The sequence below is a fragment of the Triticum aestivum genome, chromosome 3D, assembly GCF_018294505.1.
Source record: "Triticum aestivum cultivar Chinese Spring chromosome 3D, IWGSC CS RefSeq v2.1, whole genome shotgun sequence".
NCBI lineage: Eukaryota > Viridiplantae > Streptophyta > Magnoliopsida > Poales > Poaceae > Triticum > Triticum aestivum.
The window spans coordinates 444220672-444292760 of NC_057802.1; the positions used below are offsets into that span (position 1 = coordinate 444220672).

The following is a 72089-nucleotide window of genomic DNA, read 5'->3' on the forward strand; positions in this document are numbered from 1 at the left end:
AATGCAATTTGGAGACACGGAGATTTTTTATCCGTGGTTCCGATAGGTGGTGCTATCGTACATCCATGTTGATGGAGACTTCAACCCACGAAGGGTAATGGTTGCGCGAGTCCACGGAGGGCTCCACCCACGAAGGGTCCACGAAGAAGCAACCTTGTCTATCCCACCATGGCCGTCGCCCACGAAGGACTTGCCTCACTAGGATAGATCTTCACGAAGTAGGCGATCTCCTTGCCCTTACAAATTCCTTGGTTCAACTCCACAATCTTGACGGAGGCTCCCAAGTGACACCTAGCCAATCTAGGAGACACCACTCTTCAAGAAGTAACAAATGGTGTGTTGATGATGAACTCCTTGCTCTTGTGCTTCAAATGATAGTCTCCCCAACACTCAACTCTCTCTCATAGGATTGGATTTGGTGGAAAGAAGATTTAAGTGGAAAGCAACTTGGGGAAGGCTAGAGATCAAGATTTATGTGGTTGGAATGGAATATCTTGACTTCAACACAAGTGTAGGTAGTTCTCTCTCAGAAAATATGTGTTGGAAGTGTAGGCATGTTCTGATGGCTCTCTCCATGAATGAAGAGTGGGTGGAGGGGTATATATAGCCTCCACACAAAATCTAACCGTTACACACAAATCACCAAACTCGGTGGGACCGATTCAAAGAACTCGGTCAGACCGATTTGGTTCATAATGTGACCGTTAGGCATCTCAGTGGGACCGAATGGATCAACTCGGTGGAACCGATGTGCTAGGGTTAGGGTAAATCCTCATCTCGGCTTGACCGATTACTCAAACTCGGTGGGACCGATTTGGGTAATAAGCGAAACAGAGAGTTGGCCAAGCAAACTCGATGGGGCTGATTGCATATCTCGGTGGGACCAAAATTATTGCAATAGGCAACAGAGAGTTTGCAAGCCCATCTCGGTGAGACCGAGATCCCATCGGTGAGACCGAATTGATTAGGGTTTCTGGCAGTGGCTATGTCAACTGAACTCGGTGGCTCCGGATAGAAAGAATCGGCGGGGGCCGAGTTGGACTTTTGGTTTGGGACATATGTGGATGTGAGAAAGTGGTTGAGGACTTTGGAGCATATCACTAAGCACTTTGAGCAAGCAAGCCATTAAGCAACACCTCATCCCTTCTTAATAGTATTGGCTTTTCCTATAGACTCAATGTGATCTTGGATCACTAAAATAGAAAATGTAGAGTCCCGGGCTTTGAGCTTGAGCCAATCCTTTGTCCTCAGCATCTTGAAGGGGTTCCACATCCTCTAGTCCATGCCACTCCATTGTTGAACTTATCTGAAACATACTAGGTAGAAGCATTAGTCCAACAAGAGATACGTTGACATTAATTACCAAAATCACCCAGGGAGCACTTGTGCTTTCAATCTCCCCCTTTTTGGTAATTGATGACAACATACATCAAAGCTTTAGATAAAGATATAGAGAACAACAAGTAAAGCTTTGGAAAGACATGTAACATGCATAGGCTCCGCCTATATGTATGCAATCATATAAATATGGAACATAGGAGCATGTGAATGCATAAGCATGACAGAGTAAGCCATGTGTTACATGTATCTTGGCTATATGCATCAGAGCAAATGATGTAAATATAGGAAATGTGCCGTCATGCTAATGAGTCCTTCTTGCAAACAGTATGTACAACAGCTAGAGATCCTCATACACATGACTGTGATGCATATACTTACCTTGTGATCTTGAGTTGGCTTAGGAAAGAATGAACCTGAGTAAACAAGGTTAGATAACACAGATACACCTACTAGCCAAAGCAAACAAAAGAAACCACAAGAGTACCAAGACTGGGATGACATGTAGAGAGTGAGTACTGAGTACTCTATTGGATATAAACATGTCCCCAAAGGTAAAGATATGCAATGAATTCAAGGATTTCCTTCCCTTATATGTCTTGCTCCCCCTGAATCTTGCATAGGAGTATTGGGAGAAGATAGGGAACAGAAAAACAGAGCAAAGAAGAGAAATAGAGCTAATGCAAACAATCAAATATGAACATGTCTTTCCCCTCTTGAAGACATGTGACTTCTCTCCTCTTGAACACCAAGCATCTGGGGTTACTTACACTCTCCCCCTGAGTATTCTCTCCCCCTTTGATGTGATCTCTCTTTAAGCTTTGATGTGATCTCTCTCTCCCCCTTTGACATCAATTTCCAAGAATGGCTCTTCTGGATTTTTATTGCAAAAGGGTTTGGTCCTTGAGTCTCAAAGCAAGTCGAATGTGATGCTGGTAGAGGACAAGAATCATTGAGTGGAGCTGGAGCAGAAAGAATGCAGGAACAAGTGGCAAGCTGTCTTTTCTGCAGAGAAATTGGTACCACCGAGTTGTGTGCTTCAGTGGCACCAAAAGAATTCGGTTGGGCCGAATAAAACAAACCGGTGTGACCGAGTTCATCACAGGGAAAACACTTGTCACCTCAGCTCACTAGGCAATTAAGATCTCACAAGGATTTGCAAGGAATTAGCTGAAAGATTTGCAATGAATTTGATGCAGAGAATGCAGAACACAAAAGAATCGGAAAAAAGGATCTAGATGAAGTTTTTTTTTGAAAGGGGAAATAATATGCACGAGACAAATGCAAGACCACGGAGAAACACAAGAGAACTTCATCTAGAATTGGGCGGCGACAAAGTCACCTATGTTAGAGTATATTGACTTAGGAGTCAAGTGAGGGCACTTGATCATAGGTCATACTCATCGTTTAAGCTCAAAATGGGGTTACCATTTTTCGTTTAAGCATCTTGATGTATTCGCATCTTGTTGAGTTGCTTTGCCCCATGACTTGGAGTAAAGCTTCTGTAAGATGGAATAACATACCTTGGGTGGTGGTGTTGATCTTGATCATGTAGTTGAACTTGTGTGGGTTTCTCAAGGTTGATGTAGCTTATCAAGAATTTGGAGCACCACTTGGAATTTGAGTTCATCTACCTACATGGGTTAGTCTTGCAAGGAAGAGCACTTGTGTATCCAAAATGAAAATCATAGAATTTAATATAGAATTTGTCAAAGGATATATTTGAAGGGTTTTGTGCTTCCTTGTCTTCAACCACCATTGTGTAGAGACTTGGTGATGTAGAAATTGCTCAAGATATGAGTGAGTTGCAATTTCATGGATTTAAGTTCATCCAAGTACCTACAAGGGTTAGATAGCATGCAAGGGTGCAAATATATCCAAGACATATAGATAGCATCATGAGAGAAATAGCAAGGATTAGTCAAAGGCTCATGCCTTGCATGTATCCAAATAGAGTTCCTACTCCAAGTTTGAAGCATCAATGATGTTCAATTCACCTCTCAAACAGCAAAAGACTTTCTCATCAAGCGGTTTGGTGAATATATCCGCTAATTGCTTATCGGTGCGAACATGCTTAAGATCAATGTCCCCTTTGGCAACGTGATATCGAATGAAATGATGACAAACTTCAATATGCTTAGTTCGAGAATGTTGCACGGGATTGTGAGCAATCTTGATAGCACTTTCATTGTCACAAAGCAATGGAACATGTTTCACATATATCCCATAATCTTTAAGAGTTTGGGTCATCCAAAGTAATTGAGCACAACATGAACCAGCGGCAATGTATTCCGCTTCGGCGGTGGATAAGGAAACCGAGTTTTGTTTCTTGGAGGACCAAGACACAAGAGATCTACCAAGAAATTGACATGTACCCGAAGTGGACTTTCTATCAACCTTGTCTCCGGCATAGTCCGAATCGGAGTAACCAACAAGATCGAAAGAAGACCTCTTAGGATACCAAATGCCAAAATTTGGTGTGTGTATTAAGTATCTCACTATCCTCTTCACAGCCTTAAGATGACACTATTTAGGGGCCGCTTGATATCGTGCACACATGCACACACTTAGCATAATATCAGGACGAGAGGCACATAGATATAACAATGAACCAATCATAGAGCGGTAAACTTTTGATCAACCGGTTCACCGTCCTTAGTCAAGTCAAGATGTCCACTAGTAGGCATGGGTGTAGACATACCTTTGCATTCTTGCATATTGAACTTCTTGAATAAGTCCTTATTGTACTTTGTTTGAGAAACAAAGGTACCTTCCTTAGTTTGCTTGATTTGCAAACCAAGAAAGAATTTGAGTTCACTCATCATAGACATCTCAAACTTCTCCGACATTAGCTTTCCAAACTTCTCACTAAAATGAGGGTTAGTCGAACCAAATATAATATCATCAACATAAATTTGGCACACAAATAGTTCTCCATTAACCCTTTTAGTAAAAAGAGTAGAATCTATTTTTCCAATTTCAAAGCCTTTTTCAATAAGGAACTTGGTCAAGCATTTATACCACGCTCTAGGAGCTTGTTTAAGACCATAAAGGGCTTTGTGAAGTTTGTAAACATGATTAGGTTTCTTAGGATTGACAAAGCCGGGAGGTTGCTTAACATAAACTTCCTCCTCAATTTCACCATTTAGAAAAGCACTTTTAATGTCCATTTGGTACAAGGTGATATCATGGTGATTAGCATAAGCAAGTAAGATGCGAATGGACTCAAGTTTAGCAACGGGAGCATATGTCTCACCATAGTCCATACCTTCGACTTGAGTGTAGCCTTGGGCGACTAGGTGTGCTTTGTTGCGGACGACTTGACCATCTTCATCTTGCTTGTTGCAAAACACCCATTTGGTACCAATGATGTTGTGGTTGTTGTCGGGCTTCTCGACCAATGTCCACACTTGGTTTCTCTCAAAGTTGTGTAGCTCTTCATGCATAGTGTTAATCCAATCCGGATCTTCCAATGCTTCTTCAACCTTCATAGGTTCAATGCTAGAGATGAATGAGTAATGTTCACAAAAATTAGCCAAACGAGTTTTAGAGCGAGTGATTCTCCCGGTTTGGATATCATTGTAGATTTGTTCGATGGGATGGTCTTTGGCGATTCTTGCTCGAACTCGTGGGAGCTTTGGCTTGGCTCGGGGTGGAACATCTTCTTCATCTTGTTCTTCTTCTTGTCCTTCTTCATTGTTGACGTTGTCATTTTCTTGTCGTGGTGGAGAAGGAGGTTGTTGATGTTCATCTTGATGTACTTCCTCGTTTTCTTCGTCTTGGTGTGTCCCACTTGTGGATGCTTCCATATCAATTCTTGGTTCACCTTGTCGTGAGATAGAAGCTTCCACTTGGACGGACGAGGTACTCTCCTTCACCTCCGTTGGACGAATCTTGCCAATAGACAAGTCTTGGATTGCTTCCGAAGGGTCTTTGTCTCCTACATCAATTGGCAATTGCTCTACTTGCGAGCCGTTAGATTCATCAAACTTCACATCTACCGTCTCTTCAACCTTTCGGGTGAAATTTTTGTAGACACGGTAAGTGTGAGAGTTTGAGCCATAACGAAGTAGGAAACCTTCATGAGATTTAGGAGCAAATTTAGAACGACGATGCTTATCAAGAATGTAGCACTTTGAGCCAAATACTCGAAAGTATCCAACTTGGGGTTTGTTATCGGTGAGGAGCTCGTATGCCGTCTTGCCGAGTAGCTTGTGAAGATACAAGCGATTTGTTGCATGACAAGCTATCTCAACCGCTTCCGCCCAAAAGTGTTTTGGAGTCTTGTACTCATCAAGCATCGTTCTTGCCATCTCAATAAGAGTCCGGTTCTTTCTCTCAACAACTCCATTTTGTTGAGGTGTGTACGTAGCCGAGAACTCATGTGAAATCCCTTCTTCGTCAAGAAAGGTATCCACATTTGCGTTCTTGAACTCCGTTCCGTTGTCGCTCCGAACCTTCTTGATCTTCACGTCAAATTGATTTTGGGCCTTCCTAGCGAAGTCTTTGAAGATCTTTTGGACCTGTGATTTATCATCAAGAAAGAACACCCACGTAAATCTTGAATAATCATCAACTATGACTAGACCAAATGAGTTACCACCAAGACTCTTGTAGGCATTGGGACCAAAAAGTGTTGGGGAACGTAGTAATTTAAAAAAAATTCCTACGCACACGCAAGATCATGGTGATGCATAGTAACAAGAGGGGAGAGTGTTGTCCACGTACCCTCGTAGACCGAAAGCGGAAGCGTTAACACAACGCGGTTGATGTAGTCGTACGTCTTCACGATCCGACCGATCAAGTACCGAACGCACGGCACCTCCGAGTTCAGCACACGTTCAGCTTGATGACGTCCCTCGAACTCCGATCCAGCCAAGTGTTGAGGGAGAGTTTCGTCAGCACGACGGCGTGGTGACGATGATGATGTCTACCGACGCAGGGCTTCGCCTAAGCACCGCTACGATATTATCGAGGTGTAATATGGTGGAGGGGGGCACCGCACACAGCTAAGAGATCAATAGATCAATTGTTGTGTCTATAGGGTGCCCCCTGCCCCCGTATATAAAGGAGCAAGGGGGAGGCCGCCGGCCAAGGAGGAGGGCGCGCCAAGGGGGGAGTCCTACTCCCACCGGGAGTAGGACTCCTCCTTTCCTTGTTGGAGTAGCAAAAGGGAAGGGAGAAGGAGAAAGAAGGAAGGGGGCGCCCCCCTCCCTAGTCCAATTCGGACTAGTCCATGGGGAGGGGTGCGGCCACCCTTTGGGGCCTTTTTCTCCTTTCCCGTATGGCCCATTAAGGCCCAATACGAATTCCCGTAACTCTCCGGTACTCCGAAAAATACCCGAATCACTCGGAACCTTTCCGAAGTCCGAATATAGTCGTCCAATATATCGATCTTTACGTCTCGGCCATTTCGAGACTCCTCGTCATGTCTCCGATCTCATCCGGGACTCCGAACTCCTTCGGTACATCAAAACTCATAAACTCATAATAAAACTGTCATCGTAACGTTAAGCGTGCGGACCCTACGGGTTCGAGAACTATGTAGACATGACCGAGACACCTCTCCGGTCAATAACCAATAGCGGAACCTGGATGCTCATATTGGTTCCCACATATTCTACGAAGATCTTTATCGGTCAGACCGCATAACAACATACGTTGTTCCCTTTGTCATCGGTATGTTACTTGCCCGAGATTCGATCGTCGGTATCTCGATACCTAGTTCAATCTCGTTACCGGCAAGTCTCTTTACTCGTTCCGTAATACATCATCCCGCAACTAACTCATTAGTCACAATGCTTGCAAGGCTTATAGTGATGTGCATTACTGAGTGGGCCCAGAGATACCTCTCCGACAATCGGAGTGACAAATCCTAATCTCGAAATACGCCAACCCAACAAGTACCTTTGGAGACACCTGTAGAGCACCTTTATAATCACCCAGTTACGTTGTGACGTTTGGTAGCACACAAAGTGTTCCTCCGGTAAACGGGAGTTGCATAATCTCATAGTCATAGGAACATGTATAAGTCATGAAGAAAGCAATAGCAACATACTAAACGATCGAGTGCTAAGCTAACGGAATGGGTCAAGTCAATCACATCATTCTCCTAATGATGTGATCCCGTTAATCAAATGACAACTCATGTCTATGGCTAGGAAACATAACCATCTTTGATCAACGAGCTAGTCAAGTAGAGGCATACTAGTGACACTCTGTTTGTCTATGTATTCACACATGTATCAAGTTTCCGGTTAATACAATTCTAGCATGAATAATAAACATTTATCATGATATAAGGAAATAAATAATAACTTTATTATTGCCTCTAGGGCATATTTCCTTCAGTCTCCCACTTGCACTAGAGTCAATAATCTAGTTCACATCGCCATGTGATTTAACATCAATAGTTCACATCACCATGTGATTAACACCCATAGTTCACATCGTCATGTGACCAACACCCAAAGGGTTTACTAGAGTCAGTAATCTAGTTCACATCGCTATGTGATTAACACCCAAAGAGTACTAAGGTGTGATCATGTTTTGCTTGTGAGATAATTTTAGTCAACGGGTCTGTCACATTCAGATCCGTAAGTATTTTGCAAATTTCTATGTCTACAATGCTCTGCACGGAGCTACTCTAGCTAATTGCTCCCACTTTCAATATGTATCTAGACCGAGACTTAGAGTCATCTAGATTAGTGTCAAAACTTGCATCGACGTAACCCTTTACGACGAACCTTTTGTCACTTCCATAATCGAGAAACATATCCTTATTCCACTAAGGATAATTTTGACCGCTGTCCAGTGATCTACTCCTAGATCACTATTGTACTCCCTTGCCAAAATCAGTGTAGGGTATACAATAGATCTGGTACACAGCATGGCATACTTTATAGAACCTATGGCCAAGGCATAGGGAATGACTTTCATTCTCTTTCTATCTTCTGCCGTGGTCGGGCTTTGAGTCTTACTCAATTTCACACCTTGTAACACAGGCAAGAACTCTTTCTTTGACTGTTCCATTTTGAACTGCTTCAAAATCTTGTCAAGGTATATACTCATTGAAAAACTTATCAAGCGTCTTGATCTATCTCTATAGATCTTGATGCTCAATATGTAAGCAGCTTCACCGAGGTCTTTCTTTAAAAACTCCTTTCAAACACTCCTTTATGCTTTGCAGAATAATGCTACATTATTTCCGATCAACAATATGTCATTCACATATACTTATCAGAAATGTTGTAGTGCTCCCACTCACTTTCTTGAAAATACAGGCTTCACCGCAAGTCTGTATAAAACTATATCCTTTGATAAACTTATCAAAGCGTATATTCCAACTCTGAGATGCTTGCACCAGTCCATAGATGGATCGCTGGAGCTTGCATATTTTGTTAGCACTTTTAGGATTGACAAAACCTCCTGTTGCATCATATACAACTCTCTTTAATAAATCCATTAAGGAATGTAGTTTTGTTTATCCATTTGCCAGATTTCATAAAATGCGGCAATTGCTAACATGATTCGGACAGACTTAAGCATCGCTGCGAGTGAGAAAATCTCATCATAGTCAACACCTTGAACTTTGTCAAAAAAAACCTTTTTCCGACAAGTCTAGCTTTGTAGATAGTAACACTACTATCAGCGTCCGTCTTCCTCATGAAGATCCATTTATTTTCTATGGCTTGCCGATCATCGAGCAAGTCAACCAAATTCCATACTTTGTTCTCATATATGGATCTCATCTCAGATTTCATGGCCTCAAGCCATTTCGCGGAATCTGGGCTCATCATCGCTTCCTCACAGTTCGTAGGTTCGTCATGGTCAAATAACATGACCTCCAGAACAGGATTACCGTACCACTCTGGTGTGGATCTCACTCTGGTTTACCTACGAGGTTTGGTAGTAACTTGATCTAAAGTTACATGATCATCATCATTAACTTCCTCACTAATTGGTGTAGGAGTCACAGGAACAGATTTCTGTGATGAACTACTTTCCAATAAGGGAGCAGGTACAGTTACCTCATCAAGTTCTACTTTCCTCCCACTCACTTCTTTCGAGAGAAACTCCTTCTCTAGAAAGGATCCATTCTTAGCAACGAATGTCTTGCCTTCGGATCTGTGATAGAAGGTGTACCCAACTGTCTCCTTTGGGTATCCTATGAAGACACATTTCTCCGATTTGGGTTTGAGCTTATCAGGATGAAACCTTTTCACATAAGCATCGCAACCCCAAACTTTAAGAAACGACAACTTTGGTTTCTTGCCAAACCACAGTTCATAAGATGTCGTCTCAACGAATTTAGATGGTACCCTATTTAACGTGAATGCAGCTGTCTCTAATGCATAACCCCAAAACGATAGTGGTAGATCGGTAAGAGACATCATATATCGCACCATATCTAATAAAGTACGGTTACGATGTTCGGACACACCATTACACCGTGGTGTTCCACGTGGCCTGAGTGGTGAAACTATTTCACATTGTTTTTAACTGAAGGCCAAACTCGTAACTCAAATACTCTTCTCTACGATCAGATCGTAGAAACTTTATTTTTCTTGTTACGATGATTTTGCACTTCACTCTGAAATTATATGAACATTTCAAATGTTTCAGACTTACGTTTCATTAAGTAGATATACCCATATCTGCTCAGATCATCTGTGAAGGTGAGAAAATAATGATATCCGCCACGAGCCTCAATATTCATTGGACCACATACATCTGTATGTATGACTTCCAACAAATTTGCTGCTCTCTCCATAGTTCCGGAGAACGGCGTTTTAGTCATCTTGCCCATGAGGCATGGTTCGCAAGCATCAAGTGATTCATAATCAAGTGATTCAAAAATCCCATCAGTATGGAGTTTCTTCATGCGCTTTACACCAATATGACCTAAACGGCAGTGCCACAAATAAGTTGCACTATCATTATTAACTTTGCATCTTTTGGATTCATTATTATGAATATGTGTATCACTACGATCGAGATCCAACAAACCATTTTATTGGGTGTATGACCATAGAAGGTTTTATTCATGTAAATAGAACAACAATTATTCTCTAATTTAAATGAATAACCGTATTGCAACAAACATGATCAAATCATATTCATGCTCAACGCAAACACCAAATAACACTTATTTAGTTTCAACACTAATCCCGAAAGTATAGGGAGTGTGCGATGATGATCATATCAATCTTGGAACTACTTCCAACACACATCGTCACCTTGCCTTTTACTAGTCTCTGTTTATTCTGCAACTCCCGTTTCGAGTTACTACTCTTAGCAACTGAACCAGTATCAAATGCCGAGGGGTTGCCATAAACACTAGTAAAGTACACATCAATAACATGTATATCCAATATACCTTTGTTCACTTGCCATCCTTCTTATCCACCAAATACTTGGGGCAGTTCCGCTTCCAGTGACCAGTCTGCTTGCGGTAGAAGCACTCAGTCTCAGGCTTAGGTCCAGACTTGGGTTTCTTCTCCGGAACAGCAACTTGCTTGCTGTTCTTCTAGAAGTTCCCCTTCTTCTTCCCTTTGCCCTTTTTCTTGAAACTAGTGGTCCTATTGACCATCAACACTTGATGCTTTTTATTGATTTCTACCTTCATCGATTTCATCATCATGAAAAGCTCAGGAATTACTTTTGTCATCCCTTGCATACTATAGTTCATCACGAAGTTCTACTAACTTGGTGATGGTGACTAGAGAATTCTGTCAATCACTATTTTATCTGGAAGATTAACTCCCACTTGATTCAAGCGATTGTAGTACCCAGAGAATCTGAGCACATGCTCACTGCTTGAGCTATTCTCCTCCATCTTTTAGCTATAGAACTTGTTGGAGACTTCATATCTCTCAACTCGGGTATTTTCTTGAAATATTAACTTCAACTCCTGGAACATCTCATATGGTCCATGACGTTCAAAACGTCTTTGAAGTCCCGATTCTAAGCCGTTAAGCATGGTGCACTAAACTATCAAGTAGTCATCATATTGAGCTAGCCAAACGTTCATAACGTCTGCATCTGCTCCTGCAAATAGGTCTGTCACCTAGCGGTGCATCAAGGACATAATTCTTCTGTGCAGCAATGAGGATAATCCTCAGATCACGGATCCAATCCGCATCATTGCTACTAACATCTTTCAACATAATTTTTCTCTAGGAACATATTAAAATAAACATAGGGAAGCAACAACGCGAGCTATTGATCTACAACATAATTTGCAAAATACTATCAGGACTAAGTTCATGATAAATTTAAGTTCAATTAATCATATTACTTAAGAACTCCCACTTAGATAGACATCCCTCTAATCCTCTAAGTGATCACGTGATCCATATCAACTAAACCATGTCCGATCATCACGTGAGATGGAGTAGTTTCAATGGTGAACATCACTATGTTGATCATATCTACTATATGATTCATGCTCGACCTTTCAGTCTCCGTGTTCCGAGGCCATATCTGCATATGCTAGGCTCGTCAAGTTTAACCTGAGTATTCCGCGTGTGCAACTGTTTTGCACCCGTTGTATTTGAACGTAGAGCCTATCACACCCGATCATCACGTGGTGTCTCAGCACGAAGAACTTTCGCAACGGTGCATACTCAGGGAGAACACTTTTATCTTGAAATTTTAGTGAGAGATCATCTTATAATGCTACCGTCAATCAAAGCAAGATAAGATGCATAAAAGATAAACATCACATGCAATCAATATAAGTGATATGATATGGCCATCATCATCTTGTGCTTGTGATCTCCATCTCCGAAGCACCGTCATGATCACCATCGTCACCGGCGCGACACCTTGATCTCCATCGTAGCATCGTTGTCGTCTCGCCAACTATTGCTTTTACGACTATCGCTACCGCTTAGTGATAAAGTAAAACAATTACATGGCGATTGCATTGCATACAATAAAGCGACAACCATATGGCTCCTGCCAGTTGCCGATAACTCGGTTACAAAACATGATCATCTCATACAATAAAATATAGCATCACGTCTTGACCATATCACATCACAACATGCCCTGCAAAAACAAGTTAGACGTCCTCTACTTTGTTGTTGCAAGTTTTACGTGGCTGCTACGGGCTTAGCAAGAACCGTTCTTACCTACGCATCAACACCACAACGATAGTGTGTCAAGTTGGTGCTGTTTTAACCTTCGCAAGGACCGGGCGTAGCCATACTCGGTTCAACTAAAGTGAGAGAGACAGACACCCGCCAGTCACCTTTAAGCAACGAGTGCTCGCAAAGGTGAAACCAGTCTCGCGTAAGCGTACGCGTAATGTCGGTCCGGGCCGCTTCATCTCACAATACCGCCGAACCAAAGTATGACATGCTGGTAAGCAGTATGACTTATATCGCCCACAACTCCTTGTGTTCTACTCGTGCATATAACATCAACGCATAAAACCTGGCTCTGATACCACTGTTGGAGAAAGTAGTAATTTCAAAAAATTTCCTACGCACACGCAAGATCATGGTGATGCATAGCAACGAGAGGGGAGAGTGTTGTCCATGTACCCTCGTAGACCGAAAGCGGAAGCGTTAACACAACGCGGTTGATGTAGTCGTACGTCTTCACGATCCGACCGATCAAGTACCGAACGCACGGCACCTCCGAGTTCAGCACACGTTCAGCTCGATGACGTCCCTCGAACTCCGATCCAGCCGAGTGTTGAGGGAGAGTTTCGTCAGCACGACGGCGTGGTGACGATGATGATGTTCTACCGACGCAGGGCTTCGCCTAAGCACCGCTACGATATTATCGAGGTGTAATTTGGTGGAGCGGGGCACCGCACACGGCTAAGAGATCAATAGATCAATTGTTGTGTCTATGGGGTGCCCCCTGCCCCCGTATATAAAGGAGCAAGGGGGAGGCTGCCGGCCAAGGAGGAGGGCGCGCCAAGGGGGGAGTCCTACTCCCACCGGGAGTAGGACTCCTCCTTTCCTTGTTGGAGTAGGAAAAGGGAAGGGAGAAGGAGAAAGAAGGAAGGGGGAACCCCCCCCTCCCTAGTCCAATTCGGACTAGTCCATGGGGAGGGGTGCGGCCACCCTTTGGGGCCTTTTTCTCCTTTCCCGTATGGCCCATTAAGGCCCAATACGAATTCCCGTAACTCTTCGGTACTCCGAAAAATACCCGAATCACTCGGAACCTTTCCGAAGTCCGAATATAGTCGTCCAATGTATCGATCTTTACGTCTCGGCCATTTCGAGACTCCTCGTCATGTCTCCGATCTCATCCGGGACTCCGAACTCCTTCGGTACATCAAAACTCATAAACTCATAATAAAACTGTCATCGTAACGTTAAGCGTGCGGACCCTACGGGTTCGAGAACTATGTAGACATGACCGAGACACCTCTCTGGTCAATAACCAATAGCGGAACCTGGATGCTCATATTGGTTCCCACATATTCTACGAAGATCTTTATCGGTCAGACCGCATAACAATATACGTTGTTCCCTTTGTCATCGGTATGTTACTTGCCCGAGATTCGATCGTCGGTATCTCGATACCTAGTTCAATCTCATTACCGGCAAGTCTCTTTACTCGTTCCGTAGTACATCATCCCGCAACTAACTCATTAGTCACAATGCTTGCAAGGCTTATAGTGATGTGTATTACTGAGTGGGCCCAGAGATACCTTCTCCGACAATCGGAGTGACAAATCCTAATCTCGAAATACGCCAACCCAACAAGTACCTTTGGAGACACCTGTAGAGCACCTTTATAATCACCCAGTTACGTTGTGACGTTTGGTAGCACACAAAGTGTTCCTCCGGTAAACGGGAGTTGCATAATCTCATAGTCATAGGAACATGTATAAGTCATGAAGAAAGCAATAGCAACATACTAAACGATCGAGTGCTAAGCTAACGGAATGGGTCAAGTCAACCACATCATTCTCCTAATGATGTGATCCCGTTAATCAAATGACAACTCATGTCTATGGCTAGGAAACATAACCATCTTTGATCAACAAGCTAGTCAAGTAGAGGCATACTAGTGACACTCTGTTTGTCTATGTATTCACACATGTATCAAGTTTCCGGTTAATACAATTCTAGCATGAATAATAAACATTTATCATGATATAAGGAAATAAATAATAACTTTATTATTGCCTCTAGGGCATATTTCCTGCAAAAAGATCCATGTGAAGTAGCTCGAGTGGTCTTCTCGTGGTCATGATGTTCTTCACGCGATGACTCCCTTCAACTTGTTTTCCTGCTTGACAAGCACTACAAAGTCTATCCTTGTCAAATATAACATCTTTTACTCCAAGGATATGATCACCTTTAATAAGCTTATCAAGATTTCGCATGCCCACGTGACCTAGCCTTCTATGCCACAACCAGTCTTTAGAAGATTTAGCAATTAAGCAAGTTCTAGGTTGAGCCTTTTTAGTGAAATCAACAATGTAAAGATCACCTCTACGTATACCGGTAAAGACCATTTTATGATTGTCTCTTCGAAACACCTGGCAATCTACCTCAGTAAATAGGACATTGAAACCGAAATCAGCAAGTCTAGATACTGAAAGTAAATTGTACCCAAGAGATTCAACGAGCATGACATTTTGTATGGAGCTATCATGTGAGATGGCCACCTTACCGAGGCCAACCACCTTACCCTTTGAGTTATCACCAAAGGTGACATACTTTCGAGGGCCGTCATTTTCAGCAAGCTCACGAAACATATCTTTGTCTCCGGTCATATGATCAGTACATCCACTATCAAGGACCCATTCCTTTCCTCCAGCCATGTAGCCGTGAAGATTTGCCATAAGACCAAAGTCTCTTATTGCATCATCAAGATCATAGTCACTATCATCATCCTCATCATAGTATCCATGTTCAACATCATCTTGTGATAGATCAATTCCTAGAGAGGGTAATTCATTAGATAAATGATCATTCCTATGGTTATCTTTATGAACTCTAATAGCTTCGGAAATGATGTTGCTAATGATTCCAACATCTCCTTTGGCACGCATGAGATTGGTAAGCTCAAATAGACAGTCACCAAAGCTAGGATCACTAGAATTCATCTTACTCAAGGCAATAGACTTATGAAGGATTTCGTCTAAATTTTTCAAGGAATAGTTTGGAAATCATTCCTCAAGAAATTTCCATATAGTATAGGCACAATCAAGAGTAGGTAAACTAGCAATCAATTTTTTGGGCAATCCTCTCATGATAAGATTGATAGTTCTAAGATTGCGAATCATGTCAAGATCCTCTTCGGGTGTAGGATGCAAGGGATCAATATGAGGTGCACAAGGACTAGTAATGTACTTCTTCAAATGATATTCATTGAAAATCTCAAGCATTTCATTTTTCCACTCATAGAAAAACTCTCCATAAAGAATAGGCACTCTATGTCTAAGACTCCCCAATGTAGACACGTCCATCTTCCTCCAAAGGTGTTTAAACCAAAGAAATGGAGACCAAAGCTCTGATACCAATTGAAAGGATCGAGAAGAGGTGTCTAGAGGGGGAGTGAATAGACTCTAATCAAGAAAAGTTGCAGATTTTAATTCTTTAGGTTGATGTGGAGTTTTAGCACAAGTTTAAACATTCACAATACATATCAAGCAAGCATGCCAAGAGTATATGAGCAGCGGAAAGTAAAGCATGCAAGTTGCAAGAATGTAAAGAGAAGGGATTGGAGTGTGCAAACACAATTTGGAGATACGGAGATTTTTTATCCGTGGTTCCGATAGGTGGTCCTATCGTACATCCACGTTGATGGAGACGTCAACCCACGAAGGGTAACTGTTGCGCGAGTCCACGGAGGGCTCCACCCACGAAGGGTCCACGAAGAAGCAACCTTGTCTATCCCACCATGGCCGTCGCCCACGAAGGACTTGCCTCACTAGGGTAGATCTGCACGAAGTAGGAGATCGCCTTGCCCTTACAAACTCCTTGGTTCAACTCCACAATCTTGACGGAGGCTCCCAAGTGACACCTAGCCAATCTAGGAGACACCACTCTCCAAGAAGTAACAAATGGTGTGTTGATGATGAACTCCTTGCTCTTGTGCTTCAAATGATAGTCTCTCCAACACTCAACTCTCTCTCATAGGATTGGATTTGGTGGAAAGAATATTTGAGTGGAAAGCAACTTGGGGAAGGCTAGAGATCAAGATTTATGTGGTTGGAATGGAATATCTTGACCTCAACACAAGTGTAGGTGGTTCTCTCTCAGAAAATATGTGTTGGAAGTGTAGGCATGTTCTGATGGCTCTCTCCATGAATGAAGAGTGGGCGGAGGGGTATATATAGCCTCCACACAAGATCTAACCGTTACACACAAATCACCAAACTCGGTGGGACCGATTCAAAGAACTCGGTCAGACCGATTTGGTTCATAATGTGACCGTTAGGCATCTCGGTGGGACCGAATGGATCAACTCGGTGGAACCGATGTGCTAGGGTTAGGATAAATCCTCATCTCGGTTTGACCGATTACTCAAACTCGGGGGGACCTATTTGGGTAATAAGCGAAACAGAGAGTTGGCCAAGCAAACTCGGTGGGACCGAAATTATTGCAATAGGCAACAGAGAGTTTGCAAGCCCATCTCGGTTTGACCGAGATCCCATCGGTGAGACCGAATTGATTAGGGTTTCTGACAGTGGCTATGTCAACTGAACTCGGTGGCTCCGGATAGAAAGAATCGGTGGAGCCGAGTTGGACTTTTGGTTTGGGACATATGTGGATGTGAGAAAGTGGTTGAGGACTTTGGAGCATTTCACTAAGCACTTTGAGCAAGCAAGCCATTAAGCAACACCTCATCCCTTCTTAATAGTATTGGCTTTTCCTATAGACTCAATGTGATCTTGGATCACTAAAATAGAAAATGTAGAGTCCTGGGCTTTGAGCTTGAGCCAATCCTTTGTCCTCAGCATCTTGAAGGGGTTCCACATCCTCTAGTCCATGCCACTCCATTGTTGAACTTATCTGAAACATACTAGGTAGAAGCATTAGTCCAACAAGAGGATGTTGACATTAATTACCAAAATCACCCAGGGAGCACTTGTGCTTTCACCACGCCGTCGCCATCGCCATCTATTGCCACCACCACCTCCTCGCATGACAGTGGAGGAGGAGGACTGTCTCATGGCGCGTGTCATGGAGGACTCAATGCACACGCACGATGAGCGGCAATGGGAGGGCCTCGAGGAGATGATGGCCCGCTCCGCCGCCGGCTGATACGTCTCCAACGTATCTATAATTTTTGATTGTTCCATGCTATATTATATTCTGTTTTGGATGTTTAATGGGGTTTATTATACACTTTTATATTATTTTCGGGACTAACCTATTAACCAGAGTCCCATCCCGAATTGCTGTTTTTTGCCTATTTCAGTGTTTCGAAGGAAAGGAATATCAAACGGAGTCCAAACAGAATAAAACCTACGGGAAGGTGATTTTTGGAACAAACGTGACCCAGAGGACTTGGAGTGGACGTCAAGCAATCGACGAGGAAGCCACGAGGCAGGGGGGCGCGCCCTCCACCCTCGTGGGCCCCTCGTAGCTCCCCTAACCAACCTCTTTCGCCTATATATACTCATATACCTTGGAAACATCAGATACGGAGCCAAAACCCTATTTCCACCGCCGCAACCTTATGTACCCGTGAGATCCCATCTTGGGGCCTTTTCCGGCGCTCCGCCGGAGGGGGCATTGATCACGGAGGGCTTCTACATCAACACCATAGCCTCTCCGATGATGTGTGAGTAGTTTACTTCAGACCTTCGGGTCCATAGTTATTAGCTAGATGGCTTCTTCTCTCTCTTTGGATCTTAATACAAAGTTCTCCTTGATTCTCTTGGAGATCTATTTGATGGAACTCTTCTTTTGCGGTGTGTTTGTCGAGATCCGATGAATTGTGGGTTTATGATCAAGATTATTTATGAACAATATTTGAATCTTCTCTGAATTCTTTTATGTATGATTGGTTATCTTTGCAAGTCTCTTCGAATTATCAGTTTGGTTTGGCCTACTAGATTGATCTTTCTTGCAATGGGAGAAGTGCTTAGCTTTGGGTTCAATCTTGCGGTGCTCGATCCCAGTAACAGTAGGGGAAACGACACGTATTGTATTGTTGCCATCGAGGATAAAAAGATGGGGTTTATATCATATTGCATGAGTTTATCCCTCTACATCATGTCATCTTGCTTAAAGCGTTACTCTGTTCTTATGAACTTAATACTCTAGATGCATGCTGGATAGCGGTCGATGTGTGGAGTAATAGTAGTAGACGCAGGCAGGAATTGGTCTACTTGTCACGGACGTGATGCCTATATACATGATCATACCTAGATATTCTCATAATTATGCTCAATTCTATCAATTGCTCGATAGTAATTCGTTTACCCACTGTAATACTTATGCTATCTTGAGAGAAGCCACTAGTGAAACCTATGGCCCCCGGGTCTATTTTCCATCATATTAATCTCCCGACAACAAGCCATTTCTAGCGCCATTTATTTTGCTTTCTTTACTTTTACTCTTTATCATAAAAATACCAAAAAATATTATCTTATCATCTCTATCAGATCTCACTCTCGTAAGTGACCGTGAAGGGATTGACAACCCCTTTATCGCGTTCGTTGCGAGGTTCTTATTTGTTTGTGTAGGTGCGTGGGACTCAAGCGTGGTCTCCTACTGGATTGATACCTTGGTTCTAAAAAACTGAGGGAAATACTTACGCTACTTTACTGCATCACCCTTTCCTCTTCAAGGGGAAACAAACGCAATGCTCAAGAGGTAGCAAGAAGGATTTCTGGCGCCGTTGCCGGGGAGTCTACGCACAAGTCAAGACATACCAAGTACCCATCACAAACTCTTATCCCTCACATTACATTATTTGCCATTTTCCTCTCATTTTCCTCTCCCCCACTTCACCCTCGCCGTTTTATTCGCCCTCTTTTTCCGTTCGCCTCTTTTTCGCTTGCCTCTTGTTTGCTTCTGTGTTGGATTGCTTGCTTGTCACGATGGTTCAAGACAATACTAAATTATGTGACTTTACCAATACCAACAACAATGATTTTCTTAGCACTCCGATTGCTCCTCTTACCGATGCTGAATCTTGTGAAATTAATGTTGCCTTGCTGAATCTTGTCATGAAAGATCAATTTGCCGGCCTTCCTAGTGAAGATGCCGCTACCCATCTAAATAGCTTTGTTGATTTGTGTGATATGCAAAAGAAGAAAGATGTGGACAATGATATTGTTAAATTGAAGCTATTTCCTTTTTCGCTTAGAGATCGTGCTAAAACTTGGTTTTCGTCTTTGCCTAAAAATAGTATTGATTCATGGAATAAACACAAAGATGCTTTTATCTCTAAGTATTTTCCTCCCGCTAAGATCATCTCTCTTAGAAACGATATTATGAATTTTAAGCAACTTGATCATGAACATGTTGCACAAGCTTGGGAGAGGATGAAATTAATGATACGTAATTGCCCTACTCATGGTTTGAATTTGTGGATGATTATACAAATTTTTTATGCCGGATTGAATTTTGCTTCCAGAAATCTTTTAGATTCGGCCGCGGGAGGCACTTTTATGGAAATCACTTTAGGAGAAGCTACTAAACTCCTAGATAATATTATGGTTAATTATTCTCAATGGCATACCGAAAGATCTACTAGTAAAAAAGTGCATGCGATAGAAGAAATCAATGTTTTGAGTGGAAAGATGGATGAACTTATGAAATTGTTTGCTAATAAGAGTGTTCCTTCCAATCCTAATGATATGCCTTTGTCTACCTTGATTGAGAATAATAATGAATCTATGGATGTGAATTTTGTTGGTAGGAATAATTTTGGTAACAACGCTTATAGAGGAAACTTTAACCCTAGGCCGTATCCTAGTAATTCCTCTAATAATTACGGTAATTCCTACAACAATTCTTATGGAAATTTTAATAAGTTGCCCTCTGATTTTGAGACTAGTGTTAAAGAGTTTATGAATTCGCAAAAGAATTTCAATACTTTGCTTGAAGAAAAATTGCTTAAAGTTGATGAATTGGCTAGGAACGTGGATAGAATTTCTCTTGATGTTGATTCTTTGAAGCTTAGATCTATTCCACCTAAGCATGATATCAATGAGTCTCTCAAAGCTATGAGAATTTCCATTGATGAGTGCAAAGAAAGAACCGCTAGGATGCGTGCTAAGAAAGATTGCTTTGTAAAAGCGTGTTCTTCTAATTTTTTGAGAATAAAGATGAAGATCTAAAAGTTATTGATGTGTCCCCTATTAAGTCTTTGTTTTTCAATATTAATCTTGATAATGATGGGACTGGAGATGAGTCAACTTTAGTTAGAAGGCATCCCAAAAATTCGGAGTTTTTAGATCTTGATGCAAAATTTGGTAAAAGTGGGATTGAAGAGGTCAAAACTTTAGATATCAATGAACCCACTATCTTGGATTTCAAGGAATTTAATTATGATAATTGCTCTTTGATAGATTGTATTTCCTTGTTGCAATCCGTGCTAAATTCTCCTCATGCTTATAGCCAAAATAAAACTTTTACTAAACATATCGTTGATGCTTTGATGCAATCTTATGAAGAAAAACTTGAGTTGGAAGTTTCTATCCCTAGAAAACTTTACGATGAATGGGAACCTACAATTAAAATTAAAATTAAAGATCATGAATGCTATGCTTTGTGTGATTTGGGTGCTAGTGTTTCCACGATTCCAAAAACTTTGTGTGATTTGCTAGGTTTCCGCGAATTTGATGATTGTTCTCTAAACTTGCACCTTGCGGATTCCACCATTAAGAAACCTATGTGAAGAATTAATGATGTTCTTATTGTTACAAATAGGAACTATGTGCCCATAGATTTCATTGTTCTTGATATAGATTGCAATCCTTCATGTCCTATTATTCTTGGTAGACCTTTCCTTAGAACGATTGGTGCAATTATTGGTAGACCTTTCCTCAAATAGGAAAGTGTTCCATACCTTTCCTAGAAAGAAAATAAAATTACCTTATGAATCTATTATGAGAGCCACTTATTGATTGCCTACCAAAGATGGCAATACCTAGATCTATCCTTGTTTTTATGCCTAGCTAAGGGCGTTAAACGATAGCGCTTGTTGGGAGGCAACCCAATTTTATTTTAGTTTTTTTTTTGCTTTTTGCTTCTGCTTAGGAATAAATCTTTGATCTAGCTTCTGTTTAGATGTGTTTTTATGTTTTAATTAGTGTTTGTGCCAGGTAAAACCTATAGGATCTTCTTGGACGATAGTTATTTGCTCTTGCTGAAAATTCCAGAAACTTTCTGTTCACGAAAACAATTGTTAAAAATCACCAGAACATGATAAAATACTGATTCCAATTGCAGCAGATCAATAAACAAATTATATAGGTCTTCCTATTTTGGTGGAATTTTTGGAGTTTCAGAAGTTTGTCTTAGTTACAGATTACTACAGACTGTTCTGTTTTTGACAGATTCTGTTTTTCGTGTGTTGTTTGCTTATTTTGATGAATCTACGGCTAGTATAAAAGTTTATAAACCATAGAGAAGTTGGAATACAGTAGGTTTAAAACCAATATAAATAAATAATGAGTTCAATACAGTACCTTGAAGTGGTGTTTTGTTTTCATTCGCTAACGGAGCTCACGAGATTTTCTGTTAAGTTTTGTGTTATGAAGTTTTCAAGTTTTGGGTAAGGATTTGATGGATTATGGAACAAGGAGTGGCAAGAGTCTAAGCTTGGGGATGCCCAAGGCACCCCAAGGTAAATCTAAGGACACCAAAAAGCCAAAGCTTGGGGATGCCCTGGAAGGCATCCCCTCCTTCGTCTTCGTCCATCGGTAACTTTACTTGGAGCTATATTTTTATTCACCACATGATATGTGTTTTGCTTGGAGCGTCTTGTATGATTTGAGTCTTTTCTTTTAGTTTACCACAATCATCCTCGCTGTACACACCTTTTGAGAGATACACACATGATTCGGAATTTATTAGAATACTCTATGTGCTTCACTTATATCTTTTGAGCTATATAGTTTTTGCTCTAGTACTTCACTTATAGTTTTTAGAGCACGGCGGTGGTTTGTTTTATAGAAACTACTGTTCTCTCATGCTTCACTTATATTATTTTGAGAGTCCTACAAAACAGCATGGTAATTTACTTTAAATTGTGAAATTAGTCCTAATATGATAGGTATCCAAGATTAGTAAAAACTTTCTTATAAGTGCGTTGAATACTAATAGAAGTTTGATGCTTGATAATTGTTTTGAGATATGAAGATGGTGATATTAGAGTCATGCTAGTTGAGTAGTTATGAATTTGAGAAATACTTGTGTTAAAGTTTGTGATTCCCGTAGCATGCACGTATGGTGAACCGTTATGTGATGAAGTCGGAGCATGATTTATTTATTGATTGTCTTCCTTATGAGTGGCGGTCAGGGACGAGCGATGGTCTTTTCCTACCAATCTATCCCCCTAGGAGCATGCGCGTAATACTTTGTTTTGATAACTAATAGATTTTTGCAACAAGTATATGAGTTCTTTTGACTAATGTTGAGTCCATGGATTATACGCACTCTCATCCTTCCACCATTGCTAGCCTCTCTAATACCGCGCACTTTTCGCCGGTATCATACACCCACCATATACCTTCCTCAAAACAGCCACCATATCTACCTATCATGGCATTTCCATAGCCATTCCGAGATATATTGCCATGCAACTTACCACCGTTCCGTTTACTATGACATGCTCCATCATTGTCATATTGCTTTGCATGATCATGTAGTTGACATCGTATTTGTGGCAAAGCCACCGTTCATAATTTTTATACATGTCACTCTTGATTCATTGCATATCCCAGTACACCACCTGAGGCATTCATATAGAGTCATATTTTGTTCTAAGTATTGAGTTGTAATACTTGAGTTGTAAGTAAATAAAAGTGTGATGATCATCATTATTAGAGCATTGTCCCAAGTGAGGAAAGGATGATGGAGACTATGATTCCCCCATAAGTCGGGATAAGACTCCGGACGAAAAATAAAAAAAATAAAAAAAAAGAGGCCATAAAAAAAGAGAAAAGGCCCAACTAAAAAAATGAGAGAAAAGAGAGAAGGGACAATGCTACTATCCTTTTTCCACACTTGTGCTTCAAAGTAGCACCATGATCTTTATGATAGAGAGTCTCCTATGTTGTCACTTTCATATACTAGTGGGGATTTTTCATTATATAACTTGGCTTGTATATTCCAATGGTGGGCTTCCTCAAATTGCCCTAGGTCTTCGTGAGCAAGCAAGTTGGATGCACACCCACTTAGTTTCTTTTGTTGAGATTTCATACACTTATAGCTCTAGTGCATCCGTTGCATGGCAATCCCTACTCACTCACATTAATATCTATTAATGGGCATCTCCATAGCCCGTTGATACGCCTAGTTGATGTGAGACTATCTTCCCTTTTTTGTCTTCTCCACAACCACCATTCTATTCCACATATGGTGATATATCCATGGCTCACACTCATGTATTGCATGATGATTGAAAAGTTTGAGAACACCAAAAGTATGAAACAATTGCTTGGCTTGTCATCGGGGTTGTGCATGATTTAAATATTTTGTGTGGTGAAGATAGAGCATAGCCAGACTATATGATTTTGTAGGGATAACTTTCTTTGGCCATGTTATTTTGAGAAGACATGATTGCTTTATTAGTATGCTTGAAGTATTATTAATTTTATGTCAATACTAAACTTTTATCTTGAATCTTCCGGATCTGAATATTCATACCACAAATAAGAGTATTACATTGAAAATTATGCTAAGTAGCATTCCACATCAAAAATTCTGTTTTTATCATTTACCTACTCGAGGACAAGCAGGAATTAAGCTTGGGGATGCTTGATACGTCTCCAATGTATCTATAATTTTTTATTGTTCCATGCTATATTATATTCTGTTTTGGATGTTTAATGGGCTTTATTATACACTTTTATATTATTTTTGGGACTAACCTATTAACCGGAGGCCCAGCCCGAATTGCTGTTTTTTTTTTTGCCTATTTCAGTGTTTCGAAGGAAAGGAATATCAAATGGAGTCCAAACGGAATAAAACCTTCGGGAACGTGATTTTCAGAACAAACGTGATCCAGAGGACTTGGAGTGGACGTCAAGCAACCGACGAGGAAGCCACGAGGCAGGGGGGCGCGCCTACCCCCTGGGCACGCCCTACACCCTCGTGGGCCCCTCGTAGCTCCCCTGACCGACCTCCTTCGCCTATATATACTCATATACCCTGGAAAAACATCAGATACGGAGCCAAAACCCTATTTCCACCGCCGCAACCTTCTGTACCCGTGAGAGATCCCATCTAGGGGCCTTTTCCGGCGCTTCGCCGGAGGGGGCATTGATCACGGAGGGCTTCTACATCAACACCATAGCCTCTCCGATGATGTGTGAGTAGTTTACTTCAGACCTTCGGGTCCATAGTTATTAGCTAGATGGCTTCTTCTCTCTCTTTGGATCTCAATACAAAGTTCTCCTCGATTCTCTTGGAGATGTATTTGATGTAACTCTTCTTTTTGCGGTGTGTTTGTCGAGATCCGATGAATTTTGGGTTTATTATCAAGATTATTTATGAACAATATTTGAATCTCCTCTGAATTCTTTTATGTATGATTGGTTATCTTTGCAAGTCTCTTCGAATTATCAGTTTGGTTTGGCCTACTAGATTGATCTTTCTTGCAATGGGAGAAGTGCTTAGCTTTGGGTTCAATCTTGCGGTGCTCGATCCCAGTGACAGTAGGGGAATGACACGTATTGTATTGTTGCCGTCGAGGTTAAAAAGATGGGGTTTATATCATATTGCATGAGTTTATCCCTTTACATCATGTCATCTTGCTTAAAGCGTTACTCTGTTCTTATGAACTTAATACTCTAGATGCATGCTGGATAGCGGTCGATGTGTGGAGTAATAGTAGTAGACACAGACAGGGGTTGGTCTACTTGTCATGGACGTGATGCCTATATACATGATCATACCTAGATATTCTCATAACTATGCTCAATTCTATCAATTGCTCGATAGTAATTCGTTTACCCACCGTAATACTTATGCTATCTTGAGAGAAACCACTAGTGAAACCTTCGGCCCCGGGTCTATTTTCCATCATATTAATCTCCCGACAACAAGCTATTTCTGGCGCCATTTATTTTGCTTTCTTTACTTTTACTCTTTATCATAAAAATACCAAAAATATTATCTTATCATCTCTATCAGATCTCACTCTCGTAAGTGACCTGAAGGGATTGACAACCCCTTTATCACGTTGGTCGCGAGGTTCTTATTTGTTTGTGTAGGTGCATGGGACTCGAGCGTGGTCTCCTATTGGATTGATACCTTGGTTCTCAAAAACTGAGGGAAATACTTACGCTACTTTACTGCATCATCCTTTCCTCTTCAAGGGAAAACCAGCGTAGCGCTCAAGAGGTAGCACCGGCGAGGTCGCCATCCCCGAGCTGGAGATGGTGGCGAAGGAGGAGGTAATGGAGGAGGCGCCGGTGGCCGCGTTCTACCCGGGCCTGGTGGCCAGGGGCGGGGCTGGTCGTGCACTGCTCCAGAGATGGCCGAAGCCGTGGGCGTGAACTGGTGCGTCACTCCGCCGCGGTCACCGGAGCGGGAGGCGTCGCCACGGGAGGAGGTGGTGCAGGCACCTCCCGCCGTCCAGCCCGCCCCCGTCTACCATGCACTGCCGGCCCACCTCTGGACGCCGCCGGCCTACGTCGATCTCGTCAGCGACGACGACGACACCAGCGGCCACTGAAGACGGCGACGGCGACGGCATCGACGGGCACGGCAGGAGCGCGCGGGCAGCGGCCATTTTTATTTTGTTTTTATGTTAATTATTGCACTGGGACGTTAAGTGAACCGTGAAACTGGGCCGTTTTGTGGCCATGACCCTAACTTAAGTTTTAAGTTTTTTTAACTGCATTTATTCACTTTTAAGTCATTTTATTTAAGTTTTTATGTTTTCTAATCACGTCCAACACGGACAAGATTTGGGGTGCGGCCGCGCGCTGGGCACACCCACGACCCAACGGACAGATGCGGACATGGGCGAACCCATTGCCGCCCCAAAGGGACAAAATCCGGCCAAACCGGACGTCCGTTTGGGGTCGAGCGATGGAGTTGGCGCGACGATCCGCTGTCGGGGGCTGCTGTTGGCTCGCGCATGTCAGCTCCTGGCGCACCCTTGGACGGACTCACGACCGAGTCAACTTCTGCACACGCGTCATCGCCTGGCACGCCACCGGACGGGCCCGCTCCTGGCTAGCGCTCGCTTGCGCCTCGGCGTGCGTTCGGGACGCGGCTCCCCACCACGACCGTAGCAACCCAGGGGAGGACTCCTTCCCAGAGTCGGGCCACCAGTCCGACCCCGCGGCCCTAAACGCCCAAGCGGCCCCCTCCAGCGAGCCCAGCAGCAATGCCATGCAGCCTAGCGGCCCATTGCATGCATCAGACGACCCTGCGCCTACCACAACCCCGCTTCGACCAACTACGCAACGCTTCGCCTCGCCACCAATCACAATGCGCCGCTCCCGGCCGCGAGGTGCATCTTGGACGCTGGGCGAGTTTCTCTCCGCTGCCACCAAACACCTGAACTCGATCCTTCCCGCGCCTGGGATGCGGCATCGCTGGCAGCCCCTTAACTTCTCTCCGCGCCGGGGCCGCTCGGCCTCGTCTGCATCCTGCCGGGCCGGCGCACCGCCGACTGCGGAGCACCGTGCGCAAGTTTAGGTGCTGCGTACTCTTGGGATCCTCGGCCTCGACCAGAAGATATCCGCCACAGAGATGAAAGCATACGAAGACGTCTTCGCCGCTCCGATCCCGATGGCTGTGCTCTCCGCCATCGCAGCACTAGTCGACCGCGAGCTGCCCGCCGGCCCGGAGGCATCGGCACCTGCCTCGGCGACCTTGGCGGCTGAGGTTGCGGTGTAGCGCGGCGCTCCGCCTTCATTGTCGACCCCGTTTCCATGGATCACGACCTAAAAATTGTGATTTGGAACGTGCGCGGCCTTAACGCGCGCGCGCGCGACGCACCGCCATCTGCTCGCTAATCGTCACTAGTGGCGCCTCCATTGTATGTTTGCAAGAGACTAAGATGGCTTTGATCTGCTCGTCGGTTGTCCTTGAGGCGCTCGGCTCCGAGTTCGACGAGTACGTGTACTTGCTGGCGGATGACACCCGCGGTGGCATTCTACTGGCGTGGAAAAGCCGGGTGGTGACCATTACTAACCCCGAGTTCACCACGCACACGCTGTCGGCCCAGGTCACTCCCCCCTCGAGCCAGCACCCGCCTTGGTGGTTGTCCATCGTGTATGGGCCTCAATTGGATGACGAAAAGATCGAGTTCCTTCGTGAACTCCGTGACCTACGCGCCTCTTGCCCAGGGCCATGGATGCTTTGCGGCGACTTCAACCTGATCTACCGCGATGAAGACAAAAACAACAACAACTTGGACAGACACATGATGAGGCGGTTCAAACACTTGCTCAATGACTTGGCGCTCAAGGAGGTCTATCTTAACGGGCGCCGTTACACATGGTCCAGTGAGCACTCCCCTCCAACTCTTGTCCACCTCGACTTGATCATAAACCCACAATTCATCGGTCCACGCTACCTCTTGAGCACTGCGTTGGTTTTCCCTTGAAGAGGAAAGGGTGATGCAGCAAAGTAGCGTAAGTATTTCCCTCAGTTTTTGAGAACCAAGGTATCAATCCAGTAGGAGGCTACGCGCGAGTCCCTCGCACCTACACAAACAAATAAATCCTCGCAACCAACGGGATAAGGGATTGTCAATCCCTACACGGTCACTTACGAGAGTGAGATCTGATAGATATGATAGAATAATATTTTTGGTATTTTTATGATAGAGATGCAAAGTAAAATAAAAGCAATGGAAATAACTAAGTGTTGAAAGATTAATATGATGGAAGATAGACCCGGGGGCCATAGGTTTCACTAGTGGCTTCTCTCATGAGCATAAGTATTTCACGGTGGGTGAACAAATTACTGTTGAGCAATTGACAGAATTGAGCATAGTTATGAGAATATCCAGGTATGATCATGTATATAGGCATCACGTCCGAGACAAGTAGACCGACTCCTGCCTGCATCTACTACTATTACTCCACACATCGACCGCTATCCAGCATGCATCTAGAGTATTAAGTTCATAAGAACAGAGTAACGCCTTAAGCAAGATGACATGATGTAGAGGGATAAATTCATGCAATATGATAAAAACCCCATCTTGTTATCCTCGATGGCAACAATACAATAAGTGCCTTGCTGCCCCTACTGTCACTGGGAAAGGACACCGCAAGATTGAACCCAAAACTAAGCACTTCTCCCATTGCAAGAAAGATCAATCTAGTAGGCCAAACCAAACTGATAATTCGAAGAGACTTGCAAAGATAACCAATCATACATAAAAGAATTCAGAAGATTCAAATATTGTTCATAGATAAACTTGATCATAAACCCACAATTCATCGGTCTCAACAAACACACCGCAAAAGAAGATTACATCGAATAGATCTCCACGAGAGAGGGGGAGAACATTGTATTGAGATCCAAAAAGAGAGAAGAAGCCATCTAGCTAATAACTATGGACCCGAAGGTCTGAGGTAAACTACTCACACTTCATCGGAGAGGCTATGGTGTTGATGTAGAAGCCCTGTGTGATCGGTGCCCCTTCCGGCGGAGCTCCGGAACAGGCCCCAAGATGGGATCTCGTGGGTACAGAAGGTTGCGGCGGTGGAATTGGGTTTTTGGCTCCGTATCTGATCGTTTGGGGGTACGTAGGTATATATAGGAGGAAGGAGTACGTCGGTGGAGCAACAGGGGGCCCACGAGGGTGGAGGGCGCGCCTGGGGGGGGGGGGTAGGCGCGCCCCCTACCTCGTGGCTTCCTGCTTTGTTTCTTGACGTAGGGTCCAAGTCCTCTAGATCATGTTCGTTCCGAAAATCACGTTCCCGAAGGTTTCATTCTGTTTGGACTCCGTTTGATATTCTTTTTCTGCGAAACTCTGAAATAGGCAAAAAAACAGCAATTCTGGGCTGGGCCTCCGGTTAATAGGTTAGTCCCAAAAATAATATAAAAGTGAATAATAAAGCCCAATAATGTCCAAAACAGAAGATAATATAGCATGGAGCAATCAAAAATTATAGATACGTTGGAGACGTATCAAGCATCCCCAAGCTTAATTCCTGCTCGTCCTCGAGTAGGTAAATGATAAAAACAGAATTTTTGATGTGGAATGCTACTTGGCATAATTTCAATGTAATTCTTCTTATTGTGGCATGAATGTTCAGATTTGACATGATCCAAGATAAAAGTTTAATGTTGACATAAAAACAATAATATTTCAAGCATACTAACTAAGCAATTATGTCTTATCAAAATAACATGGCCAAAGCAAGTTATCCCTACAAAATCATATAATCTGGCTATGCTCCATCTTCCCCACACAAAATATTCATATCATCTACGACCCCGGTTTTAGCCAAGCAATTGGTTCATACTTTTAACGCGCTTCAGCCTTTTCAACTCTTACGCAATACATGAGCGCAAGCCATGGATATAGCACTATGGTGTAATAAGGTATAATGGTAGGGGTTATGTGGGAAGACAAAAAAGGAGAAAGTCTCACATCAACGAGGCTAATCAACGGGCTATGGAGATGCCCATCAATTGATGTTAATGCGAGGAGTAGGGATTGCCATGCAACGGATGCACTAGAGCTATAAGTGTATGAAAGCTAAAAAAAGAAACTAAGTGGGTGTGCATCCAACTTGCTTGCTCACGAATACCTCGGGCATTTGAGGAAGCCCATCATTGGAATATACAAGCCAAGTTCTATAATGAAATTTCCCACTAGTATATGAAAGTGACAAAATGAGAGACTCTCTATTATGAAGATCACGGTGCTACTTTGAAGCACAAGTGTGGTAAAAGGATGGTAACATTGTCCCTTCTCTCTTTTTTTCTCATTTTTTTATTTGGGCCTTTTCTCTTTTTTATGGCCTCTTTTTTTTTCCTTTTTTAGTCCGGAGTCTCATCCCGACTTGTGGGGGAATCGTAGTCTCCATCATCTTTTCCTCACTTGGGACAATGCTCTAATAATGATCATCATCACACTTTTATTTACTTACAAATCATGAATTACAACTCAATACTTAGAACAAAATATGACTCTATATGAATGCCTCCGGCGGTGTACCGGGATATGCAATGAATCAAGAGCGACATGTATGAAAGAATTATGAACGGTGGCTTTGCCACAAATACAATGTCAACTACATGATCATGCAATGCAATATGGCAATGATGGAGTATGTCATGATAAATGAAGCGGTGGAAAGTTGCATGGCAATATATCTCGGAATGGCTATGGAAATGCCATGATAGGTAGGTATGGTGGCTGTTTTGAGGAAGATATAAGGAGGTTTATGTGTGATAGAGCGTATCATATCACGGGTTTTGGATGCACCGGCGAAGTTTGCATCAACTCTCAAGGTGAGAAAGGGCAATGCGCGGTACCGAAGAGGCTAGAAAATTGCGGAAAGGTAAGTGTACGTATAATCCATGGACTCACATTAGTCATAAAGAACTCATATACTTATTGCAAAAACTTATTAGCCCTCGAAGCAAAGTACTACTACGCATGCTCCTAGGGGAAGGGTTGGTAGGAGTTAACCATCGCGCGATCCCGACCGCCACACAAAGGAAGACAATCAACAAATACTTCATGCTCTGACTTCGTTACATAACGGTTCACCATACGTGCATGCTACGGGAATCACAAACTCCAACACATGTATTTTTCAATTCCACAATTACTCAACTAGCACAACTATGATATTACCACCTTTATATCTCAAAACAATTATCAAGCATCAAATTTCTCATGATATTAATTAAAGCAAATTGCCATGCTATTTTAAGGCTCTCAAAATAATATAAGTGAAGCATGAGAGATCAATAGTTTCTATAAAACAAATCCACCACCGTGCTCTAAAAGATATAAGTGAAGCACTAGAGCAAAACTATATAACTCAAAAGATATAAGTGAAGCACATAGAGTATTCTAATAATTTCCGAATCATGTGTGTCTCTCTCAAAAGGTGGCTTCGGGGATAGATTCCTTGAGTGGCTGGCGATCCTCTTGTCTTCTGCTAGCACCAAGGTGCTGCTCAATGGAAGCCCCGGCCCCCCAATTTGGCATCGCCAAGGCCTGCGACAAGGGGACCCCATGTCGCAGCAACTATTTGTCTTGGCTGTAGACACCCTTGGTCGCCTGTTCAAGCACGCACCGAGCTCGGGATCATACGCCGGCTGCACCCCTCCAGACCGATCCCCCCATCTCGCTTTATGCGGACGACGTGGTCCTCTTCTGTCACCCGCAGTTGGACGACATCGAGGCCGTGAAGGCAATCCTGCAGCTTTTTGGCCGGGCATCCGGACTCCGCGTCAACTTCGCCAAGAGCACCGCCACGCTCATCCGCTGCGAAGATGACACTGTACTGCCCGTTGTCGAGAGCCTGGGCTGCCCAATCGTCAAGCTCCCCATCACTTACCTCGGCATCCCGCTCACCATTCGACGCCCCACCACCGCGCAGCTGCTCCCCCTCGTCGACAAAGGGCGGGCAGATTGCCCACCTGGAAGGCTTGGCTCATGAACCGAGCAGGCCGGCTCACGCTGGTGAAATCGGTGCTCAGCGCGATCCCGCTGCACCAGCCGCTTGTTTTGGCGCCCCCAAAGAGGATCCTCTGCATGCTTGAGCGTATCCAGTGAGGGTTCCTTTGGGTCGGGCGCGCCGAGGCCAAGGGAGGCCACTGCCACGTTAACTGGCATCGCGTCTCGCGCCCCAGGAGCCTCGGCGGACTGGGCGTGCATGATCTGGAGCGCACCGGCATGGCGCTCAGGACCCGTTGGCTCTGGTTCAGCAAAACCGACGAGCATCGTGCATGGGCTGGTCTCGACCTCCAGTTCTCTACTGAGGAGCAGGCCTTCTTCTTTGCCAGCACCCACACGTCCATTGGGAACGACCACAACACCAAATTTTGGGAGGACCGGTGGATCAATGGACGCTCCGTTCGCAAGATTGCACCCTTGCTGCACGCCTGCATCCCAAAACGGCGAAGGAAGAACAGGACGGTCGCTGAGGGCCTGCAGGCCCATCTCTGGGCGCGCGACATCCACGGTGTCCTGGGAGTTCACGAGATCGGCCAGTACTTGTTGCTTTGGCGACTCCTCGAGGGTATTGCCCTCTCCGCCGAGCCTGACAAGCTGATTTGGAAGTGGACAGAGGCCGGCACCTACACTGCTAAATACGCCTACCTCGCATCCTTCCACGGATCAATCGCCTGCAACCACTGGAAGCTCACTTGGAAGAGTTGGGCGCTGCCGAAAGTGAAATTGTTTCTCTGGCTTGTCAGCCTTGACCGCTGCTGGACGGCTGACCGCCTCGATCGACATGGGCTTCAGCACCACACGGCGTGCCCCTTGTGCGACCAGGCCCCGGAGACAATGCAGCACCTCCTGCTAGCCTGCCCCTTCTCACGGCAGGTCTGGCACGAGATCCTTTCCTGGATGCGCATGACCTGCCGAGCGCCGGCCAATGACAGCTCCCTGCTCGACTGGTGGCTCAACGCCAAGCAAGACACCTCCCAGCTGATGCGCAAGGGGCTTGCATCCGCGACGCTTCTGACATCCTGGATGATTTGGAAACACCGAAACGACTGCATCTTCGACCGCGAGCAACCGTCCGATCACGCCTTAGTGAGTAGGATCAAGGCCAAAGCCATGCTCTGGGCCACTGCTGGCGCTGCTGGCCTTAGAGTCGTGCTGCCCACCTCATGGGATGTGCACTAGCATCTAATTTCTGTCTGAAACCGCCTCCTAGAAGGATTGTAATTACAAACTCTCTCTTTTCAATGGAATGAAATGCATGGGTCCCCTGCGTTTTCTTGAAAAAGTATGAGTAGCTGTCACAGATTAAGAAAAGACAGAGGCAGCTGATTTTTTGTCCGATGAAGAGTGAATTTTATTGACTCAAAATGACCCATCAAGTGGATATAAACATAATGAGCACACATCCAGCATCTCCATGGTTAGGATGCATACAACCAACAAGTTAGGGCTAGAAGGCTCCATAGTCAGGATGCATACAACCAACAAGTTAGGGCTAGAAGGTCGGGGTTGGGCGGGAAGGCGTGCGGTGCGTCCCTATGTTTACTGAGAACAGGCCACCATAGAACAAATTTGGGCTAATGGAGTAGAATGTTACAGAGAAAATCTAGATTTGGAGAACTAAATTTTTGGGGATCTGATAGCTAGTGCTTAATCCCTTTAACCAACAAAACTTCCTTCATAGTGCGTAGCTTTTGGCGATCTGCTATAGAGATGCTCAGCAGTATGTGATGGCTGAATGTGCATCCTCCCCTGGTTCCTCCACAGGACCAACGGGCCACCACTCAAACCACTGCTCTGAACGATGCGCATCCATGAACTCCATTCCGGCGACTGACAAAAACCAAGCCACGCGTTTCTTCACATCTAATCTTTGCACGGACCCTCTGATAGCCACATAGCGTTCATCTTCTGACTCTGCTTCTGCAACTCGATGGTTGTCTGAAAGCTATGTGACAATATCCATGCAGGCGTAACCTTGATGTTTTCTTTTTATCTGAACTCATGGTTTTTTGTAACAAGGGTCGATGTAATGTAGCAGCAAAGAAATGCATCACGTACATTTCGAGCGTTTCGTTTCTTCAACTTGCTCTGAAAAGTGATGGCTTTCTAAAGAAAATGATTACGAAGATACAGTAGTGGTTACACGAGCATTGGTTTCTAGTAATGCAGTGGTTCGGTTGTGCTTGAGGAAGCCGGAGTACCAGCGAGCCGAGAGCCTGGCCTGCCGCGGCCGGCTTCCGTCGGCGAAGTCGACGCGGTACAGCCCGTACCTCGACTGGTACCCGGACAGGAGCTCGAACACGTCCATGAACGCCCACACTAAGTAGCCTCTCACGTTCGCCCCGTTCCTGCACCACAAACAGAGGGCATCACGCTAGTGGCGGAGGTTCAAAGAAAAAGTTGGGAGGGCCAGGCTACAGAAGAGCACAAATTTTTTAGGCATTAATCACTACCTAACGCTTAATATTTGTTTGTTAAGTGAATTTGAGTGTATGAAGTTCATTGAAACAAGGTTGCTTCTATTTAACACTGTAGAAACATTGACCAGGCCACCTCCCCCTCTCTCGCGACCGCGTCGCCCCCCCCCCCCCCCCCCCCCGCGGGCGGCCGGCCGCGCACCTTCCTCTCCCGCCTCCAGCCCCCTCTCCCCTTCCTCCCCGCCGCCGTTGCTGGCGCCCGCGGCCGGCCTGGCCCTGGGGTCGCTGGCGGCGGCGGCCCTCTTGCCCTTCCCCTCCCGGTGGCTCCGGCGCGGGGCAGAGTTGCACCGAGGGGTGCTCCTAGGCGGCGGCGGGGTTCCCTGTCACAGAGCGGGCAGGCAGCTGGGCGGCGGCGCCGTCGTTGGCAGCGGGGTGGCGCTGTGGCTCGTCCTGGCGGCGGCGCTCGGCCCAGATCTAGGCCCTATGGGGCCCATTTGGGCCTGGGCGGGCCGGCGGCGAGGCTGGTTGGCGACGTGATTCCCGGGATGCAGGGGAGCGGCGTCGCGCGACGGGGGCTGGCGGCACCGACGCCAGCTTGCTGCAGCACGGCCGGCGGGGCTTAGCGGGCCCGTTTCGGGCCTGGCCGGGCCAGGGGTGGCCTGGTATGCCCCGCTGCCGTGTCCGGCCGGTTACCGCGACAGTGCCGGAGGCACGGCTTCTCGCACGACGGCGGTGGAGGTGGTTCCCTTCCGCTCGGCCTTGGTTCTGCTGCTCTCGTCGCGTGGCGCTTCTCTCCGGTCTTCTCGACCTCGTGGTGGTGCTCGTAGTGAGACGGCGCGGACGGTGGCGCAACCGCGGTGGCGCATTGGGTGGTTGTTTGGATGGTTGGCTCCGGATGGACGGTGGTGTTTGGTGAGCGGGAGAAATCCTTGCCGGTTCGTCCGGTGCCGATGCGGTGACACCGGCGGGTGCCACCATTCCTTCTTGAAGGGCGTTGGTGGTAGCCATCCCCTACTTTCCTCCGCATACCGGGAGAAACCCTAGGACTTGTCCGGGCAACAGCGTCGTCGGTGTCGCATACCTTCTTGGAGGTGCTGCTTGGTATGCGGCACTTGGAGCCTCGGGCTGTGGTGTGGTGTTTCTGGAGGGCGCAGCGGTGGTGGGCCTTCCGCGCTTTGTCGAGCTGCCGTTGTTGGCATTATGTTTCTTTTTTTTTTGTCTTTGGGCTTGTTGTGCTAGCGTCGAGTTGTGTACTATGTTGGTTGGTTGCTTTGGAATACAAAGCGGGGAGAAACCCTTTTTGATAAACAAGGTTGCTTAACGTGGTACACAATGAGTATCTTACCGGTAACTGTTCGGTAAAAATTCAATGAAAATAAAAGGACCGAGTAGTGACTAAAATGTTAAGCAACAGAGCTTGGCATATTGTATTTCAAGCTTTTTAAATGTAAATGGATAGGTAGTTTAGCTACCCCGATGATATGATGAACAACCTGGGAATTATAGGTCGGGTTATATAAGTGGCGGGCATAAGCTTCTTGAACAAAGCAAATTCCCTTGTACTAGTCTGCAAGCTAGGAGAAATATTCACCATTGAGCTCACACATGCAAATTTTAAAAATATTTCTACTTGAGGGATTTATTTTTCTATCTTTTCTCTGAGTATTTAATACGGAGGGCCGGGAGGCCGGAGCCTGGAGGGAAAGGAGGATGGCGCCCCAACGAGGTCACAAGGAGGGCCGGGGAGGGCGGCGCCGTGGCGGTGCAGCGTAGGCGGAGGCGTGCGAAAAGTCTTACGTGTTGCGTGCGTTTAGCAGCAAGGAGCGAGGAAGCTGTGCGATCTGCGCATCGTTACTGTGCAACGCATGCGCGTCGTTGCTGTGTGGCGGCTGCTGCTCCTGCTGTGTACGTTCGAGTGAGTTTGGAGGTTTTGATCAATCATCAGGCTTGGTCTCCTGTATGTAGTTGACTGGCCGACTGGACTAAATAGGTAGGAAGAAGTATAGCATAGGTATAAAAATCACAGAAACCTGGGCATGCTGAAAGTACGGGTATATATAGTACTATGTTTGATCTGATCTCAACGCACGCACCTTATCGCGTTCAGTGTGCTTTCCATGTAGCTGCTCAGGTAACTGACCCTTTCGGTGTCATCCAGACCGTCATCGGCAGATCCCATGCCTGAAACAAACCACATGACAACATGAGTAACATGCTCCTTCAATTTGTTCGTCAAACAGATCCCATGGCTGGGAAATTTGCTTGCCGTTCTCTTGGACATAGACGGGAAGGTTCCCGTAGGTTTCTTTCAGGTATTCCAGCTGAAGCTGCAACCCTTTGGGATCACTTGAGACATTTGCTGGGGCGCCCTGCACTTCAATAAATATCATCTTTGACAGTTACTGTCAAGCTTTTGACATCAGTTTTTAAGTGGGTGTTGCTTTTCTAGTCTCTTGAGGAATTTCAGAAAATATAACCAAAGAAATGGATGTACACTGAATGGCCAAAATAACTGCATTTTTAGCTACAAATTGACAACTTCTTTGCGAAACACATTGATGACATAATATGTTTGTACCTGACCAGCTGGTGGACCTGTCCTAGAACCTGCATCATACAAAGGGATCACTAGTTAGAACGGTACAAACTCCTCTGTTAAGTATAGTAGACACTAATTAAACGTGTTTTCGAGGGATGACTTGAGACTGCACTCAGAAAAATGCTCAATTTTGTGACTGGTGAATCTGGAAGGGTGCTTGCCAGCTTGTCTTCACAGCAGCTTGGCTAGCCTTGCATATTAAGAACTAGCGGTGTGTCCCGCTCGAGTTGTGTAGTTTTAATGATTTTTATTGTTAATTGTTGTTCTACATGGAGTCGCCAACATGGGAGTACTACTTATGCAAACATAATAGGATTTTTCTCAAAATCTCCCATTAAGTGTAATAGATGTTGTTGGTAAAAATCTTTGTGTGACCATTCAAGACCGAGGTATCGAGGTCCACAGCTCTCATTCAAACCAATAAACTTTTGAACTAATCTCACCCCTTCAATTTATCTTTGTCGATATTTGTCTATTTTCCAACCAATAGCTTTCTGAGAGTATTTTCTACAAAAATAAGATCCGTACAGACTTTATGATTTCTACCTCCACCCGCCTTGACACTGGAGGTGTATACTGCAGTTATATTTTATGATTTACAGTTTGATGACTATGTGCATCACTTGACGCAGAGGAAGGTAATTCTTCTTTTCGAAAAAAAAGATGCATGCATACGTCTTCTCATTGTTTTTCTCAAATTTTCTATTGCACTTCTTCATGCAAGGCTACCTAATTATTGATATTTGTTGCTAAAAACTGTTCACTCACATAGCTTATTTTGTCTAATTACACTGCATTGACATGTATTTTTTATGTGGCACGTTCTTGTCAGCAACCGCGTCAGATTCAACTTAATCGTTCTTATGCCCCAGGACTCCATTCTTCAGTAGGTGTTTTGTGCGTGGGCGCATGTGTTTGTGCGTATATATTGCACTTGGTATTTCTAAAAATAATATTCTGATATCTTATGTGTTATCTGTGAAAATAAATTACCAAATTTGTTTTAATTTGTATTCCACATTTATCTAAGCGAGCATTTTTTTGGAAGGGTATGTGAACATTTTTTTGCAGGCAAGGGTTTGTGAACATAGCCATATTGGCCGTCTGCATTTGTATATCTATGTGCTCAAAGATATTATTAGGTAAATGTTTCATACATCTCCTCGTGCATGTACATTCTAATTGTAAGGTACGGTGGTTTGGATCCCGGACTCCACGCAAACTGGAACTTTCACCATAAAAAAGTCATATATTTAAACTTATTGAATTTATGAAAAAGTATCCAACATATAAATCTAGGTTTGTTCTACATGCCTAAAAAATCATCAATAAATATGTTGAGTTGTGCGCTACACTAATAACAATATGTGAGTATACAATAGCAAATAGTCATATTCATCGTACATCCATATATTAGTATTTTTGGCATAGTGTGAATCTTTTTGAATGCATAGTGAACTTCTACTTGTAATCATGAAATAAAATTCGATTTTGAAATTTAAAATGTATTTTTAAAAATTGAAAGAACAGACACCAAGGAGAGATAGTTGAGTTCATTTTGTAATTTTCATATATGCTCAAGGCTATAGTTGTGCCCTTGTCGGGCACAATCGTTATGATCCGTGTGCTGATACAATGGTTGCATATTTACATGAGAGCAATATATAGTCACAAATTGAAAAAAGTAGTTTTTTTGTTACGGTGAGCATAGTCTGATTGTCTTGCATGCGCCGTACATACTTAAAGTACTAACCTCATATAAATCATCCTCTCGCTCCGATTCAGCTTTTTTTTGACGAATCTCGCTCCGATTCAGTTTACTGGTACGGACTCTGTTAAGTTGTACGTGTTTTTTTTCCTTTCAGTTCTTTTGTTTTCCGCGGAGTAATAAAAGTAACTGAGTTCGAATCGGTTTGCGACTAGGAAGGCCCGTGTGAGTAGGACTCTTCCTACCTGTGACCCATCTCTTTTTTTTGGACAATGTGACCCATCTCTCTTAATTTGTTTTTTTCTTCAATTATCTCTCTTAATTTGTTGTGCAAAAGTGAGACAACCTTTTTTTTGTTCCGCTTTATAATCTTCACTGTTAAGAGAACCTACCCTTTAATGACAGATCTTGGCCGAATCTTCACCGTTGAGACATCTTGGCTCTTCAATGACAGATCTTGGCTGTTTGTTTTCTATCAAACGCGAGATAGCCTTTCTTTTGTTCCGTTTTAGAATCTTCACCGTTAAGAAAACCAACCCTTGAATGACAGATCTTGGCCGAATCTCCACTATTAAGACATCTTGACTTTTCAATGACAGATCTTGGCCGTTCATTTTCTATCGTTTTAATAATATAATAGATAGATAACACACCCCACTTTTTTGGGGTAATCAGGACTCAGGAATCCCCTTGTTTGCTTGTGTGACCACTGACAGAAAAATGAATATCAAGCCTACTGTTGCACACAATTTCTAGTGCAACTACATAATTAACCGTTAGATGAAGAATGAATATCCTAGAAAGGGACTCCAAAAAACCAATCTAATTGAACATCCAAATAGAGTACACAACTATGAGCAGTTAAGCAACAAGCCTAGTATCATTATCCAAAAAACATACTTACCCCTTGTACTAACTGAAATGTCTGCGAAGTAGTCTCGAACGCCTGTTTTGAAAGGGCGACCATTCACATAGAGAGAGTAGTAATGATTTATTCCAATAAAATCTAAAGAACCCTTGATAAGTTCAGACTGAACTTCCGTGAAGGGTGGAAGGCGAGAGCCGACATTCTTCTTCATCACTTGTGGGTAGTCCCCAAACACCAATGGATCTAGTATCCTGGCAGTACTGCACTTAAGATCTCAACAATGCACGTATCATGCAGGTTAAACACTCCCAATAACAAAACGGAGGTACAGTATCATACCAGCCGAAGTAGAAATCTTTACATCTCCGAGTTGCATCTAAATCCACAGTGGAATTTGTCCATGGATAACTCCAGAAAGAGTAAATACTTATGCCAATAACTCCTTTTTGCATGGCCTATGTCCAAAAAGGTTCCTTAGTTATTTATGAGCCTATACCTCAGAAAGATTTGCACCGTGACAGGGAAATAACAAAAAAGTAATAGTACCTTTTTATAGAAAACGAAGAATAAGAGTCTATGTACATGATGTCCCTGTTTTAAAGGGAACTGGGCCCAGGAACCTAAATAAAATAAATCGACTACTTCCCTAGGAAAATACGATCCTCAGTGTGTAGCCAATGTTGAAACATGTATTAATAAAAAGTTGAATTAGGATGCGGTTAATGTGTAATGACTGAAAATGGTGCCTCTACCCTTGAGAAAAGTTAAAAAGTTTGGAATATCACAGTTCATGAAGACCTAAACATCACCAAAACTATTCCATGTACAAAAATCATCCACTCACTTGATATTTTCTTCTGTACAGACTGACCACCGATGCATGCGCCATAAGGGTATTATGAGCTGCTATGTATGGCTCCACACTAGAGTCCCCGGCGGTGCACTTTGTTGCTCCAAACGGATCCGAGCAACGGGCAGGAGGGAATATAGCAATATCATAAGAGGCCACTATACCAATGTTTGGCTGATTCACCGTCGTCCAAGTTGCAACCCTATCTCCAAACTCCCTGAAGCAAACATCTGCATATGCTGTGAAATCTTCGCTGCATTTTTCAGATTTGAAAAGATGGATATGGCAAAAAGAGTATGTTGTAAGTACGCTGATGACATATAAAATCGCCACTGCAGTAGAATTATCTATGTGGTGGTGAAAGCATATATACACTCACATAATTCTGGGGCTTAACCATCCACCATACTCATCTTCCAGAATCCGAGGGAGATCTAGATGGTGAAGTGTGATATGGACCTGAATTCCTGGGATAAATACCACAGAGACAAGAGGGTTCAAACTTTTATTTTGTATTCATTTCTTGAGGAGGAACATCGATTATATGAAGTATGATCCTGACAATTGATTGCAGTTAAATATCTTTAAATGCTCAAAGATCTAATAAAAATACTTACCATGATTCACTAGCTCATGAATGAGGTTATTGTAGTACTCTAGCCCTTTGGGATTGACAGCTCCACGTCCATCTACAAACCCAAAAATTCCGGAATCAATGAGGCAATTTAGAAAAGACACGCTCACTTGGAAAATTAATTTTTGATGAAGGTTATGAGAATTTATGTACTCGGAATGAGTCTTGACCAGGAGATGGAGAACCTATAAGCCTCTAGGCCTGTCTCAGACATGAGGTTCACATCCTCCTACAAAATCAGATAAGCCAAATTTCTTTTGGAACCATCAAAGCAGAGAAATGCTCAATATTTCGCAGGGGCTATTTACCATGTATTTGTGGTACCCATCTGCAGTAACATCTCCCGTGCTTTTGTCAGGTATTTTTCCTGCAAGATAAAAAAATCTAGCTGTCAAAATTGACCTAACTGCGATTGGTCAAGTTGTGGGTCTTGGCTATTGGATTGCCAATAATTTATTCTAAATTTAGTTATGCTTCAGCAACATAAATGATGTGTAAATTGTTCTATCAAGAGGGAACTGATCTCAGATACCCACTCAACGCATTAGGGAAGCTGATCACAAATTGTTGATGGTGCTATTTCTTAGCAATGCAAAATATCCACGATCATATGCGCCCATGCTAAAACAAGCTACTGTCAGGCATTGCGCCACTGAAAAAACAGAGACAGATTTCAGAAGCATTTAACAACCCACCTGCGTGAGTGAAAGTGTCCCAACTGCTCGGGCTCCTGCCATCCTCAGCAACAGCACCCTCATACTGCACGCAAAAGAAACATCAAAACTGATTAAATTGACGACGGCACCCGATGGACTAGATACTACTCCCTTCGTTCCTAAATATTTGTCTTCTTAGAGATTTCAAATGGACTATCACATACGGATGTATACAGACATATTTTAGAGCGTAGATTCACTCATTTTGCTCCGTATGTAGTCACTTGCTGAAATCTCTAGAAAACCAAATATCTAGGAACGGAGGGAGTAGTAGATTACTTACTTGATATGCCGAGGTTCCGGCTCCAAAGACGAACTCCTGTGGAAAATCACTTCTTGTGAAGCCAAGAGCTGCCCCAGTTGCATCATGAACCCAGAGGGACAACAAGAGGTAGAAGAAGGCCGTAGCACCCATCTATGCTTGTGCCTTTCTTTGCATACTCGACTAGCTCCCTTCGGAGGAGATTTATATATATTAGATAGAGAATTAATCTCAACAGCAACCTCGTGGAAATCAATCTGAATGCACGTGCCTGCACGCTTCAATGCACATTGCCTTTCCTTTTCCAATAACGACACCTGGGGCTTTCTTGATACTGTGCTGCATTCATTCAGTTGCCGCTCTAAGGTGGTGGTGTGTTCAACCGCCCCTTCAGCACCCCACGAGCCCCATCGGCAAATTGATGGAAAAGACATGCTCACTTGGAAAATCAATTCCCTGCAAATAACGAACAGGAGGGATGGTGAGCGTCAGCATCTGCTACTCTTATCCAGGTTAAGTGGAAGACGAACGGCATCCATAGTGGCTTCAGCTAGATAGAAATCCGGTTTTGCTAACAGTTAGGTGCCTGAAAAAAACTTTTGTTCCAGTCGAATCTTTTTTCTAAAGGCAGCAGCAGCCGGCTCGGTTTTGTTGCAGTCGTTCTTTCTTTCTTTCCCTGGAACAACCCGCTTACAGAGGCTGGCTTACTACTTACTACTGGATGGCTGCAGCAGGCCACAGTCCACATACAAAGGCTTGGTCTGATCAATTAATTACTCCCTCCATTCTAAAATAATTGAAGTCATTGTATATTAGATGGGCAGATTGATTATTGGGTTTGACCTGTTAAGAAACTAGTTTAGATTTTTCTTACATACCTTTATCGGTCATGAAAAAACATTGCAGAAAAAACATTGCATGATTTGGTTGTATCTTCATACCCACGTACGCTAATGAAGTACTCCCTCCGTTCCTAAATATTTGTCTTTCTAAACATTTCAAATGACTATCACGTACGGATGTATGTAGACATATTTTAGAGTGTAGATTCACTCATTTTGCTCCGTATGTAGTCACTTGTTGAAATGTCTAGAAAGACAAATATTTAGGAACGGAGGGAGTACTCGGTTACATGCATACCTCGGTTGGAAAGAAGGGTACCCACGTACATTGATTACCTAAGAAATTATTGCCTGAAGGTTCTGGTATGGAAAGTGTATTAATGGGTTAATCAATTTGCATTGATTTGGAAAGGATAATTGATAAAATTATTTAATGGGCATCCTAACGGATGGCTAGAGTCATGCAAGTTTTATTGTCATGATTTCTAGGCGTGAATGTACTTGGGTATATACCTTTTTTTCTAGGCATGGGAATTGGTGATGATACTACATTTAAACAATTCGTATATTTTTTTTTTAATGTGAGTATATACCACTTAGTAACCGAGTATCTATGTTGAGGAGAAGTTAAAATAGGAAGATTTTTGTATCATTAGATATATCTTTAAAATTTAATTAATGGGTATGTATAGTGAGCAGAAGTTAAAATAGGAATTTAGTAACCGGGTTTATGTATATTATCGTTAGCTGTAAAATAGCATTGTGTCTATATTTTGATTAGGTATAATACCCTTGGAATGTGTATAATTACATTAGGTATATCACCAACAAATACGAGTAGGTATAATACCAACCAACTAGTATCGCATGAAAGTGCTAGGTATATACTTGCAATACGTACACATTTCCATTGGGTAACCGGGTATGTATGGTGAGCAGAAGTTAAAATAGGAAGTTAGTAACCGTGTTTGCGTATATTATCATCAGGTATAATAACCCCGGTGCGTGTATTATGTGCCATTGGGTTACAAGACATGTTAGACTACATTTATAGGTATCTAGAACTTAGAATAAATCACTGGGCATATAGTATCTGAGTACGAATGTTGAAACTATTTTTAACGATACAATAGTATAATTGTATAATGCAAAAAATTGTTTATGAGAGAATCAGTAGCATGAATTATTCTTGGAAACCAATCTGTAATCAATGGAAGTGGAGGGTACTAATGCATGCAGGTAGAAAATGGAAAGAAAATAACCAAGTTTTTTTTTCGGCAAAAATCTAACCAAGTTTAACTTAGGACAATCCTCCCCGCAAAAAAAAAAAAACTTGGGACAATCCTAGAGCGACAATTATTTTGGAGGGGACGAAGTATTAAGAAGTGCATGTGTGTGTGTGTGTGTGTGTGTGTGTTGCTATGTGTCCTTAGGAGATTTATATCAAAATTGATCTCAACAGCAACCTCAACCACTTCCATGGTCATGGAAAGCACCAGCTTAAACAACATGTCTCTCCACTCAGTCAGACTTCGATGGAAACATTTTACCTGAATGCACATGCCTTTCCTTTTCCAATAAATATACCCAGGGTCTTTGTTTTCATTTTTTTTGAGAGTTCTCGCCAGTCTTTATTAAACCAACAAAATGTTTGTGGGTACAAGGTTTTGGTCGTGAGGCATGCCCAACCAGACATGACGACCAACCGAAAGACTACTAGCAAACTTGGCGAGATCATGAGCCTCGAAATTAAAATTTCTACGTTCAAAAACAAAATTGCAAGAAAGAAAAAGACTCTTCCGTTCTGATATTTCGTGTAGGATCGTTGCATGTGGCCCTCTGCTCCCAGAGTTGATGTCCGCTATCACCCCCTGACAATCATTAGCAATCCTTAGCCTGTGGATGTTGAGGTCTTCTGCCAAGGCCATTGCCTCTCTGCATGCATAAACTTCAAGGATCAGAGGATCCGTGATGCCTCTGAACACAACAGCCGAAGAGCCGAGGTACTCTCCTGTGTGATCCCGACATATAGCTGCTGCAACACCCACATTACCATCACCAGAAATGGCCCCATCCGCATTGATCTTCGCTACCCCCTCCTCCGAAGGAAGCCATCGAGGAGCAGTCGCTGATTGTGACACAATTATGCTCGCCTGTCTGGACTGTTTAGGGATAGTTTGTAGCTTCTGAAGATATGAGTTCACAAAGGAACTAGTTTGTTGTGGACTCTGGAAAATGTTTTCATGGATCGCCTTACGCCTTGCAAACCAAATAGCCCACATGGTCACAACCATTTTTGTGAACTTTCCATGATTCAAAGTGTCATAAAGATCAAACAGCCAGTGCTTGGCACTTGTCTGACCATTCTCCCTCATTCTGTCCACAATCTCCTCGTCAGATAGCGCCCATGTACACCTAGCCATGGTGCAAGAGACAAGAGCGTGTCTCCATGAATCTTCCCCTCCACACAAAGGGCATGCATCTTGCACAGACATGTTTCTGTTTCGTAGAACATCCGTTGTCGGTAACGAATGCTGTGCCAATCTCCATAAGAACACTCGAACTTTGGAGGGAACATGCAACTTCGAAAGAGAGCTCCATGCCTTCTCTTCTGATGAGGTTTCTGAAGGGCCCGCTCGTCCTTCTAACCAGCTCTCCCTTTCTATCTTGGTGCTAATGATCATTCGGTAGACTGAGCTAACCGAGAAATTACCTTTCTTATCCGGGTACCAAGCCCATGAGTCAGGAACATCTCGCATGCATACAGGTATTTTTAGGATTTCGTCTGCATCCACTGGCAAGAATATGCTCCTCACTAGATCTTCATTCCAGGACGCCACCGCTGGAAGGAGTAGCTCATGCACCATGCGTGGTGGGTTGGCAACCAACGATAAGATCGGCCTACGTGATGCCTTCTTAGGTATCCAATTGTCTGTCCATATACCTGTACTCTGGCCATTGCCAATTCTGCTGATGATCCCTTGCTTCATAATGTCCCTACCTTCCAATATTGCTCTCCAGATTTGTGATGGCCTAGAGCCCAATTCTGCCGTGAGGATGGTTCCATTTGGATAATAAGAGGCCTTCAAAATCCTAGCACTCAGGGAGGTTGGCTCCTGAAGAAGTCTCCACGCCTGTCGCGCCAATAAGGCCAAGTTAAACAGCTCAAGATCTCTGAAGCCCAAACCTCCCAGATACTTAGGTCTTGTCATCACCTCCCAAGAAACCCATGCTGGTTTTCGTTTGCCCTGTTTGCAACCCCACCAAATTTTTCGAATTATGGCATTTATGTTCTCACACAGCCCTCTGGGGAGTTTGAAACATGACATTGAAAAAACAGGTATAGCCTGGGCGACGGACTTAATTAGCACATCCTTCCCTCCTGCTGACAGAAGTTTGCCCATCCATCCTTTTACCTTCTCCCAAATTCTATCACTTAAATATTTGAAAGTCCCTTTTTTGGAGTGTCCTACATCCGTAGGCAGCCCCAAATATTTGTCACTCAACGATTCATTGGGAACATGAAGATGGCCTTTCACTGCCGATCTTACAATTTCAGGACACCCCTTGCTGAAAAATATAGAGGATTTCTCTCTATTTATTCTCTGTCCCGATGCCGCACAGTATGTCTCCAGTAGGTTTGATACCTCTTCCGCTCCATCAACACTGGCCCTGAAAAACAGCAGGCTGTCATCCGCGAATAATAGATGGTTTACTGACGATGCCGTCGGTGCCACCTTAATTCCGCCGAGCTGGGATGACTGATGTTGTGATTTTAAAAGGCACGAAAGGCCCTCTGCTGCCAACAAGAACAGGTATGGAGAAATAGGATCTCCCTGCCGAATACCTCTGGACGGTTTGAACTCCTCCAGTTTCAAGCCATTAAATAAAATTGAGAAAGAGACTGAAGATACCATGTCCATAATGATGGAGACCCATGGTGCTGCAAATCCAAGTTTCTCCATAATGGCTTTGAGGTAACTCCACTCAACTCTGTCATAAGCCTTCATCATATCTAGCTTCAAAGCACAAAAACTGTTATTCTTCGAACGGTTTCTCTTCATAAAATGTAGACACTCATAGGCTGAGATTATGTTATCTGTGATGAGCCTCTCCGGGACAAAGGCCGATTGCTCCTCTGATATAACATCAGGCAAGATCTCTTTGAGGCGGTTTGCAAGTACCTTTGAAGCTATTTTGTAAAATACATTACAGAGGCTGATGGGTCGGAACTGAGTCAAAAGTGTTGGATTTGCTACCTTTGGTATTAAAACCAGCAAAGTATCATTTATGCATGCTGGACTTTCTTCTCCCCTTAGTATACCAAGAACTGCATTGGTGACCGAGACCCCGCATATGTCCCAGTGTCTCTGAAAGAAGTGGGCTGGGTACCCATCCGGCCCGGGAGCCTTTGTGGGAAACATTTGGAAGAGTGCCGTTTTCACTTCCTCTTCCTTATATGGAGCCATGAGACTGTCATTCATTTCCTCTGTTACCTTTTCTGGTACGTGTTGCAGCACCTCTTCCATCCCCTGAACCCCCTCCGAGGTATATAGGTGCTGATAAAACTGCCATGCCATTTGTTGCATCTCGGTTGGGTCATCCGTGAGCTGTCTGTCCTGTCTCTGTAGAGACTTGATCAAGTTTTTCCTGCGTCTCATCGATGCCCTGAGATGGAAAAAGTGTGTATTCTTGTCACCCGCAGATAACCAATCTACTCTCGACCTCTGGCACCACATCAACTCCTCGCGGAGGTACAGCTCGATCAGGCGATCTTTTATCTTCGCTTCAGCAGCACTCGGGCCGGTCCTGCCATCTATGTTTCTTAGCCTGTCTAACTCTTTTTTCAAGATTCTGATCTCTCCTCGCACACTACCAAAAGTGTGTTTGCTCCACTCTCCCAGATTGCTAGCCAGTGATGCTAGCTTTGCTCGTACAACACTCGCAGATGGGTTTTGGCTGTTAGGATCCCAAGCCGATCTCACTGTTTGCTTCAACTCTGCATGAGAGTCCCACATAACTTCGTATCTAAAGAGCTTTTCTCTCACTTGATGCCCCGCCATGGACTCCAACTTCAAGAGGATTGGAGCGTGATCAGAGGTCGCCGCCGTAAGGTGTTCCACCGTTTCTCCCTGGAACAGAGAGTTCCAGTCTGCCGTAGCTAGGGCTCTATCCAGCCTCACCCTGGTGTAAGTGCCGCCCGCCACTTTCTTCTCGAAGGTCCACATCCTTCCTTGGAAATCCAAGTCATTCAAGCCGCAAACATCTACGGCATCCCGAAAGCCTTGCATCTGAGCTTGGCATCTCTGGCCTATTCCAACATGTTCTTCCTGTCTTAACACTTCGTTAAAATCACCAACACAGACCCATGGGAGGGGGCTATGAGCAGCCAGCCCCTTCAGGGTGACCCATGACGTTTGGTGAAGATGCGTTTGTGCCTCTCCATAGAAGCATGTCAATCGCCATGGTTGCAAACCAAGATCACAGATTTTTGCATCAATATGGAACCTCGAGTAGCCCAAAATTTCCACCTTTATTTCATTATTCCAAAAAAGAACAAGGCCTCCGCTTCTACCAGCGGAGTCAACAGCAAAAGATGAATCAAAACCTAAAGTGCTTGCTAAACTTTCTGCTCTATCCCTCCCTATCTGAGTTTCAATATACAGAGCACTTTAGGGGCAAACTTTACCGCTAACTCGCGGAGCTCTTGAACTATCGGGGCGTTGCCAATACCCCGGCAGTTCCAACTTAACAAACTCATTGCGCCCGGCGGTCCTCCGCCGGGGAGGCCGCCGATCTAGCATCATAGTTTTTGCCCTGAGGGAGGGTCTTCTTGAGCAATCCAGCAGTGTTCTTCTCATTTTGCAGGGTTGGTTTAGACCTCTTGGGGTCCTGTTTTGGAGGCGGGCTAAGAGGCGTATCTCCACTTTTTGTCGCTGGCACTATCTCCAAACCCGTACTAGCCATCGAGTTCTGACTTTGCAACACCTCATCGGAGTTGCGCTTACGGTTTTCATCATTCACCTCCATATCGACATCCGATGGCTCCTCAGCTCCTCCACTTTTCTCCTGCCCGTTGCTGCCCTGGCCTGCTTCTTGTCTTCTGCCCCTCTGGTTGCTGTTACGGCGTTTCGTCCCCCATGCAGTAGTAGCTGGAGCCCGCAAATTCTTGAAGATCAGCGCCGAAGGAGGGTGAACTCCATCACCGTGTTCCTTAAACTCATGGCCCATCATGCCACACACTTGGCACCAGTCGGGAAGACGCTCGTATTTTACTGCAAATATCTGCCGCTCTCCACCACGGATCAGAGACGTTGCTTTCTTCAGTGGGTTGCGAACATCTAACCTAATCCTCACCCGGTAAAAATTGCCCTCAAAATCAAAAGATGAGGGTTCCGAGTCCACAAACTCGCCCAACTTTGCCGCCAACGCCTTCACCTTGCCATGATATGCTATGGGCAGATCGATGATCCTCACCCAGATTTCAAACTTGAATAGTTCGATGGATGTGGGCTTCGAATAACCATCATAGGGAACAATGATCACAGGGTTACCCCTGAAGTGCCACGGTCCCCCCTGGGTGACTCTCTCCCAGTCCCCTAAGCAGTTGAACTGCATCTGGAATAGGTTATCCTCTAGGGTTTTGATCTTCACCGGTCTTGCTAGATCCCAAGCAGATCGCATGTTTCTGAAAAACCAGTAGGTACTGAAGCCCTTGTCCATGTGCACACGCGCCAATACCATCCATCTGAGTTCTTCCTCCGCAGGGGCGTCGTCGTCCTCAAAGATCACATCGTCAAGATCTTCTTCCTTCAGAGCCAGCTCTTGCATGATGTCCTCCAGCTTCCCCTTCCCCTTAGCTCCTGATCCAGAAGCGTCCGCACGGCTCGCCATGTCCTTGTCTCAGAGATTGGATCGGTCTCCCCTCCAGGAAAACCGAAGATGCGAGAAAACCCCAACCCCACCTTGACGACGGCGATCTACCTGGGCCCTAGGGATGGCCGGGCAGAGGTAGACGGGGTCGTGGAGGGGAGGGACAGTAGGATCTCAACGTCGCCGGCGGCGGACGAGAGGAAACAGGAACCCTAGCGAGAGGGAAAAACAGCGTCCCGGGTCTTTGTTTTCATAATACATTTATTTCTCGCCTTGAGGTGTATGTGTCCAACTGCCCCTTCAACATCCAATGGGCCCCGCAAAAAAAAACATCCAATGGGCCCCGTCACCAATTTGGCCAAATACGCCACAGATCTCATGGATAAACACGGACTAGCCACATCATCCGATTAAGAAAGAAAAAGGAATGCTCACTTGGAAAATTACTGCCCTGTGAATCACAAGAATTAATGCCCGGAAAAAGGACAAGGCTGCACTGTTAGAAGAAAATTATGGTGAGCATCATCATCTGCCCCTCTTCACTAGGTTAAGTGCGCTCCGATGGAATCGCAGAAACAATCAGTGACAGACGAACAACATCGATAGTGGCTCCGCAACCGGCTGGGAAATGGGGAGCTTGGCGGTGCCGCCGAGATGGAACAGCCAGCGGTTTAACAGGGAATCAAAGTCCCCTAGTCGAGCGGACAAAGAAACGGTTAACTCGCGCGGAGGAGAAAACAAATACGAGAGGGTCGATGACGTATTGCCGCCGGAGGAGAGACGATGAGTCGATGACCCCGCTGGAGGAAAAAAACACACTTATGTTTATGTCAAATTCACAGCGAACTGGCTGGAATAGCATCAGACGAACGTCTCTGATTTCACGCTAGTGGAAGACGCACCTCAACTGGGATCTAGCCAAATCAACAAATCCAGTGAATACTTCAAAAGTACTCGCAAGAACCAAATAACATACTTCCTCCATTCCTAAATATTTGTCTTTCTAGAGATTTCAACAAATGACTACATACAAAGCAAAATGAGTGAATCTACACTCTAAAATATGTCTATATACATCCGTATGTGGTAGTCCATTTGTAATCTCTAAAAAGACAAATATTTAGGAACAAAGGGAATATATCACTAGACAAAGCATAACGCGACATTAAATTTAACATGGCAATTCTAGCTATCATATGTCATCAAAATGAGCATAACAATTCTAGTTATCATGGCAACAATTCTAGCAAGTAGAATACAGTAAACCATACCGATATAATTTTAACGTTTCAAGTGGCTGTCATGATAATCTCGAGATGATAAACAACCTCTCATGGTCACCGCGACCATGCTTAGCATAACCTTCTCATATTTTACCAAATATGACATTTCTCAGAGCCATATCATGTTCTCATATCAGTGGTGTCATAAAGAAAATAATTAAGAAAATAGTGGTCAGAGGAGTATTGGTTTCTAGTACTAATGTAATCCGACAATCATGCTTTCTGATCGAAACATTGCACGCATGCGCGGTTGCACTAGACTAGGGAGGCGGGAGTTAGGACCGTTAGGTTGATCTCTCTCCCGTTCGAACCCAACGGGCCCTGACTCGTGCCCTGATCGGGGGCGCCCAACCAAACCATGGTTGGTGGGCCCCTATGACCCGCGCTATATAAACAGAGGTGGGGGCTGGGGCACGACTTACGAGGTTAATCGCTGCCACAATCCCTACCGATTTAGGGTTAGCGCGGTGCTTACGGGAAGCTCCACCACCGCCGCCGTCAACTCTCTGTCCACATCGTCACCGGCCCCTACTTCACCATGGCCGGCACTGGATCGAGCTCGTCTGGACAGGCAGAAGGTAGGTTCACCGGAATGATCTAACCTATCCGATCCAAAGCAATCTATCAATGGTATCAGCCAGATCGGGTTAGACTTTTTCGGTTGAAAAGAAATCACAGAAAGAATCCCCCTCCTCCCAAAGAACTCTAAACCCAACAGAAAAAGAGGGAAAAGAAAAGTTGTGCCGCCGCAACGGCCGCGCCGTTCCTCTCGATCCCGAATCGCATCGGCACGCCGAGGATCCGGGACGAAGAACACTACCCCGCAAGGGGCAAAGGGCACCACCACCGAGCCGCTTGACGGCGGCGCGCTCTCCTTCGGGAGCTCGCGCGCGCCGGCAAGGGGGACGGGGGCGGCGCCGCCGCATCTGAGATCCGCACCTCTCTCTCTCTCTCTCTGTGTGTTGCTAGAAGAGGCAGGAGAGGAAAGGGGGAAAACAGCAGAAAAGGAAAGGGCGGCGCAGTGCGCCGCTGTGGCCGTCGACGCTGTCGTTGGCGACCGGCCCGATGAGAACGCCACGAGAAGCGAGCTGCGCTCGAGAGAGGGGAAGGGGAAAAGGAATGGAAAGGCTCGCGCGGCGCGGTGGTGAACGCCGTCGCCGGCGGCCGGCGCTCTCGCGCGGTGGCGCTCGACGCCGTTGCCGGCGAAGTCCCGTGCGGGACAGAGGCGAGCGGCGCGTGCGAGGCGAAGAGGAGAAAGAGTGGCGCTAGGTTTCGGTCGGCGCTAGCTGCCGCTGATTTTGTTCGACCGAACGGCACGGACGATCGTCCGATTCAAACGAACGGCTGAGATTGAAACCCTAGCGCCAGAGTGGGCTTTTGGGCCGAAAGTGGGAGCCGACTGGGCTCAGGCCGCCAGCCGCCGCGGGCGCGCTGGGCCGAGGCCGCAGTCGCGCGCTGGGCTCAGGCCGCAGCTTAGCCGCACGCACTAGGCTGTGCTGCCGCTAAATTTTTGTCTTTACAGAGAATAGCAAATTTTTAGAAAAATAAATGTTCATGAATTTTACAAAGTAAATAATAAAGTTCATGATTTTTTATTCGGTCAAAGAAAATTTTCAGTAAAGAGTAAAAAGTTCGTGAATTTTTATTCATGTTTTTCCGCTGCGTAAATAATTAATAGTGCTCTTTTACAAAGAAAATAAAAGTTTAGATAGAATTATGGTTTTAAGAGCATGTTAAAGTGATTATTAAAACGAATAGGATTATGTTATTTTTATGACCAACGTTGTTAATACCATGATCATGTTTTATTATTGAAATTTAAAGGTGCATTTATTTCTAATTTTTTGCCCAACGGTAATATAGATTTAATTGCATAGACAATTATATGTTTAATTTGACCAACGTTAGATTAATGCATATGATTGTTATATTGATGTCACTTAAATTGTGATTTCAGGAGGCTTTCACTTGATGAGTTGCCTAAAAGAAGTTCCGACACTCAGAGGTGACAACCACACTGAGTGGAGGAAGAAAGTTGAATTGGCATTTGTTTGTGCTGATCTTGACTAGGTTGTGGAGAAACCACAGCCGATCAGACCCACAGAGCCAGTAAGAGAGGCCACTGATGATGATGCTGCATGGGCTAAAAAGAAAGGGGACTATGCTCCTTTGGAGCAGTCCTACCTCATAGATAACCAAAAGTGGGTCAATGCAAACAAAAAGTGCATGGCCTTTATAAAGAATACAATTGAGAGCGCCATTGTGGGCTCCATTGCAGAGTGCACTTCCGCAGGGGAGTTGCTTTCAAAGATAAAGAGCCAGTTCACTGGCTCTTCAAAGATATATGCCACCCAGGTGTTAGAGCAACTGGTGACAGAACGCTACACAGGTGGTAGTCATGGAATAAGAGAGCACATCCTCAGGATGAGCAATATGGCAGCAAAGCTCAAGCACATGGATGCGGATCTGGAGATCAAACCAGCGCTCCTGGTCCACCTTGTCATGGCTTCACTGCCGAAAGAGTTTGAAGCTTTTGTTGTGAACTACAATATGTCACCTGGAACATGAGACATTGAAAAGACAATAGCAATGTGTGTCCAAGAAGAGGACAGACTCAAATCCTCACATGGTGGTACACTTAACTATGTGCAGGGTCACAAGAGAAAGAATTACAATCAAAACAACAAAAGTTCTCCTTCAAAGCCACAAGGAAAAGCTTCCTATCAGCATCAGCGTCAGCAACAACCTTTCTCAGTGGACAAAGACACTTGTCTCCACTGTAAGAAGACCGGGCATTACAAGAAAGACTGTCCTGATTGGCTAAAGTCAATCATGGCAAAAGGAGGTAACAATATAGTTTCATTTGTAAATGAATCCCTGTATGCACAGTTTTCAAAATCCACTTGGTGGATTGACTCAGGAATGTTATTTTGGACATGGCAAGTGTGCCATTTGGTTAAATAATGCTTATGTGGGTGATGCTTTACTACATGATGAGCTTTATTTGTTATCACTTCGTGAAAAAGTTTATTCCGTTTGCAATGTGAAAGAACATGTTTCCGCGTCGAATAAAGAACAAAAGAAAAGAAAAAGAACATTCGACTCATCGAAATTATGGCACTGTCGCTTGGGCCATATTTCGAAGGGGAGAATAGAAAGATTAGTCAAAAGTGAAATTCTTCCTCCGTTAGAATTTTCAGACTTAGAACAATGCATAGATTGCGTTTAAGGAAAGTACGTAAAACAAATCAAAAAAGGTGCAATCCATAGCACAGGCACACTAGAAATCATTCACACTGATATTTGTGGACCATTTCCGGTGAAAAGTGTGGATGGATATGACTCGTTCATAACATTCACAGATGATTACTCTTGCTATGGTTATATTTATCCAATCAAAGAAAGATCGGAAGCGTTGGATAAATTTAAAATATTCAAAGCTGAAGTTGAAAATCAGCACGATAAAAGAATAAAGATAGTAAGGTCCGACCGTGGGGGAGAGTACTACGGTCGACACACTCCATATGGCCAAGTCCCTGGACCTTTTGCGAAGTTCTTGCAGGAGACTGGCATAATAGCCCAGTATTCAATGCCGGGCGAGCCTCAGCAAAATGGAGTAGCTGAAAGGCGCAACCGCAACCTTATGGATATGGTGCGCAGCATGATGAGTTATTCCAACTTGCCATTGGGATTATGGATGGAGGCGCTCAAAACCGCCATCCACATTCTCAATAGAGTACCAAGCAAGTCGGTGCCCAAAACACCGTACGAGCTATGGACAGGAAGGATGCCCTCCCTACAACACTTCAGGGTGTGGGGGTGCCCTGCTGAGGCCAAAATGTTTAATCCAAACATTGCAAAGTTAGATCCCAAAACAGTAAGTTGCCACTTCATTGGCTATCCAGACAGATCAAAAGGTTTTCGTTTCTACTGCCCTGACAGATATACAAAGTTTGTAGAAACGAGACATGCAGTCTTCTTAGAGGACGAAATGATGAGGGGGAGCTTGGTAGCTCAGAAAATTGATCTTGAGGAGAAGAGGGTGCATGCACCTAATCCGATGATTCAGGAACCATTTTTCTCACTACCAGTTGCAACTCCACTCATGACAGCTATGGGGGAAGACCCGGAACCTGTCCATTAGGAGCCGACTGAACCCGTTGTTGAGGATGAAAGGGAGATGCAACAACAAATTTTAAAAGAAGTGCCAGAAGTTGAGGCACAAAATGTGCCAGAAATTGAGGCCCTTAGAAGGTCTACAAGACCAAGAAAGTCAGCTATTTCTACTGACTTTAAAGTTTATAACACAGAAATGGTTCATATGGAAAAAGATCCCACCTCATATGAAGAAGCCATGAGAAGCCCTCATTCATCGAAGTGGATGAAGGCAATGGAAGACGAGATGAAATCGATGAGTTCCAAAGATGTTTGGGACTTAGAGGAAATTCCCAAAGGAGCCAAAACAGTAGGCTGTAAATGGGTCTACAAAATTAAGTATGACTCTAAAGGGAATATAGAAAAGTATAAAGCACGACTCATGGCAAAAGGATTTACACAAAGAGAAGGGATAGATTACAATGAGACATTTTCTCCAGTCTCATGTAAGGATTCCTTCAGAATCATAATGGCATTAGTTGCTCATTTTGATTTAGAGTTACATCAAATGGATGTTAAGATGGCATTTCTGAATGGTGATTTAAAAGAAAAGGTCTACATGAAACAACCCAAGGGTTTTATCATGGAAGGCAAGGAAAATATGGGATGCCGCCTGAAGAAATCCATTTATGGATTAAGACAAGCCTCTCGGTAGTGGTATCTAAAGTTTAATCAAACGATTAAAAGTTTTGGATTTAAAGACAATATTGAGGATAATTGCATTTATGCAATGTTTAAAAATGGGAAATATATTTTCCTAATCTTGTATGTGGATGATATCCTGCTTGCTAGTAGTGATGTTAGTCTACTACAAGAAACAAAGAAATACTTATCCTCAAATTTTGACATAACAGATCTTGGTGAAGCATCATATGTTTTGGGCATAGAAATTCACCGAGATAGGAATAATGGAGTCTTAGGATTATCTCAGAAAGCATATTTAGAAAAGGTTCTTAAAAAGTATAATATGCATGCGAGTAAAGCCACACCTGCTCCAATAGTCAAGGGCGATAGTTTTGGGAAATTCCAATGTCCCAAGAACCAGTATGAGATCGGTCAAATGAAAGCAGTACCATATGCTTCGGCAGTTGGCAGCTTACAGTATGCACAAGTGTGCACTCGCCCTGACTTAGCTTTTATCACCGGGGTACTCGGTAGATATCAAGAGAATCCAGGCCTAGAGCACTGGAAGATGGTAAAGAAAGCATTGCGTTATGCACAAGGCACGAAGGACTACATGCTAATATACAGGAGAAGTGGTTCCCTAGAGATAAAAGGGTATTCAGACGCAGATTTTGCGGGGGACAGAGATGATAGAAAATCCACGTCAGGATACATATTCACCCTCGCTGGGGGAGTTATTTCGTGGAAAAGCTCAAAACAGTCGATAGTTGCATCATCCACGATGTATGCAGAATTCATTGCATGCTTCGAAGCCACGGGGCAGGCGATATGGCTAAAGAAATTTGTACCCGACTTGAAAGTGGTAGATTGCATTCACAAACCACTAAAGATGTACTGTGATAACCAACCCGCAGTATTCTATGCTCACAACAACAAGTCGAGTAATGCTGCCAAAACAATAGAGATAAGGTATTATGTTGTGAAAGATAAAATCCAAGATCAAACTATAAGTCTCGAGCATATAAGGACAAAGGATATGCTTGCGGATCCGCTAACGAAAGGCTTACCACCCAATGTGTTCAAGGAACACTTAGCCAGCATGGGTTTAAGGGAAAGCCTTATGATTCCTAGATAGGCCCAAAAGGAACAGAATTTGTTTCTGAACATAACGTATGTTGTAGCTGTATGATTCTAACGGCAATTAAGTCGTGACGATGAAACATGCTCTATGTACCAATATGTGATGAAACAAATAAACTAGAAAGTATAAAGTTAAAAGTAAAGTTGAGATCAAGGGGGAGAATGTTAGGTTGATCTCTCTCCCGTTCGAACCCAACGGGTCGAACGGGCCCCTGACTCGCACCCTGATCGGGGGCGCCCAACCAAACCATGGTTGGTGGCCCCCTGTGACCCGCGCTATATAAACAGAGGTGGGGTCTGGGGCACGACTTACGAGGTTAATCGCTGTCACAATCCCCACCTACAATCCCTACCGATCTAGGGTTAGCGCGGTGCTCACGGGAAGCTCCACCACCGCCGCCGTCCACTCTCTGTCCACATCGTCACCGGCCCCTACTTCATCATGGCCGGCACTGGATCGAGCTCGTCTGGACAGGCAGAAGGTAGGTTCACCGGGATGATCTAACCTATCCGATCCAAAGCAATCTATCAAGGACAACGAGTTCAACGCCTGGTTCACTGGCATTCTCGACACCAGGGCAGAGGTTCCGTTGTGCTTGAGGAAGCCGGAGTACCATTGAGCCGAGAGCCTAGCTTGCCGCGGCAGCCTCTCGTCGGTGAGGTCGACCAGGTACAGCCCGTACCTCGACTGGTACCGAGACAGGAGCTCAAACAAATCCATGAATGCCCAGGCGAAATAGCCTCTCACATTGTGTCGTGGAATTGTCACAGCAGATGTCCTCGGGTTGGGACTTAGTCGTGGAGCCATCGCAATTGGGAAGCTTGAAGGGGTTAAGCGGGACAAGGAACACGAGGGTTTATACTGGTTCGGCCCCTTACGGTGAAGGTAAAAGCCTACGTCCAGTTCGAGGTGTTATTGATTAGGGTTACGATTGCCAGGGAGCTAAACAGCTATGCCCGGCTCTCGATCAAATTGTTGTCGCCCTTAAACCGCTGCCGGGTCGTCCCTTTATATAGGGAGGCTGACGCCCAGCAGCCCTTAGAGTCCCGGCCGGCTCATAAGAGTGTCCGGCTCGGACTCTAAACAATACTTGCCTTACACTACAAGTCTACTATAACAATGATTGTAACTACGGGCTTTAAGCTATCTCCGGGTCTCCGCCCATCTCTGGCCCATTATCCTGAAACTTAGCTCCGGGCTTCTGGTAATGATCCTTGGAGTAACCCGGCCCTCCTGGCGGGTGACCCCCAGGTCTATATCCTCAACATTAGGCCCCAGATTGACTTGAGCCGGCTCGTGTCAATCTTCAGCTCTGTAGACAGAAAAATTCTCCGGCTTACCATTCATGTGAAGGTCATAACCCGGAGTGACGTCATCCTCTGGACTCCGAATAATCCGCCGTGACGTCATCCTCCATTAAGTCCGTTTTTTACTCCGCCAGATCCGCAACGGATCTTTGCTTTTACTGTCTTTGCGAAAATCGAGGCGCCGTGAGGGGGAGATAACCACGCCGTGGCCTCCTTGAATCCCGCGCCCACTTATGACTCGGCCTTATAAATAGGCCGGCCCGGCACTCTCTTCTCACACTCTCCTTCTTCTTCCTCGCGCTGCCATTCCTCTGCCCGAGCTTCTGCCACCGCCGCCGCCGTCGCGCCCCTGATCTTCACCGACCCGGCCGCTGCATCACCCTGACCCGGACCAGATAGCGGCCGCGACCTTCGCTCTTCCTCAACTCCGGTGAGTCTTCCCTGCCTTGCTAGAACAAATCTGTGGTAGGGTTCATCTTGTGTTCTTCGCGTTCTTCACCATTGCCGCAAGTTTCGGTAACCCCTGTAGCCACTGCCCCCGTTGATCTTAACTCTTCATAGACCCTTTGCAGTAACTGTTCGAGATTCATTCTATCTGCAAAAAATCCTCTTTTCACTGCTTAAAAACCATGTTCCATCTTAAGAACTTCTCCTGTTTCTGTTTCTTTAGGTCTAGAAAATTTTCATCTTGCCCGACCATTTTGATCCGAAAAAGTTACTGTAATGTATGAAATCTGTTTTACCACACTTAGTAAAAACTGCAACCCTTGAATCTTGGCGGCTTATATTTCCGACTTAAAGAAAACACGCGCCGTAGAACTTTTCCGGTTTAAAGAGAACCATGCTCTGTAGTATCGTCCGACTTAACCGCAGTAAGCCGCAGATGACCAACTCATCCTGAATGCTCGGACGGCTTAAATAACCCACCATGTCAATACATACCATTAGTCCCCTTCATAAGTCGTCATTGTAACTTGAATGATAAACTCCGGCTTATAATTAACCCGGACACTTTCCTCTTTATCATAGATCACCAACCGTCACCATGCCTCCCAAAGCTCCCATCACTTGCAACTGGATGAGATCCAACATCACTGATGAGACCCTGGCCAACTTCGTTAAGTCCGGATATCTGCCCAGGAAGGAAGTGATGTCCTACCGTGCCCCTGACCCGTCCGAAGAGAGACCTCAGCCGAGGGACGGGGAGGTAGTGATCTTTGCAGACCATATGAGCCGGGGCTTCGCACCGCCCGGCTCAAAATTCTTCCGGGACGTGCTCAACTTTTTTGACCTTCGGCCTCAGGATATAGGACCCAATTCCGTATCCAACATCTGCAACTTCCAAGTTTTTTGTGAAGTATATCTTGGAGAAGAGCCGAGTCTGCTGCTCTTCAGAGAGCTGTTTTATTTGAACCGCCAAACCGAGTGCGCAAACGGCCCAAGTCTAGAGTTAGGCGGCATCTCCATCCAACGGCGCAGGGACTGCCTATTTCCTTACGCAGAACCGCCAAGTCACCCCAAGGACTGGAACATGACTTGGTTCTACTGCCAAGACACGTCCCCGGCTGATGAAAGCCCGCTGCCCGGCTTTCGCCCAACGCGCCTGGAGCCGACTCATCCGCTATCCGACAAGCTGTCTGCCGCGGAACGCCAGCCTCTGCTTCCAACGATCAATAAGATCAAGGCCCTGCTAGGCAACGGTCTGAACGGAATAGACCTGGTCCGGGTCTGGATCTCTTGGCGGGTGATCCCGTTGAGCCGCCGCCCCGGCTTAATGTGTGAGTACACCGGGCGAAAGGATGACCCGCAGAGGCACAGTCGCAATGATCTTCCAGAAGACATTGCTGAAGAAGAGACCAAGGCTCTGCTAAACGAAAGCCTGGCAGACTGTGGAAGAACCGGGCTAGCCCCGTTCTGCAAGACCAATCCAGCCCCAGCGGTAAGCCGCTGACTTTAACCTTTCCATTTTGTTTTACCTGTCCTTTTACTAAGAGCTCATTACTGTACTTCGCAGGCTGATGATAAATTCTGGCGGGTCAAGTATGACCATGAGGCGGCCAAGAAGGCCAGGAAGGCGAAGAAAGCCGCCAAGAGAGCCGCCCCTCGCAAAAAGGGAAACAGACCCACTGCTTCGGAGCTGCTGCAATTAAGCGATAGCTCCGAGTCAGAGGTAACTCTTAAACCTTTTAAATTCTTGCCGTATATGTTGTCTGATGCTGTCCGCCTTATCAACACTTGCTTACTGACAGGACGACACCGGCGCCAGTAACCCGGTGATTGAAGAGGTAACGTTACTCCCCTCCGACTCGGAGCCTTTACCACAGCTGAAAGTCCGAAGGGTAACCCGGAAAGTAAGCTTTTCTCATCCATTAGCTCATCAAGACCCTCAATTCCTTTTGAAGCAGCAGGTTCACGAGAGCCGGCGTCACACCCGGGCCCGCAAGGACACCGACCTCTCCACCGGGTTACCCGACGCAACGAGGAAACGCCGCACTGAGGTTTTTTCTCACCTGTACCCTTTTCATCCGTTGGCGGGTGTCATCCGTCAGCCACTCAACTCTTCTGACTCCAACTACCAGGAGACCTCCCCCTCTTCGGGTGACTCCATGCAGTCAAGTCTGCCGGCCTTCAAGACTGCCCCCGGGTAATAACAATCTCCTTACATCATCTGTCTGTACTTACCCTTTTTATGCCTAACACTTCTGCCTTTTCAGTGCCCAGGCAAAGCTCACCAAAAGAGCAAAGAAGACAAGGTCAGCCGGAGTGCCAGACTTGCCTGAGCCGGAGACGACGGCTCAAGAGCCGCCAGCCGCCTCCGCCCCCGAAGCCACCATTCCCATGGACACGGCGCCTGAAGCCCCTGCCCCGAGCACCAAGAGAACAACCGAAGCATCAGCTAACCCGGAGGCGTCCGGCTCAGCCCCACCAGCTAACGACCCGGACGTGGTAATTACCCGGACGGAGTATGTTGAGCCGGGGAGGCCGACCGCACTGGCCAAATGCTCCGCGAAGGGGGAGTTGCTGCAACCCCATCGGGTGAATCTGGATCTCTCCAGCTACACCGATTTAAGCATTGGAGAGCTTGTCTCAGGCTATATCAGCCAGGTTCACAAGAGCCGAGACACCGAGATCGCCATGGTCAACCAGATCCAACAGAAATCTGAGGTAACCTTCTGCTGTTTTCTTATTTCTGCATAGTGATCCTTGTCATTCTAGCCCCCAAGTCTAGGACTTATACTTGAACATGTTGTAGACTTTAGATTCCGGCTTACTGAACTGAGCCGGCCGTACATAGATAGATACGTTCAATATGCATTAGCCCCCAAGTGCCAAGTGTCTTTGCTTGGAAAGCGCTTGGGACTTTATAGAATGACTGTTAATAACCCGGAAATATATGCAGGTTGTTGGCAAGAAATTAGAGTCGGACCTAGCGGATCTCAAGAGCCGGCTGAAGGCACAAGAGATGGAGACCCGGAAGGCAAATGCCAAGTTTGTCTCCAGCATCACCGCTCAGGAGAAATTGAAGACTGAATTCGACGCTGAGCGGAAGGCCTGGGCTGAGGAGAAAGCTGCACTGGTGACCCGGGCAGAACAGGCGGAGAAGGCCCTCACTGAGAAGACCGCTGAGCTCTCCGGTCTAAAGCGCCAAGTGTCCCAAATGGTAGCTGCCATCTTCGGTAAGTCGCCTCACCGGCTTTCATTCACGTTGGAATGTTTACATCTCTTAACTCATCCTTATCACCGGGTCATCTGATGTTGTTAAACAGGTTCCAGAAGCGCCAACTTGAACCAGAGCGTGGTCACCAAGTTAAAGGCCGTGTACACCCTGGTGGAACAGCTCTACACCGGGTCACAGCGGGCCTTAGCTGTGGTGGCCCTGTCGAATGAAGTGCCGACCCATCTGGCCGAAGTCCTGCGCCGGCTCGCAGTTCTGCCGCAGCGGATCCAGGAGCTACGATGAGCATCCGCGAGATCCGGAGCAATCGCCGCACTGAGTCGGGCCAAAGCCTTCTTGCCGGAGCTAGACCCGGCAGACATCGCCCTGGGTTACCCCAGCCTGAAAGAAGACGGCTCAGCGTTCGACCAGAAGGACTTCGCGGCTTGTGTGAAGGATGTGCGCCCGGTGGCCACCATCATCGGGAACGACACCGATTTAACCAAGTATCAGCCGGGATACAACGCGGAGAATCAGAGGATTCCAACCCCTCGCTATGAAGCTATCAATCTGATTCCCCCGGCTCGCCAGCACACCTTCGCCCCGGAGATTAACCCGGCCGGGTTAATTGACGAAGAAGCTCAGTTCGAAGCTCTCAGTGGCATCAACTAGAAGTCGTCGACCTTCGAAGCCTTGGGATCAGCCGGAGCAGAAGATGAGCCGGGGACTTCGACTCAGCAGGCGTCATAAACCGGCTAGCGGCTCACCAAAGAACGCTCCACCCTTGAAACTTTGAAAGATTTTTGTAATAGAATAGGTGCAACAATTTATCTCTGCCGTGCCATCGTGCATGTAATGAATGCTGAAATCCTTTGAAGTCATTCTTTTTGATGCTCCTCCGGGTTATAATTATCCTCCGTGCTTCTCAACCTTTTTTTTAAAAAAGTACCTTTAAGTATCTGCATAAGAAGGCAAATCACAAGTCACAAGGCGGCTTACCGCCCTGAGAATCAGGTGTCTGAGATGGATAACTCGGAAATTCAAACCAAAAAGACTGGTCCTTAACTATATTCCGAACATAGTCGTGATAACACACTCAATAGCTTGTAAGCATACTTCCGGGTTAAATAACCCGGGTAGCACGGTTAGTATCTGAACTCGAATTTACTTGTCTTGATGACATCCATGATGCTCAACTAACAAGATAAACCAAAATTAAGCCGGCAAGTGAAACCCGGCAGTACATACTTTGACATGATCAGAGTAAACTTGTGGTAAAATGTAAAAATTTAAGGGCTTTCGGTTCGAATACGACCAGAACCTCGGTCCAAAGGGGTTAAGCTAAGATTCGGATACGATCATATAGCCCCCAGTGGGTTCGGCGATGCCAATCAAGAGGGTATCGACAGCTATGTTCTCTTGGGTTCGAATACGACCCATGTTTGAACAGGAAGCCCCCAAGTGATTCTGAAAATTGTTTAACGACGCTGATTCGAATACGATCCACGTCGGTTCTCAGAGGGGTTAAGCTATGATTCAAATATGACCAAAGGCAACCTCCCAATGAGCTCGGCACGTTGCCAATCAAATGGGTATCGACAGCTATGTTCTCTTTGGTTCGAATACGACCCATGTGTGAACAGGAAGCCCCCAAGTGACTTTATTGCTTACAGCTAGATTTGAAGATGATCATAAGCCGGATCTTCTGTAAGTCAGCATGTAAAAAACAACACACATACTTGGGAGAGAGCAAAGGACAGAGGTCCTGCTTTATTGCTTTATCATAATATATACATGGCTGAGATAAATATGTACATCACAAGAGCCGGTAGCTCAAGTGTGGTAAGGCCGAAGCTGAGCTATGTTCCACGGCCGACGGGTCTCCTCCTCAGATTTACGCGAGTCCTTATGCTCCCGGATATCAATGAGGTAATATGACCCGTTGTGCAAGTTCTTACTGACCACAAAAGGCCCTTCCCAAGGTGGGGATAACTTGTGTGCATCCGTTTGATCCTGGATGAGCCGGAGCACCAGGTCGCCTTCCTGAAAGACCCGTGACTTGACCCGGCGGCTATGATAACGGCGCAGGTCTTGTTGGTAAATCGCTGAACGGGCGGCTGCCACATCACGCTGTTCGTCCAACAAGTCCAGAGCATCTTGGCGCGCCTGTTCATTATCCGTCTCAACATAAGCCGCCACATGAGGTGAATCATGACGGATGTCGCTGGGGAGAACTGCTTCTGCTCCATAAACCATGAAGAAAGGCGTGAAGCCTGTAGACCTGTTAGGAGTAGTGTTGATGCTCCATAAAACGGAGGGCAACTCCTCCACCCAACAACCCGGCGTCCGTTGCAAAGGGACCAAGAGCCGGGGTTTAATGCCCTTCAGAATCTCCTGGTTAGCTCTCTCAGCTTGACCATTGGATTGGGGGTGTGCCACTGAAGAGACATCAAGCCGGATATGCTCTCTTTGACAAAACTCCTCCATAGCGCCTTTGGACAGATTAGTGCCATTGTCTGTTATAATGCTGTGTGGAAAGCCGAAGCGGAAGATCACCTTTTTCATAAATTGAACCGCCGTGGCTGCGTCACACTTGCTAACTGGCTCAGCTTCCACCCACTTCGTGAATTTGTCCACTGCCACCAAGAGGTGGGTCTTCTTATCCTTGGACCGTTTAAAAGGCCCGACCATATCAAGCCCCCAGACCGCAAAGGGCCAAGTGATCGGGATCATCCTCAATTCCTGAGCCGGCACATGAGCCCGTCGGGAGAACCTTTGGCAGCCATCACATTTACTGACCAAGTCCTCTGCATCAGCGTGAGCCGTCAGCCAATAAAAACCATGATGGAAAGCCTTGGCCACAAGAGATTTTGAACCAGCATGATGGCCACAATCCCCTTCATGGATCTCGCGCAAGATCTCTTGACCTTCCTCAGGGGAGATACAACGCTGGAATGCCCCTGAAACACTGCGATGATGCAACTCGCCATCGATAACAATCATTGACTTAGCCCGCCGGGTTATTTGCCTGGCCAGAATTTCATCCTCAGGCAACTCTCCCCGGGTTATATAAGCCAGATATGGCATTGTCCAGTCTGGTATGATATGAAGAGCCGCCACCAGTCGTGCCTCCGGGTCAGGGATAGCCAAGTCCTCCTCTGTAGGCAACTTAACCGAAGGGTTATATAGGACATCCAGGAAAGTGTTAGGCGGCACCGGCTTTCGCTGAGAGCCGAGCCGGCTTAAAGCATCAGCCGCCTCATTCTTCCTGCGGTCAATGTGCTCCACTTGATATCCCTGAAAGTGCCCGGCAATGGCATCAACCTCGCGGCGATAAGCCGCCATTAGAGGATCCTTAGAATCCCAGGTGCCTGATACTTGTTGAGCCACCAAGTCTGAGTCACCAAAACACCTCACCCGGCTTAAGCTCATCTCCTTAGCCACCCGAAGACCGTGGAGCAAAGCCTCGTATTCAGCCGCATTGTTAGTGCAAGGAAACATCAACCGTAGCACATAATGGAACTTGTCACCTTTAGGGGAAGCCAAGACAACACCAGCCCCCGAGCCCTCCAGCTGCCTGGACCCATCAAAGTGAATAGTCCAATAAGTGTTATCCGGCTTTTGCTCGGGTACTTGTGACTCTGTCCAATCATTGATGAAATCCACCAAGGCCTGAGACTTGACAGCAGTGCGTGGCACATATTTAAGGTCATGAGGTCAAAGTTCTATAGCCCACTTAGCAATTCTCCCTGTAGCCTCTCTGTTTTGGATAATATCACCAAGAGGGGCGGAACTGACCACAGTAATGGGATGACCCTGAAAATAATGCTTAAGCTTCCGGCTTGCCATAAACACCCCATACACAAGCTTCTGCCAATGTGGATACCTCTGCTTGGACTCAATGAGCACCTCACTGATATAATAAACCGGTCGCTGAACCGGATGCTCCTTACCAGCCTCCTTGCGCTCCACCACAATAGCCACGCTGACGGCTCGTGTGTTTGCCGCCACATACAGCAGCAAGGGCTCCTTATCAACCGGAGCAGCAAGGACAGGGGGCTCTGCCAGTTGCTTTTTCAAATCCTCAAAGGCGGTATTAGCTGTATCATTCCAGATGAAGTTGTCAGTTTTCCTCATCAACTGATATAAGGGCATAGCCTTCTCACCCAAACGACTTATAAACCGGCTTAAAGCAGCGATGCGACCCGCCAAACGCTGAACGTCATTTACGCACGCCGGCCTAGCCAAGGAAGTGATGGCCTTGATCTTCTCCGGGTTAGCCTCAATGCCTCTGTCAGAAACCAAGAAACCCAATAGTTTGCCTGCAGGAACACCGAAAACACATTTAGCCGGGTTAAGCATCATCTTATAGACCCGGAGATTGTCGAAGGTTTCCCTTAAGTCATCTATCAGGGTTTCCTCCTTGATGGATTTAACCACAATGTCGTCCACATAAGCGTGAACATTGCGCCCGATCTGTTTATGAAGACAATTCTGCACACAACGCTGGTAAGTCGCCTGTGCACACTTGAGTCCAAAGGGCATAGACACATAGCAGAAGGCTCCAAAGGGAGTGATGAACGCCGTCTTCTCCTGGTCCTTAACTGCCATCTTAATCTGATGATACCCGGAATAAGCATCCAAGAAACTTAAGCGTGCACAACCTGCCGTAGCATCAATGATTTGATCGATACGGGGGAGAGCAAAAGGATCAGCCGGACACGCCTTGTTCAAGTCCGTGTAATCCACACACATCCGCCAGGTGCCGTTCTTTTTAAGTACAAGCACCGGGTTAGCCAACCACTCTGGGTGAAAAACCTCAACAATGAACCCGGCCGCCAAAAGCCGGGCCACTTCTTCACCAATAGCCTTCCGCCTCTCTTCATTAAACCGTCGAAGGAACTGTCTGACCGGCTTAAATTTTGGATCAACATTGAGAGTGTGCTCAGCGAGTTCTCTAGGTACACCCGGCATGTCAGAAGGTTTCCATGCAAAGATGTCCCTATTCTCACGGATGAACTCGATGAGCGCGCCTTCCTATTTTGGGTCCAGATTTGCACTGATGCTGAACTGCTGAGACGAGTCACCTGGAACAAAATCAACAAGTTTAGTCTCATCAGCTGATTTAAACTTCATTGCTGGTTCATTCTCCGTGGTTGGCTTTTTCAGAGAGGTCATATCTGTTGGGTCAACATTGTCTTTATAAAATTTCAACTCTTCTGTGGCACAAACAGACTCTGCATAAGCCGCGTCACCTTCCTCACACTCCAGAGCCACTTTCCGGCTGCCGTGAACCGTAATGGTCCCGTTGTGACCCGGCATCTTGAGTTGTAAGTACACATAACACGGCCGTGCCATGAACTTGGCGTAAGCCGGCCGTCCGAATATAGCATGGTATGGACTTCTTATCTTGACCACCTCAAAGGTCAACTTTTCCACCCTGTAGTTGTTCTCATCACCGAAGGCCACTTCCAGTTCGATCTTGCCGACTGGATAAGCCGATTTACCAGGTACCACACCATGGAAGATAGTATTTGACTGGCTGAGGTTCTTATCAACTAGCCCCATACGACGGAAAGTCTCATAATAGAGGATGTTGATGCTGCTGCCTCCATCCATGAGTACCTTTGTGAACTTATAGCCTCCCACTTGAGGAGCCACCACTAAGGCCAGGTGGCCCGGGTTATCCACCCGGGGAGGGTGATCCTCCCTACTCCACACTATGGGCTGCTCCGACCACCGTAAGTAACGTGGAACTGCCGGAGCGACAGCATTAACAGCCCTCTTGTGAAGCTTTTCGTCTCGTTTGCACAAACTAGTGGTGAACACGTGATACTGTCCACCGCTAAGCTGCTTTGGGTTGGTCTGATAGCCCCCCTGTTGCTGTTGATGACCCTGACCAGACTGTTGATTAAAGCCCCCTTGACCGTTCTGAGGACCGGAATTTGACCCGCCGCCCGGGCCATGAAAACCGCCAGCGCCGGAGCCGCCTGCGCCTGAGCCGCCGCCCGGGCCATTGTAGTTTTTAAATGCCTTCATGATAGCACAATCCTTCCACAGGTGAGTCGCTGGCTTCTCTCTAGAGCCGTGTCTCGGACAAGGTTCATTCAACAGCTGCTCCAGAGAGGGTCCTGACCCGCCGCCTCGGGGAGGGGGCCTCCCCTTGCGTCGCTGGTTGTTGCCTTGGGCGTTGGCTACGAACTCCAGGCTGCCATCGGCCTAGCGCTTGCCTCCTCCTTGATTCCCCGGGTTAAACTGAGGACCCTTGCCATTGCCGTTCTTCTTTCCCTTCCCTGTCCTTTCATCATCTGAAGGAGGATCCTTGGTACCATCAGAATTGGCATACTTGACAAGAGCCGCCATTAGTGTACCCATATCCGTGCAGTCGCGTTTAAGCCGCCCAAGTTTCATCTTTAGGGGCACAAAACGACAGTTCTGTTCTAACATCAAGACTGCAGAGCCGGCGTCCATCTTATCTGATGAATGTATGATCTCCTTGACCCGGCGAACCCAATGGGTCGTGGACTCACCCTCCTGCTGCTTACAGTTAGTCAAATCCACAATTGACATAGACTGCCTACAGGTATCCTTGAAGTTTTGAATGAACCGGGCCTTCAGCTCAGCCCAAGACCCAATGGAGTTCGGTGGCAGCCCTTTTAACCACGTGCGGGCAATTCCATCTAACATCATGGTGAAATATTTGGCCATGGCCGCCTCGCTGACCTCTAGCAGTTCCATAGCCATCTCATAACTCTCAATCCAGGCCGCAGGCTGTAAGTCAGCTGTATAGTTAGGCACCTTCCTAGGGCCCTTGAAATCCTTAGGTAGACGTTCATTACGGATGGCCGGCACCAAGCAAGGGACACCCCCGGTCCTGGTAGAAATACCCACATCAACGGACACCGTCGGATAAGCCGGGGGGGGGGGTCTGATAAGCCGTCAATTGCGGCACCTGCTCCGCCTCTTGCCGTGCTTGGTCTGCTGCGTAGAAGGCTCCAACATGAGCCGGGCCATGGCCAGGGGGTGGGTCATGGCATCGGACATTACTTGAGCCGGTCGCTGAGACCATGTGCCGGTTGTAACTCGGGCTCTGGCCTGGGCGAGGAGTTGAGTGGATCCTGTCCCGGCTGTAGGAGTACGCCTCTTGCTGCGCTAGAGCCATCTGCAGGAGTTCCCTGACCCGGCGGGTTTCGACGGCTGCCGGAGAATTGCCGTCAACGGGAAAAGCCGCCAGTCGTGCTGCCGCAGCTACCATGTTCTCCAGCGGGTTATCGTAATGACCCGGGGGTATTGGCACATACTGAGGTGGGGCAGGGGGCACCTGGGGAGGCCCCATTACTAGTGGCTGAATAAGGGGTCCCGACCCGGGCGCCATGACCCCTGGTGGGTTACTGGATCCCGCACCCGGCGTGTTGAAGAGATTGCGCGGATCGTAAACCGGCGGGAGTCGAGACTGGGCCTTCTGATGCCTCCTTCTCATGACCTCGTTAGCTGCGTTCTGATCCATCGTGAGTTGGAAGGACTGTGCCTGAATCAACTGAGTCCGGGCGTCGAGAGCCGCCCGCTCTGTCGCCAGCCTGATCCCTTCTGCTGCAAGATCCTCTTTAGCTTTCATCAGATCCAATTTTAACTGTGCCACCTCCGCGTCATGCTGGGCTTGATCTGGCAGGTCAACCGTGGCAGTTAACAGGGCCGTCATCTTATCTGTGAGATCCATCAGCACCTGAGCCGGAGAAGGCACCGGGTTTCCCGATCCAGCAGCGGGGTTCTGAACAGGCTGTGCACCAGCCATAAAAACTCCGACCTGACTTGGCGGCTCAAAAAGGTCCGGCATACTGTTGCCATCGGAATAACTCATGAGTCTGCCATCTTGAAGCTGGTACAACGAGTTTGACTCATCAGCGGCCGACTCGCCGTCAGAGCCGGTGGCCGCCTCATCCCCAGACCCAGATGGATCGGAGGGCCTTCCATGGATGCATCCCACAAAAGCGCGCTTTAAGGCAGGCCGGGCCCGGGCGGGTCGTGCGCGCTGAGCCGTTTCGATGAGATTGGCGCAGAGATCCGGCTCGGGGCCCGGCTCACCAACCTTGCCAATAAAGACATGAATTCCGCCAAAGGGGACCCGGTACCCGTACTCCACTGAGCCGGCGTCGGGGCCCCAGTCCGCATCGTCGATGTAGAGCTTGCCGCGACGACTCTTGGTCATCCGGCCCACAGCGTGTCCCTTGAGCCCTTCGAAGCTGCCCTTCAAGAACTCAAATCCACCGTGCGCCAGCCCCACGGTGGGCGCCAACTGTCGTGGAATTGTCACGGCAGATGTCCTCGGGTTGGGACTTAGTCGTGGAGCCATCGCAATTGGGAAGCTTGAAGGGGTTAAGCGGGACAAGGAACACGAGGGTTTATACTGGTTCGGCCCCTTACGGTGAAGGTAAAAGCCTACGCCCAGTTCGAGGTGTTATTGATTAGGGTTACGATTGCCAGGGAGCTAAACAGCTATGCCCGGCTCTCGATCAAATTGTTGTCGCCCTTAAACCGCTGCCGGGTCGTCCCTTTATATAGGGAGGCTGACGCCCAGCAGCCCTTAGAGTCCCGGCCGGCTCATAAGAGTGTCCGGCTCGGACTCTAAACAATACTTGCCTTACACTACAAGTCTACTATAACAATGATTGTAACTACGGGCTTTAAGCTATCTCCGGGTCTCCGCCCATCTCTGGCCCATTATCCTGAAACTTAGCTCCGGGCTTCTGGTAATGATCCTTGGAGTAACCCGGCCCTCCTGGCGGGTGACCCCCAGGTCTATATCCTCAACACATTGGCTCCATTCCTGCACAACAATAGAGCAGATACAGAACCGCAAGCTGGGCATATTTTAACTTCCGAATTCTATTTGCTTTTGGAGTGCGTGAAAATGATGAGGGAGAGCTGCTCTATTGTACTACTATTTTGAAACTAAATGCTGAAGAAACTGCATGTGCTTGGTCTGTCTCAACGCACCTCATCGCTTTTAGCATGCTCTCCATGTAGCTGCTCACGTAATCGATCCCGCCGATGTCATCTAGAACGTCATCGGCAGATCCCATGCCTGAAACAAACCACATCGGCTGATCTCACCATGACACATTGTCAACAAGTACCAATTTCATGACGCCGTCCACTAGGTCACATGCGGCATTCTATTCCTCCGTCCATTGAAAACAAAAACACATGTCACCTCCCACTGCTTCCCCACAACATTCCAATCCCGCCTCCACGCGACTTTAGAGCATCTACAGCCGAAGTTGTCAAATATGACTCTTATATGTCCGCGGACCCCTCATTTGTCCACCATTGCAACCAGTCTCCCCAGTTGAAAATCCTCATTTTGATACTACTCCATGCAACGTCCATTCCATCTACGTACCCCATATTACATGAAACCTCCTCCTCCTCCTCTGCCTCCTCTTTCTCCGCCTCTTGCTTCGGCATCTCCTCATCCACCTTTGTCTCGTCCTCCCACATAAGGCGAGCGGCACGACGTTCCTCCGCGGCACACATCTTCCGCGCGACCTCCGTCCGAGGCTCAAGCATTAGCATTTTGTAATAGGTGATCTTCTGCCGGACCATGGCGGACAACAAGACTGGAGAGGAAGGGGAAGGGGACACGAGATCCGGTGGCAACGCGGACTAGAGGGAAAGGAGGGAAATGGGGTTGGCTAGGGTTTGCCCTCGTCGTCCGGTTCAAATAGTCCCATCGAGCGGTGCGTCAGGACGACACCATGAATGCAATCATCGAACTGGTACTCCCAACAGACCGAAGGGTTTCCGCGTGGATCCTGCCCGTCGATTCAACATAACGGATGCGTTCGGGCGTCGACATATCCATCCTACATATGGACCGGGTATGAGGGGTGTCGGATAGCCCGAACGTATGGACGGGATTTGAGAGTCCCGATTGGATAGCGTTTTTTCGGTCCGAGCGATGTCCAAGCTGTCCACTTGGACGTTGGAGGGAATTTGGGGTCGTCGTCCACCCTTTGCCTCCGACACATCCGCCT

General features: G+C 45.9%; 1 protein-coding gene across 2 annotated transcripts; it reads right to left on the bottom strand.

Annotated features, from left to right (window-relative positions):
- Window positions 1-34045: 34045 nt before the first annotated feature.
- Window positions 34046-42834, bottom strand: LOC123079521 (beta-glucosidase 5-like). 2 transcript variants are annotated; one of them, XM_044502296.1, is made up of 13 exons: window positions 42197-42834; window positions 41893-41956; window positions 41506-41564; window positions 41351-41426; window positions 41181-41252; window positions 40943-41030; window positions 40558-40816; window positions 40053-40168; window positions 39750-39964; window positions 37117-37145; window positions 36805-36907; window positions 36632-36719; window positions 34046-34469 (listed from the first exon to the last, which is right to left on the bottom strand). In XM_044502296.1, exons 1-13 carry the CDS (start codon window positions 42326-42328, stop codon window positions 34241-34243), a joined length of 1530 nt encoding a protein of 509 aa, XP_044358231.1. In that variant the 5' UTR covers window positions 42329-42834; the 3' UTR covers window positions 34046-34240. The 2 variants fall into 2 exon arrangements, with proteins under 2 accessions (XP_044358231.1, XP_044358230.1); XM_044502295.1 differs by having other exon boundaries at window positions 39750-39973; window positions 42197-42472.
- Window positions 42835-72089: the final 29255 nt, after the last annotated feature.

Excerpts from the sequence above, each read along its gene's own strand:
- LOC123079521 (XM_044502295.1), bottom strand. The coding sequence starts at position 42,328 with ATGGGTGCTACGGCCTTCTTCTACCTCTTGTTGTCCCTCTGGGTTCAT. Across the intron at positions 41,565-41,892 it reads GGACACTTTCACTCACGCAG|GAAAAATACCTGACAAAAGC; the intron begins GTGGGTTGTTAA and ends TTTATCTTGCAG. Across the intron at positions 37,146-39,749 it reads CATTTCAGTTAGTACAAGGG|GTTCTAGGACAGGTCCACCA; the intron begins GTAAGTATGTTT and ends TGTATGATGCAG.